General features: G+C 42.4%; 5 protein-coding genes and 2 long non-coding RNA genes across 7 annotated transcripts in view; 1 reads left to right on the forward strand and 6 right to left on the reverse strand.

Moving 5' to 3' along the window:
• Positions 1–4,435: 4,435 nt before the first annotated feature.
• Positions 4,436–8,286, reverse strand: hsd11b1la (hydroxysteroid (11-beta) dehydrogenase 1-like a). Its single transcript, XM_012821612.3, has 6 exons — positions 7,987–8,286; positions 6,918–7,048; positions 6,282–6,485; positions 5,944–6,037; positions 5,470–5,635; positions 4,436–5,242 (listed from the first exon to the last, which is right to left on the reverse strand). The coding sequence occupies exons 1-6, from the start codon at positions 8,072–8,074 to the stop codon at positions 5,059–5,061; spliced, it is 867 nt and encodes a 288-aa protein (XP_012677066.1). The 5' UTR covers positions 8,075–8,286; the 3' UTR covers positions 4,436–5,058.
• Positions 8,287–18,302: 10,016 nt separating this feature from the next.
• LOC122133202 lies at positions 18,303–19,199 on the reverse strand. Its single transcript, XR_006152612.1, has 2 exons — positions 19,095–19,199; positions 18,303–18,982 (listed from the first exon to the last, which is right to left on the reverse strand). It is a non-coding gene; the product is annotated as an uncharacterized LOC122133202 (long non-coding RNA).
• A 17,810-nt stretch (positions 19,200–37,009) lies between these two features.
• LOC116222038 lies at positions 37,010–37,751 on the reverse strand. Its single transcript, XR_004164414.2, has 3 exons — positions 37,600–37,751; positions 37,438–37,469; positions 37,010–37,314 (listed from the first exon to the last, which is right to left on the reverse strand). It is a non-coding gene; the product is annotated as an uncharacterized LOC116222038 (long non-coding RNA).
• A 61-nt stretch (positions 37,752–37,812) lies between these two features.
• On the forward strand, positions 37,813–40,777 carry micos13 (mitochondrial contact site and cristae organizing system subunit 13). Its single transcript, XM_012821863.3, has 4 exons — positions 37,813–37,974; positions 38,589–38,745; positions 39,975–40,026; positions 40,122–40,777. The coding sequence occupies exons 1-4, from the start codon at positions 37,946–37,948 to the stop codon at positions 40,217–40,219; spliced, it is 336 nt and encodes a 111-aa protein (XP_012677317.1). The 5' UTR covers positions 37,813–37,945; the 3' UTR covers positions 40,220–40,777.
• Positions 40,778–46,122: 5,345 nt separating this feature from the next.
• LOC105895045 (granzyme G) lies at positions 46,123–47,762 on the reverse strand. The gene is made up of 5 exons (XM_012821611.3): positions 47,648–47,762; positions 47,409–47,559; positions 47,160–47,301; positions 46,592–46,858; positions 46,123–46,432 (listed from the first exon to the last, which is right to left on the reverse strand). Exons 1-5 carry the CDS (start codon positions 47,703–47,705, stop codon positions 46,289–46,291), a joined length of 762 nt encoding a protein of 253 aa, XP_012677065.1. The 5' UTR covers positions 47,706–47,762; the 3' UTR covers positions 46,123–46,288.
• A 170-nt stretch (positions 47,763–47,932) lies between these two features.
• LOC105895041 (duodenase-1-like) lies at positions 47,933–57,492 on the reverse strand. Its single transcript, XM_031574434.2, has 5 exons — positions 57,212–57,492; positions 49,581–49,737; positions 49,338–49,470; positions 48,940–49,185; positions 47,933–48,783 (listed from the first exon to the last, which is right to left on the reverse strand). The coding sequence occupies exons 1-5, from the start codon at positions 57,267–57,269 to the stop codon at positions 48,622–48,624; spliced, it is 756 nt and encodes a 251-aa protein (XP_031430294.1). The 5' UTR covers positions 57,270–57,492; the 3' UTR covers positions 47,933–48,621.
• A 5,189-nt stretch (positions 57,493–62,681) lies between these two features.
• The window catches only part of fgf22 (fibroblast growth factor 22), a 25,907-nt gene continuing 17,098 nt past the window's right edge, over positions 62,682–71,490 (reverse strand). Inside the window, exons 2-3 of the mRNA XM_012821605.3 lie at positions 66,479–66,582; positions 62,682–64,980 (exon numbers count right to left, since the gene is read on the reverse strand). Coding sequence (XP_012677059.3) covers positions 64,786–64,980; positions 66,479–66,582 — 299 coding nt within the window. The 3' untranslated portion in view covers positions 62,682–64,785. The remainder of the gene's footprint in view (positions 64,981–66,478; positions 66,583–71,490) is intronic.

Below are 71,490 nucleotides of genomic sequence, written 5' to 3' on the forward strand. Positions count from 1 at the left end.
GAGTACACCAACATAATTGTACATGGGACTTCATTAGGTTCCAGCAGATCAGGACCTGATGAAGAAACATTGCACAAACTTACTAAAGGAATGCATTATGTGCAAAAGTGAAAAAAGACAGGTACATTTGACATCCAATTAATGGGATGAAATTATGCAAGGCTGTGCTTTGCATTCATTTCAGGGCTCAGATGAACTCTTGTGTGTTGGAGCAAATACAGTGTCAAGCATGTAATGGGATTCCGACTAATTTCAGGCTCTTCTTAAAATAATGGCCACTAAGCGAAGGCTTGTGTGCTCACCCCTCCCCCCCCCACACACACACGCACGCACTCACAAACACACACACAGTCTCACACACACACACACACTGTCCGGAAGTCCCTTTCCCAGAGGCAATAGGAAAGTACTAGAACTGCACAACAACAGCACCCTAGGGGCATAGAGTGAACTCTCTCTTTCTCTCTCTCCTTCCTCTCGGCATCCGCCTATGTTTTTGGGCACAGGGAGGCTCGCCTAATTAGACTGGGGGACTGAAAGGGGAAGGGGGGAGGTGGAAGCGCGGGGGTAGAGTTGGGTGTGCGTGGGGGCGGAAGGGGGGAGGGCAATGTTTCGGGGAAAAAAGGGGGACAGGGGTTGGCCTGCTTCACAGAACCTCTGGCCTCTCCCTTCTTTCGGAGAGCGATGTAAACAATAACAGTGGCAGGGCTGAAAGGACACAGGTGTCAACCATTGTGCGGGCATGAATAGGGGTGTGGAGGGGGAAGCAGGGTGGCCAGGGGGCCCACGCGGATCACTGGCCCTCAGAAGCTCCGGCATGTCTCATCTCTTTGCTCATTACCACAACTTATATTTGTTTTTGCCAGGGCTGCATCATTTATTTTGTTAAAAGGATTGTGTGATAACTGTGTCCAGGCTAATGATTGGAAACAAGTTCATCTGAAAGCGATGCAGAGAAAAAAACAATTGATTGTGATACTTCCTGTGGACAGTGGCTATGTTGATTACTTTCCTAGTGGATAGAATGACTAAAGGAATGTGTTAAGAATCTAGTATAGATTCCGTGAGAAATTGGATTTAAAAAGGCTTTTGTATTTGTTTTGAAATAAACTGTTCACATGTCCTGTCTCCATGCTCTAATTATAATTTTTTTAAAGATAGAATTATTTTCCCTTTTTGTAAACGAGGATGAAAGTAGAACCCTGTCCAACTTTATTTTTTATGCTTGTTTGCTTTCAAACATTTCAACATGTATATATCAAAGTGTTTGCTCACTCATTATATCATACTTTTAGCCAAGAATCTAAGCTCTGTCTTGGTCTCACCTGACTACATTGAAATTGGTCAGCTGTACTCTGACATCACTCCTTGTGTGGATTTTAAAATGGCTACCGGTTTCCTTCTCCATGCATCAGGTTCCAGTATTCATTTTTACCGAATGTTCTGATATTGATGGTTTTGTCCAGTTCTGGTGGCCTCTTCGTGGATACTGCTGTGTCTCACTTTCGCTCTCACTCTTTAGTTGTGTCATGGTGCAAAAACCGGACAGTATCTGCATGGTGTGAAGTAGTTCCCACAGCTCGTACAAAAGTAAAAAAGACACCCATTACAAAAACTTACATAAGAACATCAGTGAGACTTTATTGTTGGCAAGTACCCACAACATAAGTCAAATTTGTCACCTCTCTTCACATATGGTACACCCCCATACTCAACTATGTGTGTCTTTGAGCAACCCAGAAAAAAAATAAAAAACACAAGGGCACAACTGGTGCATCTGGGAAACAGCTCGGATGGACAAAGTGTGTGGGGTTGAGCGTGATCTTGTCCCAGCGAATGGTTCGAGTGCTGCAGGGTGTGCCTCTACCCTCCCGGGCTCCACGCTCCACTCTCTGCTGAAGCTAGCTGAGGGTGAGGGGATTTATTACCCAGCATTAGAAGCACTAATCTTTTGCAGGTGTTACTGGCTGACATCCCAGGCAGACCCTGCTGCCTTCCCCGGGAGGCCCCGCCATGTGTGTGTGTGTGTGGCGTATGTGTACAAGGGAGAGGGAAAGAGAAGAGAAAAGAGGGATAGAGAGAGAAAGGAAGATGGAGAAAGAAAGAGAAAAAATGGAGACAGGAGAAGAGACAGATGGAGAAGAGAGGGAAACAGAGAAAAAGACTGGAAAAGATAGACTGCAAAAGGGAAAGGAAGAGAGAGGAGGAAAAACGCAAAGAGAGATGGAAAAGAGAAAGAGAGAGAGAGAGAGAGAGAAAATTGTGTATGAATGCTTTTCACTTCCTCCCAGGACTGCAGTACAGATGTGGCCACACAATTCAACAACAGATTTGAACAGTTTTAAATTTTTATTAAATTAAACCTTTTCAGGGAATTCAGTTGAGAGCCAACATGCAATTGTTACTTCTCCAGAAATGCTAGTCCATGCTCAATGTCTAGGGTAACTGCATGGTGTCTACAGCTTTGTGTTATTCTTGATTTCAGATCATCTGTGGATGGTACACATACAGCTGCTGTTAAATACATGTTTGTTCAAGAGAAATATTTCAATATTTGGTTTAGGAAGTAGAAAGCCCATATGCCAATATGACCCGTCTACATGTATAATTAATATATGTTAAACGGACACTAAAATAAATGCTAATTTGCACATCTGTATGGGAGTTCAAGACCTGTGTGCCATTAATCTAAGGAACAATTTATGAAGAGCCATTCTGAAGTAGAGGGCTTTTCAAGGTGACCAGAAACTACGGAAACACTGCCATCTTGAGGATACATAGAGTCATTACATACAGGTCCAATGAGATGCAGGGAGAGAATTAGCCAGCTTTATTGATATGAACATGAACAACCAGTTAGCCTCAGCAGTAATGAGCATTAAGTTACATTGCATTCAATTCAAGTTAGGTAACTGAGCCTGAATATAAACTGTTAAACAAACATTTAGAAATCATTTGGAATATTCGTAGACACTTATGGGTCGAACTAATGTGTGTGGCAGGACGGATTAAATGCCGGAACTGAAAATCCATATTTCTGTCAAATACAACTCAATGGAGGTCCACATGTTCTTGGGATTCTATTTGACCCAGCCTGGCCTTATCTACCCAAGTGATACCATTTCAGTCTCTTCCATCAAATATGTACAACATGCTTCCATGAGCTCCTTTTTTAGGCTTCCCACCCTCCCTAATCAGTGTATCCACAGCAGTGTTCAGTCTCCATACTTCGGCATTAGTCTTGCTTTCCTTTGCTGGAATTCAGTGTAAACCAGAAGATCCATCTTCTCCTTTATTTGTCAGTAGGAGTGCAATACCAGAGCCAAGGCATAGTCCATGTCATGAAGCTCTTTCCGGAGTGAAGAATGAATATCGCCTTTCTTACTAGCTGTAGCTGATTTCATTATCCAGTCGATTATGACAGGACATAAGCAGGGACACACAGACAGCGTCCCACACACTGTCTCACACTGGTCTTAACAGCGAATGTATCCAAAAGATGTTCTGCATAGATATCTCTGCAGGTCATCTCAAGATAGATGGCTTTCATGAGGGGTATGAATTCTTTCTGAATACCATAATGGCTGCATAGCTTCCAAAATGCCCCCTCTTGCCCTTGCTATCAAAAGCCTGCTTCTAATCAATCAAGTTAATGTGTAGCAGATATTCTACCGTAACAATTGTTCCACAATAACACGCCACTCATCTGCATCTACAGACGATAGAACAAAGGTTGTGTTCTTATGAATACAATGCTGAGCAAAGTACAAGGAGGACTTTTATAACCTTCAGTAACCCTGACTGTTGTCACAGTCTCTATTCTTTTAAGTGGAATATCCATGTGCTCTTTGGCATGGAGCCTGAATTAACTTGTCCGAATGCATCTCTTTGTGGAGTCTGTTGAATGGATGTAACTGTCAAATGGGAGGAATCCATGTTTCCTCAATTCTTTATGCTTCATATAACCCCAGTGGCCTGAACTCAAGAGGTTATATTATGTTTCATGAACAGCTATTCAAACTCAGCCGTGCTACTACTGATTATGCTGTGTGCCATGCAGGCAAGAGACAACAGATTTCTTTTACTGCCTAGCAATACAATGCAATATCTGAGACAACTGACATGCACACGTGCTGAGAGTAAAAAGTCAAAACTGTGGCGATGTTAGAATGTCACCCACTCAGTGCTGAATCCACTGCTGCAAAGATTTATATATATCTATATCAAAGATATATATCCTAAATTTCCCTTGGGATAAATAAAGTATCCATTTATCTATCTCATCTATCTTATACAACAAACCTTTATCAACCTTTGCCTCATATTAAAAACCATTTCCACAATCTGCACATGAAAGAAAGAAATATCCAAATCCCCGCAGGCCATAACGACAGAGTAACCCTTCTCAAGCAGACATTTACTGGAGTAACAACACAAGTGAAAACAAAACAGTCATTTTTGCAGTCATAAAAGGGATCAGTGCAAGCCCCAGAGAGGAAATGCTATGCGATTACGTAAGGGGGCAAACCAGTTCAGCTACCCTTGGTTAACATGAATGTTTTACAGGTTGCACATTCACTGCACGGCAGAACGGCATCTCACTTTCTCACTGGGAGTAAGATCATTCACAATAACAGTATAAAGCACCCTAGACAAAATATAGGCTTATACACACCTATGCAGAGGCAATGTGTAGAACATAAAAAACACATTATTTAAAAATGTACCAGCAGTGTTAATGTGACAGCAAAAGTAAGCAATAAAGAACGTTATTCAAGCACCACTTATAATGTTTCAAAAGAAAAAGGGATCTATTTGGAATGTAGTAACATCATGATGAAAGGCCTTTGATAGTACTATAGCAACCCCTACCCTCAAAAAGAGAACTGCACTGTTCATGGTTATTAAGCTCAGACACGGAGGAGGGATTGAAATACAGAGCTGAAATATAATATTTATGGGGGGAAAAAATTGTTCTAAAGAAGAATTCTACAAAAACCTAAAAGCGAGATTTAATTTCCTGGTGTCCCCATAGGGCTCTAGATATCCTCTCCTTCTCTATGGTTCGTAATTGTAAAGCGCTTGGATCACCATGTTTCTATAGGACGGAAACCAGTCCTTGATGAGGCTCGTGTAGTAGGTGTACCAGGGGTAGAAGGCCTCTGGCTGCCGAGTGACTCCAGCCTTGATGATCTGCCAGGCTGCCTCGCTCGCCGGATATGCCGTCATGTTGGTATACCCCCTGTAAACAAACCAAAGGACTCAAATAGCAAAATACAGATCTGGCCTAAATCAGTCGGACCCATTAAGGCAACTTCAGGTTGTTATATTACCTCAGAAAATATTTGCCAACAAAAGAGTTGAAACTAACATATGTCAATTCTATGTGGGATAACATAATATATGTGTTGGAAGGTACCGTATTCTAATAATGACCTGAGCATGTTTGGTAACTTTGAAACAGCCAACCTGACTTTCTCCATTGCCGAATCAGTGTCAATCAACCCAAGAATGCAGATGCTGACTGTCACATTGCTCTTCTTCATTGCCAGTTCATGCTGCATTGTCCCAAAGAAGCCATTCAGGGCAAACTTGGTGGCAGTGTAGGGACCAACAAACGGTGTGCACATCTTTCCTGTAAAACAATCAATGTTGTAATGATGTAATCTCTGTTTGAGTGGTTTCTAAGGTCACTTCATTGTAATCAAACAATGCTATCTTTAATTAGAAATGATAGATGACTGCATATGTGTACCAGAGTAAATTTCAATCTAGGAGTAAGTCAAAAATCACCCAGATCCACCTCTATTTTTCCATGGTTAGCCAACAATAGCAATCAGGTGCTATGACAGACTTACTACAGACCTACTGACACATCTATTAACATCCAATTTCATACAATGTATTTTGACGACTGGTGCATCTTCAATGTGTTTGACTCACCAAGCAGAGACGACACTACTATTATCGAACCTTTGCTTTGCTCAAGAGTTGGAATGGCTTTCCATGCCATCTGCAGGTAGCTCAAGAAATTGACCTTTCAGAGAGAGACCACATTAGTATTTCAACATATTTCCTCATTCAAACATATCCATAATCAATTTCATAAGATGCTAATTGCCACTAAGAAAGACATTTGATTGAAGAAAGTTTAGCCATCTACTACTATTCATTTATACTGTGTATTAGCATCAAACCTTGTTACAACCAAAGCAGGCCTATTTACGTACACACATATGAAACACAAACAAACTAAACTGAGATAAAGTGAAATAATATACCTGCATTAGCCACCTAGTGTGCTCAGCATCTCCGTCCCACATGGCAAAGGGGCTGGGCCCAATGTGGTTGAGCACGAGGTAATCTAATCCTCCAAGATGCTCTTCAGCAAACTTCACAACCTTCTCTGGGTCAGACGCTACTGACATGTCAGCTGGAATGTACGCTGCTTTCTGAGCCCCCATAGCCATGCATTTTTGTACCACCTGATACAAGTGAGCACAAATAAATCAAAACAATGAATGAAACGTAAGGGGTACATTTGGACCATGGAGGTATAATATAGGTTTGGACTGATAACAGTACAGTGTTACACATTCACAATACTGTAATACAAATCATACTGCAAATAACAAATAATAATACATAAAATAAAGTCTATTTATTTGACAAGACTAGACTACACCACTTGTTTGTAATTGTAAATTGAACAATAGCAATAGCCTTTTGTTTCAAAAAGTGTGAGGATACTGATAATTAAATGTAGCCTGAATATGAAGAGGAAGAGGAACTTAAGAGGACTTAGCCAAGGTAAGTTTTATCACACACACACACACATATATATATATATATATATATATATATATATATGTTCAACAGATAGAGCAAAGAATTATCACAGCTGTGAGTCCACTGACCTGCTCCAGAACATTACTTCTCCTTGCAGTGATAACAATCTGTGCCCCAGCTTTGGCAAGGTGGTAGGCAATCTGCTCTCCGATGCCAGTGCTGGCCCCAGTCACCAGGACCCGAGCGCCCTTTAAAGACTCTAAAACAGGCCAGATAATTCGGTTCAGTGAAGTACATCCTCATGGCAGACAGCATTTACATGCACGTTCTACTTCAATCTTTATGCACACAGCTTTTTGTCTGTGACAATGATGGTGGTGGTGGCCAGGTATCACTACGACAATAAAAGTGGATCATCACACAGAACATGATTTTGAACTAAATGTTCATTAAGCGCAGTGCTTTGGTGTTAATGAATAGCCTATTGTGTGCACGGACCAGGGCCTTAACTGGGTCAAATTAATTTGACATGTCTTCCCTTGTGAGCATCAACTGAGAAGTCTTCCCATGTGATCATCAAGTGAACTGGTGTGTTACATTGGCCTCTGTAAAGAGTAGCTTTGTCATACTGATACCCACATACGTCTACATTCATTTTCTAATGGATGTCGAAAAAGCAGTACTAAAAACGAGATACATGTGGTGATTACATTTTGTTTTCCCCGCAAACATTTAGGGCTAAGGTTTAAGAGGATAAAAGCATCTGCAACATTACTAAATGTAAAGCTACTCCATTTCCTTCTCAAAAGAGTGCGGGAGAATAAGCAAGCTGGCATCATTGTAGGCAGTTTCTTTAACCAGGCAATCTGTCATGGTTCCTTTTTCATAATCATAACGCTTGAACAAGCCTCTCGCGTGTTGGTCAAATAATTAAGGCAAACCGTTCCACGCTCACTCACACACGACATGCATACAACAAAAAACGAAGGTCCTGGGAATTGTCTCCGCCCTGCATAGTTCGTAAAATCGCATGACACGAAACTCGATTAGTATGCAACAGCCAACAACTCTGGGTGACCGCGCGAGACGCACCAGGTCCCAATCATGGTTGCACCTGTCACCTTAACGGCTAAAGCTGGTTAGACAAGTTGTCTGAAGTTGATCATCATTGTGCGAAGGAAACTATTATATACTTACCAATATTGAAGGTTGGTTCACTCATGTGCAGTGCAAGTAGGGCTGCAGCTATACTACCCAATGCAAAAAGTTTAAAAAAAAGCCTCATTTTCGAGTTTGATTAATGCAGCCTTGAATTTGGAGGAAAAACTGGAAGCCAACTCTATCTTAACACAATATCCAACCGATATCTTTACGTTTGAAAAAGACGAGCAATAACCAGCTCTTACCCTTAACGTAGGCTAGACTGTTTTTAATTACGCAACTTTAGATCTGAAAGGGTTAACGTTCGTGAAGTGGGAATCTGGCAGGCATGCCCGAAGAATTGTGAACCTACTGTTGCAGATTAGTCTTATCATGCCATTTAACTTCAAGAAGGCGGAGTCTAGTCAGGGATAATTCTTTGAATTCTTAGAACGTCTGACTGATGGTATGTTACAAATAGCCTACTGTGTTGGATTTTTGCGTATGTGAGAAACATAACATCTTTTTACTTTTGAATGTAAAAAAATACAGACCAGTAACCTACTTCACAAACAGTAAAGACCAAATTCTGAAGAAACTGAAAATATGTTTACCCATGTAAACAAAGGCAAATGTCTCAGAGATAAACAAGAAACATAGAGTTAAAATAAATGTTGGGAAATTACATCATTCCTGTAAGTGTAAAAACATTTCTACATTTGACAACAAAATTACATACACCTAGCCAGTGCTTCATTTGTAAATAACGCCCCGAAACACCGGTCACCGGTCAGGGCAGAGAAAAAAAGTCACAGTGCTAGAAAGTTTGTGAACCCTCTAGAATTTTCTGTATATATGCAAACATTTGATCTAAAATGTGATCACGTCTTCAACTACGTCCTAAAACGTAATAAAGTGGACCCAGTTCAACAAAAAAACACACAAAAAATTATTCTTATATAATTGATTTATTGAGCAAAATTATCTAACATTAAAGGCTTTGTTGGAAAAACTACATATCTAGTCTACTCTAATTAAACAATGGAATTACAATGCACTTAAATAATTTAAGTTTGATGACATTAGGCCTACTACTAAATGTTACGTATATTCTACTAACTGTGATGACATTACTACAAAAGTAGCCTATATTCTACTACTTTGTAGATATAGTCAAATGTGTGAATAACTTTAAGTAAAGTGGCTTTACCTTACTGAGTTATTGTCACTTAAAGAAGTTAAGTTTGATGACATTACTACTAAATGTTATGTATATTCTACTAAGTGTGATGACATCACTACAGCCAAAATGGAAAATGAAACTCTTCGGTTGATCAACTCCGGATGAATCTAGTAAGTGCCGTTAATTGAGACGAGTCGATTAATTATTAATTAATAGATTAATACCTTATCGTCATAACGGGTTCTGAAGAAGTTAGAAACACGTTTCTGATTGATGTGAAATCACCTCATGTGAAATTAAGTTGTTGTTAAATAGCGTCACCACATTTCTATACCTTTATTATTATTACTTATTCACACAAAATAAACAGAATTACAGAGGTGGTAATGTGAAAAAGTCATTAAGTTCAGTAAAGCCACCTGCAACCACACATATAGAAAGGACTCCAATTATAGGCCATAGCCAAGGTTACTCTACAAATGTCTGCAACATTGTTTTGCTTAATCTCAGTGTCTGAGAACAATAAGAGAGAGATCACTTCTTTATCAGTAACCAAATGGGGCATAAACATAAAAGTATGTGGCAGCAATGTTATCAGACAAAACTGAGAGTTACACCATGGAGCGTTTGGTCATCTAACCATGTATGTATCGGTGGCTTAAGATCGGTGGCTTAAGACAGGGACAATGAAAAGAAAATTAAATGAGAATGCCTCTGACACAGACAAGGAGAAGGGTCACTCCCGCCGCAGAGCAGCATTTTTTTTCTCCCGCTGCGGAGACAGCAAGATGATAACTTTATTCTGTGTTGTGTGACGTTGGATAATGACAACTCATAATTATGAAAAGTTGACTACTAGGATGGCTATATTAATGCCAGTCGGCTAGCCTACGGTTGGTAGTGAATTACTGCGGTCGCGTGGTCGGTATGCGTTGTGTTTATTGGTGTTTAGTGATACATTGGCGTGTCTGAGTGTGTGATGGGAGTATGAGGCTGTGAGCGAACTATAGTTTGTAACATAACCAAGTCACGCATGGAGCAGGGTTCCAGATGCTTTGCCTAGCGCTTGTCATATCTATAACTAGCCTACCGATAAAAAAAGGAGAGCCCACCGGCGAAAATCACGTGCCGCTAACAATTGTCTGGCGCCAGGTCTGGGTAGGAGGCCTGTTGTTCCGGGGATATACTATTTAGTTAGATGGTCCTCAAGTTTTTTTTTATTGTCTGTGGTCCTTGGTCTGAAAAAGTTTGAGAAACACTGCTTTAGATCTTGTGCCTCTAGGACCTCACTCTCTTCTCCTCCTCCTCTCTCTAGCTCCTCCTCTTCGCCCTCTGCCTCTCGTATCAGAGGCACCTTGCCAGCCCTAACTGGCTTCACTTGACACTGGTGAGGTGAGTACGCACCGCACTTCATAACTGAGGTGCATCTGTCGCTACACGATGGTAGTCCTTTGGGGGATCGTAGTCCCTCACATTGCGCATGCTCAAACACAAACGGTTTACGGCATAACAGAGCATTCACACGCTTCCGTTGGAATGCGTTGATCCGTCAGGGTTGACGGATCTCCATTCACTTTGAATGGGGTGACGTCATCCTTTGCCGAACTGAATTATGGCTCCGTTGGGTTCCCGTGCGTTGCGTTTCATGCTTTGCTTGCAGCAAGAGTTGAAGAATGTTCAACTTTTCGTGAGGCAATGCATGCGTCAGCCAATCAAATTTCTCTTTCATGCATAACTGACAGCACAGGCGCTAGCCAATCAGATCCCGTGTATGCTCACGTGTAAAAAGCGGCAAGCTCAAAAAAAAAAGATGGCGACCAAACTCCGTAGATGGTCGTATTTGTACCTAAAAGTTGTTTGTTTGACTTTTTTTTGCTTCGATTTTTTTAAAGTTACCGAGAAATAGACACTGTACAATGTAAAAACCCCTTTATTGTAACTGAAAAATACGTCTGATAGGATTTGCGAGGTGTGTGAGCACCCTACCTAATGTTAGCATGCTACTGCTTACAAGGTAAGCAGCTTGCTAGTAGTGTGAGCTTTGAGTCTGGGTAGGGAGGAGGCAACGCTCGCCAATATTTAGAATTTGGAATTTGAAATGCTTGGTCTCAGCACTACATATTGGTCCTTTAAGGCCAGGTATACATTGCAAGCGCTAGCCAACTGACTGACAACGAGATTTTTTTTCTGATTTTCAGTTGACTGAATTGACTGATCAAAAGAGTGCTTTCTTTTTGCCCTCCGCAAATTGTTAAACAGGTAGCTTGCTACACAGCAACTTGAATAAATCAGGCTTACTGACTTGGTTACAGCAGATGTGAGAAATTATATCCATTAACTTTAATCATGGTGCAGCAAAACAATAATCTGCCTCATTCTGCACACTAATGCACTCAAATGCATCTTTTACTGTTTGACTTGCCTTTGTTATTTGTAACTGGCAACTTGTTCATGATATCGTTTGAAGCAGCCTGGGAGTTGCCCTCCATCCTATCAACTGCACCTATAGTCGCATTCTAAAACTCAAGCGCTGCAGTGACCAGTAGCCTACATGAGTGGGGAGTGCATAAATCATTGGAGGTTGCAAGTTATGTTGATGATGATGAATTTGAACACCTGGACCATCCTGAATGCAATTTCTCACCGCATTCCTTTGCGGCCAAAAAAAAAAAATCCTTTGTAGAAAATGTGCTGTTTCTCAGATTTCTTTAGAGACCAAATTTCTCCTATGGTGTTAAAGGAGAGATCTCAAGCGGGTCACAAATCATGCTCAGTTTAGACTCCATATGATCTCATCTGTTTTCCTCTCAAGACAACCTGGTTGGTCTGGGTAGGAGGCCTGTTGTTCCGGGGATATACTATTTAGTTAGATGGTCCTCAAGTTTTTTTTTATTGTCTGTGGTCCTTGGTCTGAAAAAGTTTGAGAAACACTGCTTTAGATCTTGTGCCTCTAGGACCTCACTCTCTTCTCCTCCTCCTCTCTCTAGCTCCTCCTCTTCGCCCTCTGCCTCTCGTATCAGAGGCACCTTGCCAGCCCTAACTGGCTTCACTTGACACTGGTGAGGTGAGTACGCACCGCACTTCATAACTGAGGTGCATCTGTCGCTACACGATGGTAGTCCTTTGGGGGATCGTAGTCCCTCACATTGCGCATGCTCAAACACAAACGGTTTACGGCATAACAGAGCATTCACACGCTTCCGTTGGAATGCGTTGATCCGTCAGGGTTGACGGATCTCCATTCACTTTGAATGGGGTGACGTCATCCTTTGCCGAACTGAATTATGGCTCCGTTGGGTTCCCGTGCGTTGCGTTTCATGCTTTGCTTGCAGCAAGAGTTGAAGAATGTTCAACTTTTCGTGAGGCAATGCATGCGTCAGCCAATCAAATTTCTCTTTCATGCATAACTGACAGCACAGGCGCTAGCCAATCAGATCCCGTGTATGCTCACGTGTAAAAAGCGGCAAGCTCAAAAAAAAAAGATGGCGACCAAACTCCGTAGATGGTCGTATTTGTACCTAAAAGTTGTTTGTTTGACTTTTTTTTGCTTCGATTTTTTTAAAGTTACCGAGAAATAGACACTGTACAATGTAAAAACCCCTTTATTGTAACTGAAAAATACGTCTGATAGGATTTGCGAGGTGTGTGAGCACCCTACCTAATGTTAGCATGCTACTGCTTACAAGGTAAGCAGCTTGCTAGTGGCGTGATTGGTTTGTTGACCTGTCAATCTCACTATAACGTCTCTGGTATCAACAGAACCCCATGCGCCAGACTCCTCCTCCGCCATCCGTTGGCGCAACGCATTCCAACGGAAGCGTGTGAATGCTCCGTAAGGCTCAACATCAACATCAACATATCTGGCTTGTCTTAACGCATAATGTTAGCCTGGATACCAGACCGAACTTAGCCCCGCCCAAAAATGTTTTGGTTGGGAAGTTCGGTCTGGCATTACTCCATTGAGGAGAAATTATCTGCGGACAGATATTGGCCGTACCAATCAAATTGTTAAGGCGGGCTTTATACGATGATGGACAGATGATCAACAGTAACGTAACCAACCACGTCACCAACACACGAGTTGAATTCGTTTTCAACAAACATGGCTGCCGCTGGAGAGCTGAAATGTATAGATTCGAGTCCATTTAGACATTGACAGTGCATTCATTTTGAAAGAGGAACAGAGAAACGCGATTAAAGCATTTGTCAATCGAAAAGATGTTTTTGCCTTCCTTCCTACGGGATCCGGTAAAAGTGTAATGTATCAGCTGCCCCTGGTCACATACTACGTTGTTCTGATTGGTTGTAGGTAACCAATTGAGCGAAGAGGCATTTTTTCTCCTGGTTCGGTTGAAACACGCCCCATAATCACAGCCCAATGGAGCGATATCAGACTCATATTCTGACTAGAATTATGAGTATGACATCGTCAGGCTAGCATAATGTAGGTTTATTTAACGTAATATTTAATAATGTTGTAAAAGGTTTAAACGTCAACATATGGGGCTTGTCTTAACGCATAATGTGGGTATATTTAATGTTATATTTAATTATGTTGTAAACGGCTAACAGCATAAGGCTCTACGTCAACATATGAAACGAAACTGGGGAGAGACTTTTTGATCCTCCACCTCATCTGTTTTGTCCACTGTGACATCTTCTTTGTTTTTAAATAAATGGTCATGTTTTCAAAAAACTGGCTTTCGTCGCTTTTCTCCATGATTGAAAACGGATCTGTCGTTGTGACGCATGCGCGCGGCTTCGCTGTCGACAGCAGTCGACAGTGTCGCAAAATGACGCATGCGCAATGTGAGGGACTACGATCCCCCAAAGGACTACCATCGTGTAGCGACAGCATCGTGCGGCAAAAAGGAAGAAAGTCAAAGTCAAAGTGTTTATTGTCGCATACACCAAATTGCTTCAGCGCAGCGAAATTCTTAAGACTTGGCCAGCAACATCTACGCAGAAGGCTATTACTCCGAAATAGATGTGAAATGATTTATACGTTCTCTGTTAAATAGAGCAATATGTTATATTATCGGGGCCTGGAAAGAAGTAACTCCAGCTCCAGTGTGTAGCCTACTTTCTGAGCAGTAGGCTTGTTTTCGGGATAACTGGCTTAGCTTTGGCTTACATACATAGCCAGCCATGCATCTAGCTAACTCTGACAGAGTATAAAAAAATAATGAGCTGCTTTATAATTTGCAAACAATAGAAACATTGCAAATGTATACATTAGCTGACCTATAGTGTAGGACTAATGTTGAGCTCATCTTTCGCTCGTTTGTGTAGGTTCAGTGTCCTCAACCTGTCAATCTGTGAGCTTTGAGTCTGGGTAGGGAGGAGGCAACGCTCGCCAATATTTAGAATTTGGAATTTGAAATGCTTGGTCTCAGCACTACATATTGGTCCTTTAAGGCCAGGTATACATTGCAAGCGCTAGCCAACTGACTGACAACGAGATTTTTTTTCTGATTTTCAGTTGACTGAATTGACTGATCAAAAGAGTGCTTTCTTTTTGCCCTCCGCAAATTGTTAAACAGGTAGCTTGCTACACAGCAACTTGAATAAATCAGGCTTACTGACTTGGTTACAGCAGATGTGAGAAATTATATCCATTAACTTTAATCATGGTGCAGCAAAACAATAATCTGCCTCATTCTGCACACTAATGCACTCAAATGCATCTTTTACTGTTTGACTTGCCTTTGTTATTTGTAACTGGCAACTTGTTCATGATATCGTTTGAAGCAGCCTGGGAGTTGCCCTCCATCCTATCAACTGCACCTATAGTCGCATTCTAAAACTCAAGCGCTGCAGTGACCAGTAGCCTACATGAGTGGGGAGTGCATAAATCATTGGAGGTTGCAAGTTATGTTGATGATGATGAATTTGAACACCTGGACCATCCTGAATGCAATTTCTCACCGCATTCCTTTGCGGCCAAAAAAAAAAAATCCTTTGTAGAAAATGTGCTGTTTCTCAGATTTCTTTAGAGACCAAATTTCTCCTATGGTGTTAAAGGAGAGATCTCAAGCGGGTCACAAATCATGCTCAGTTTAGACTCCATATGATCTCATCTGTTTTCCTCTCAAGACAACCTGGTTGTTTGCTAAGAAGACAAATTTTGCATTTGCATTGAACTAGCCTATGACAAGAAGACTGTTGTGTCAACAGACAGCAGTTATGTAAAGGGGTAGCTAGGAGATCTTTTTTGTCAATTATGGCAGATTTTTACAATGAAGTGCCTCATCTCATTCTTACCCAAACTGTTTCCGGCACTCTGCAGACCCACCCATGTTTGCGTTTAGCATTTTGCTCATGTTATGAAATTAGCTAAATTATTTAGCCAAGTTATTAAAATTAGCTATAGGTCATGCATGGTGTGCTTTGCGTGCTTCAAGCCCCGTTGCCTATCAACGAAATGATGGGCCCATGATGTTAAAATTGCCTGGTTTAACTTTTTTACTTACATCACTGAACGCAAAAAACACAATGAACACAAAAAACAGTGTGTGGTTCACATGCTCGGATGAGATGTGTTAACCATCATACACAACTACTGCCATTGGTACTCCTCATGCCTCAACCTAACCAACACATTTAAAACTTTTCCCCATGTCAGATACACCATACTTCTAGTTTGAGTTGTTCCACATACTTCCCATGTGATACAAACTACATGTGATGTTGGAAAAGGGGAGGGCCTCATAGACATTACTAACAGCTGTGATCAGATATTTACACAAGTTCACAAACATCTTGAAAATGGTTTTATGTATCATACATCTGTGGTTCAAATTGCATAGGTTATAGCCTCCTTGTACCTATCTGATCACACACACACACACACACACACACATTTGAATGGCTTTATTTTGATTAACAAGTAAAATTATATAATTATGACGTGAACCAAATATTGTCTTTAGCCATTATGCAAACCAACTGCTGCCAAATGCTGCCTCATGTGTCCCTGGCTACTAAATACCATAGATGCTACTCTACACGGAGGTATGTAGAGCCTTTGTTAAAGGTAGAGGTTTTAAAAAATTTGGAAGTGTATCACAAATCTATGTGCTTTTCATTTGGTGTTGGACATCCACCCCAACATGAATGCAAGCCTTTGAAAGTGTCACTGACTAGTATAGACATACATATTTTTTGCCTTCTCGGGGGCACAGACAGCATGCTTCAGTCGTTAATGTTTGATAAAACACATTTCAGATATGATCTTACTTCATCCTTGCATGAGCATATAAAATTAAATGAATTGATTCATGATGAATTCATCTACTCTTACCAGCAGGGGGCTCAATTTACAGGCCCTATGGCAATAGTGCCGCTGGACAGAAGTGCAGCCCTCAACTACTACATTACACAACAAAATCATCAGTTAGCAAACTGTATAGTTGTCCCAATTTGCTGTCTAACTGAAACCGTAGATACATGAATATTACTACTCACATATCATGAAGGTGAAGTGAAGTACATTGTTGTAACAGATTGGATTCACAATCATAAACCACTTGAGCATTGATGGCACATAGATCACAGTAATAGACACAGTACTGAAGCCTCTACAAAACATACAAAATAATAATGATTCTGCGAAAAGCATATTCACATTTAGAATTAGGGACCTTTATACAATTATATTCTTATTATATAGGTTGCTACAGTTAACTTCATTAATTGAAACATACACATTTGATCAAACATCAACCTCTCAACTCTTCAAAATAAATAATATAACAACTATAATTACATTAAATGAATCACATACTCACTTACCAACTATCTTGTCAGAAATAACCCATGGAATATATATTTCCCACAAACAGTCTCAATTGTGTAATCCATAGCTGTACGTATCCAACAACAAAATATCAATATTGATATCAAATTAAATGAATCAAAGTAAATGTAATCGAACCTCAGAGCTGGTTTCTGGTCTGAGGTCTGTGCTTTAGAGCTTGTGTTGGTTCTTGGCAGTGGAATTGGGCGTGTGAACAAAAGTGGAATCGTTACTTTACCTCCAGCTTTTACACCCACGTAATAACTTCATAATAATAATGACTCATTCCATCTCAATTCTTCATCTGAAGTATGTTAATAAGGACTCTTGATTATGGGAAGACAAACCAGTTGTATTCTCATCTCAGATCCATGCCCTTATTGCATTTGCAGGGCCAGCTGCAGGGTGCAATGGCTGAGGGGGCATTTGAGATTTGCAAGAGGTCAAAAGTAGCACTTTTTTAATTTATTTTAATTTTAAGAGATTCTACAAGAGTGAAAGCCATCATTTTATGAATAACAACCTACATCTGCCCTCTGCCAAATACAGTCATTTACAGACCTGGCCAAAATGGTTAAGGTATCATTTGAGCAACTGTGGAACAACCACAGTGTTACTTTTGCCCCTCCTCCTGAGAGATGTCATCATCAAACATGTATCTTGCGTATATGGAAATATGATGCATCATGAGTTCTTTTAAAGAGATAGCACAGTAAGTCTTTACATTTATAGGATGTTTTGATCACAGATTGTTTGATTTAAATGTGTTTATCAGTGTGTCATGCTGAGAGGTGGAGGAGGCGCTGCTAGCTGAGGCAATGGTGCTGATGATACTGCTGGCTCAACCAAGCAGTTTTAATGCAGGGATGCTGCTGCACCATCTAAGGAAGCACTATAAGCAGCATTTTGTTTTTTAAGGCATTCTCTAATGTCCATTATTAGAATAGCTAAATGATTAGGCATGTTTTTCAACTGGGTATCGGCACTGAACATGCACACAAGTTCCACGACACACCAAAACCACTCCCTGAATGGTTCGTTTGAATGTGACAGATTGGCCTATTCCCATGCACTGGCCGTACATTCGGTAGTACATTAGTCAAACTTGTGTTGACTCAGCACCACACTAGGATTCACCACAGCGGGGGAGGCAACCACTTTTTTTTGACACTCTCCACTGACAAACACTATGTTCCCTAATGCTACTGGAAATAAATCATATGGAAAATTCAGTAAATATACACATAAAATACATTCCGGACTGATAATATTAAAGCTATTGCTAATTCCGTAGCAATAGTGCACTAACTATTATTCCAGTTGCATAGCCGTAGTTTGGTGCCTTGTATAAAATATGGTTTTAACCTACAATAACAATACTGTAGTTAGACATCATTTGGAAACATTTTTTATTTGTTCTGACAATGGTGAGGACAATGTGGGTCGCAATCCCAGCTGCTGTTGTGGAGATGTCCTCTCTTGCATCTTTTCTTGCTGTTTCCGTCTTCTCCTCTGTTTTCCACCTTTGCTCTCTTCCTCATCTGACCCCATGGGCTGGACTCTCCTCCATGCCTGGCAAGATTCCACTGATGCTCCCAATGGCTCCACACCTAGGAGAAATGAGGACATTTATGAAGTACTTTTTTTTTTCTTTTTTAGTTACAGATAGTTATTGTTTTTATTAACTATTTTTTCTTAGCAGAAGTCACGAAATGGCAACAAAATCATTATAAAGAGGTATTTTGGAGGAATGTATTTTATCGTTTTGGCAAGTATAATAACTGTATAATGAGTGGAATAATGTATAGTAATCCTTGTGGTAATAAAATACTGCAACATGTTTCAATTCTCAATGAATAACTAAAGAAAAAGAAGTTTGCCTAGGATATTAGAGTGGAGTGGTGAGAAGTGTGACTTGAACCCTCTTACCATCAGTGGGATTTGAGCTTGGGGGGGAGGAGGAGCCAGACCTCCACCACTGGCCCTCATGGGAGGAGCAATAGGAACCAGAGGAGGAACCGCCCTCATTATGTCCACTTCCTCACTCTCACTGTGACTCTGACTCACAATCACTGGAAAATATCAACCACAAATGCACACAAATTATCATAAATCTCATTTATACCCAGTTGTTTTTGGGATCAGCTGTGATTGGTCTGGGATTGTGATTGTGGATAGACTTACCATTATGGCGAGGTTCTGGCAAGGTCCTAGTTGCACTGTGATAAAGTAAAAGTTGACAGAAAATGAAACATTGAAACAGTGATTTACAGCAGCTAATTAACACAGTTCGTCAGCATCCAAAGAGTGGGAATAGGTCTAACATCACAACAAATCAAATACAATAGCAACTCTTCGAGTATGAATGCCACAGAATTTACTTTTGAGGCCACAAAACTAACACTTTTGTCTCCGAAACAAAGACCACAATGTTACACAATGTTACATCAATTCTGATATGTGTATCTGAAAAGATCACTTTCCCTATGCTCATGCTAAGATTAGCCTACAAACTACTAATAACAAATAATAGTATGTCTCCTAATGTTCATTACCACTTCTTCACCAAAATCTTGAATGGAGCATGTGTCCTAATGTTAGCTCCCACTGGCAGCTCCTACCTGGGTGTAAGCCATCACCTCATCCTAGAAGCAGACCTGTTTACCAGTGGCGGCTGGTGAATTTTTTTTTTGGGGGGGGGGGGGGGCGCAGTTGGGCGGCGCGGTTAAAATAGCACTCCACAATAGGAAAAGAGTTTGAGTAGAATATAAAAAATAAAAAAAAAGCTTTATTTCAAGAACACACAGTGCTCAACACTATCCAATAACAACCATCAACAAACTGTAACTTTGGGCATGAGAGGTTCAGAGCAGAATGGTTTCAGAGGTTTACAGAATAAAACAGGTGCCCACACCCTCACATGAGAGGTTTAGAGCACAAGATATTCAGAAAGAGATATCACATTTTACATTGGGTGTTTGTAGGCCCCACTACTTGTAAAGACATTTAGCCCTCCTCTCTTTTGTCGTGGCTGATCATTCCATTTCTTTCCGTGATCAATATATTTCCTGAGACTGATTGTGAGAAAATCTGATAGTATTTATTGTAATCGTTAATGTCACAATAAGGAGACGTCCATGGTCAGCTCGATCTCAAAGCATACAACGTCTTGTCACTGTTTTTAAGCCTCCACTCTGTGGGGCGTTGACCTGTATCAATTCCCCTAATCATCTGTATTTGGACATGTATCTGCACCCCAGGGTGCCTATTTTCTGAGGCCACCTTTGACCTGACATCTGTCTATTTCGAGACCTAGACTTCTGTCTCCGTCTTCACCTGGTGCTTAGATATTTTGGGGCTGCTTTAGGCTCTAACCATGTCCTTATCTGGCGCAAATGTCCTTATCTATTCCTGTACTGTACCTTGCGCTGAGACCCAGGCCTTTCCATATTCACATCAGCATAAAAAATATCCCACATAATCCCCCCTATGTGTCTAAATGACACACAGTACATTTTATGCTATTATAGAAAGTACCCACTATCAATAACCTAATCAATACTTAAGAGCATATCTTACTGTCTATGCAATGTAAACCAATTGTTAACCTTATTTTAAACATAATTTGCATATGAGCCATTAGTGTACATATAATCATAATAATTTTTAAACTAAACATTCCCCTACACCACATTATTATTTCTTTAGATTGTTAAACATTCAACAAGTCAAACGACCATTGGGTCAGTCCCAAATGGCTAAGGCACACCTCATAGTATTATATTATAGAAGTTACAACATATGAAGGCATGTAAAAAGAAAAACATCAATTCGGTGTCCATTTATACGGACACCTTACTCAACATTCATACTGAGGTATATGGTCGTCTGTGTACCTCTTTCCACAGACCAAATTAAAATATAGCACCATTTCTTATGCATCCCTTCACATTTTCCTGAGACATCTTAAAATTAATAAATCAATCATCCCCAGGTAATATTACCCCGGGGAGGTCTTCATACATGTAACAATACCTATGCTAATAGTTCCCAAAACCCCCCTATGTATATAAGCATGCACAATTTCATTCTTCCTAGGACTGCTCCGAACGGGTCATCAATGTATGAGTAGTCCAGTGAATGTATTCAGTGTATGTTATCGTATGGTATGCATTGTCCGGTGTGGCAAGTCTTCAGCTCCTTTGAGCCTGCCCGAGTGAGTCAGAGGTTGCGTCCGTGGCAAGCCACGCGGTCGCCCTGCTGGCGAGGCAGGCTAGCACTTGACTCTGGCGTGTTATTTTATTTTTATCCAGGACTTATGTGGTCTGGTCACCCAGTTCCCACACGTCACCGTTGGAGTCAGGTTCGCCTCCTGACTCATCTTGTTCTTAATTGCTCATCACCTGTATCATTACCACGAGACAGTGTTAGACCACCCCTGCTTTCAGTCTTATCAACTACTACTGTCATTTGAGTGAATTTAGAAGCTATTGCTCGAACTGCAAGAGACTTGAAACAGGGAATAAGACAACATACAATTAAGCAGAACACTAATATTATGAGTGCAATGATGCCAAGCACAGAAGCAAACCATGCTCCCCAGGACCCAAAAATACTTTTAAACCAGTTGGATAATAGTGAACCAAACTCAGGAGGACCTGCATTCTCTTTCATCTCATGGCGTAATTTGAATAGTTTGTTCATTGCTATCGTGAAGTTTCCATCTGGCGCTGTGTTATTGGAATGAAGGTGCAACAGTAACTCCCTATTTTGGCGCAAACTCCTCCCTCCTTTGCTAACATCCAGTCGAGTACCATTCTATTCTGCATGGTCATTCTTGAAGTGGCATCTAACTGCTCTCCTAGTGCTTTTAATGCGTCTCTGACGTGTAATTGATGAACCTCTGCTGATTGTAGTATATATAATTTATCCATTCTACGTTTTTATTAAGCCCCACCCAGGGAAAGATAGACTCAAACCCTGCGGTCACCTCATCTCGAGCTTTGTATTGTTGGGGAATTCCCCTAGGTTGCCCTATGGTATCCAAATAACCCCCGTATGGCGAAAGGTTGATCCTCCTCCTCCGCGTCTCCAGCCTCACTATCGTACACCTCCCTTTTATTCCTGAGTTGAATTTTCGCAAACCCGTCTCTTTCTGGTCCTGAGTCGTCTATATTAATAACTTTTGCTGGCTGCATTATGGCTACTCTTGCACATTTCCCTGTCCAATCTGGGGTAAAGTGTTTCTTAACCCCCACTCTTTCCCACAAGCCCACCATAAGTCAGCCAGTGGAGCATCCTGCAACAGGATACGGGAACTTGTCTGCATACATATGGTTTCTTCTTTTGTCGATGATCTATCTTGCTTATACATTGCTTGGCCCATCACACACCTGAGGGGAACCATTCCTCTTAATTCCCATGCTTGTCTTGTAAAACACTGATGTGCCTGTAGTAGTGTTGAAAGGACCAGTAGTAACCATGGTCCAAGTTCTATTACAATTTCCTTTCAAACACTCCACATCTTTCTCCACCAAGCTGTTTATCTGTCCATGTCAAAACATTCATAATTAAAATGCTCTTCCACTGTGTAGTCCGTATTTCCTTAAGTTCAGTTTCGGCCAAGTATGTATCTGTAATTTACATGAATCCCGTAATGTATAGCGTATACCGTTTCTATATTAAAGGTCATATTTCTATGTGAATGACTTCCCATATACATCATGCATTCAAAAGGACTATATGGATAAATAGAGATGTGTCTTATAGTCCCAATCATGTTGAGGAGAGTCCTCCGACTCCAGGGTACCGGAATGACCACCTTTTCTTCCGATGCCATGGAACACACATAACAATTCTTTCCGGGTTTCAACAGTTTGTAGCGGTATATCTTGCCCACTTATACCAGAGGTTGTTACCTCTGGCTATGATTTTTTCGGCTTCATTACACCCTTCCATTTCTTTAAGGATTTCTCATACTCACGGATCCACCCCCCTCTGCTGCTCTCCGTTTTCTGGGAACTTTATCCTCATCCAGACTTTCTAGTTGGTCCTTCACCTTAGCCTGGACCTCAGTGGGGGCGGTGGCCTGGATCTCACCAGCACCATCATCCAGGACTTCCACAAGTGCGGGAATCGGGATTGTGTCTGGCCCAGTTAATTGGACCTCATTCCTGGGCACCATGATGGTGAACGGGACTCTGAAAGAAGGGTAAGGGGTCATACTGATACTTGACTGCTCGTTCCGGGTGCTCATGGAGGGCGCGGGGTCCAGGGGCCTGAGTAATTGCCATGGATGCTGGGGACCCGAAGCACCTTGTTGCTCGGTCTGGTCTTCCTGATGGGTGGCCTTTCCTCCCACAAGGTCGTCTTGCGTTGAGGGAATGACAGGCACACTATCATCAAACATATTAAGATCCCTATTATTGACCCTACCAGAAACCCGTTCCTCCACCATTTCATCCCGTAGTCCTTGTCCAGGAGAACTCGAACTCTCACTTTCTCCTGTTCCACTGGTTCGAAGCTGTCCTGTAGCAGTAGCCTCCCCTCTCTCGTCCTGCCCGGGCAGCACCTCCTGTATCTCCTTCGTGCTGCTCCTGTCCATTGCGCTGGACCACATCTGTTTGGCTCTCCTCCGGTGCTATAGCTCTGTAACAGAAGTTAAGATGGTGCCACACACTTGATCCTTGTACTCTTACCGCTGTTGGAGTAACCTGTGTCACCCGGTAAGGTCCCTCTCTCCTTGGCTGGAGACTTTTCGCTTGAACTTTTTTCACAAAGACCCAGTCTCCAGGTTTAACCGGTCCTCCTGTTCCGCCTGAGGGTTGTTCACTGGTTCTTGTCTTTTTGCCTGTGTTAAATGGTCTTATGGATTAGTGACAATTGTTGTACATAGCTTCTAATTTCTCTTTGAAGTTGTTCCAGGGACGGGCCCTTATCGTCTCCCCTGCTCCGGGGTGTTGGCATGACCCGTCCTGTGAGCATCTCATGTGGTGTGAGATGTGTGATTCTATTCTTTTGAGATCTCATATGCATCAGTGCTATGGGTAAGGCATCCAACCAGTTAAGGTTCGATGATGCACATATTTTTGCTATCTTAGCTTTCAAAATCCCATTTGCCCGCTCAACCATTCCCTGACTCTGAGGATGATATACACAACCTAACCTCCTTTTTATCCCCAAAGCCTGCATTATTTTATTCCATGTTTTTTCCACAAATGCCTTACCATTGTCACTTGACACCACTTCCGGGATTCCGAACCTGGGTAGAATTTCACGTGTAAAAAATTTAATTACAGTTTCTGAGTCCGGTCCTGGACTAGGGCATGCTTCCACCCATCTTGAGAATCTGTCCACCACCACCAATACATACCTGTGTTTTCTGATTGTTTTTCCCATGTCAATGTAATCCATAACCAGATGTTTAAATGGACCCTCTGGCATAGGAATATGCCCTAGAGGTCTTGTTGGTATACCCTGTTTTAATATTATAGGTATTACAGACATAGCATTGTGCTAATTTGTGATCTATAATTTCTTGTAAGTAGGGTGACCAAAATCCGTCACTCAAAATTTTGTTACGTACAACCCCCTTAGCGCTGTGATCAATATCATGATAATCAGGATTAATATGGTCAATAATTTGAGTGCGCCACAAATCCGGCCATCCTGGTATCTCCAAACCATAGTCATTGCACTTGTTGCCCCCTTGATCCATTTAGTCTGTTCCCAAGGACCAGCATCCTTCTGGCATTGAATAATGTCTGTAATAACCTATAGTTGGCTGTAAATGAACTACTGGACCCTGGACATCAGGCACCATGTTCACATGGCTTACCACAACATAAACGACAATGCCCCCCTTTGACACATAGACAACATAGAGGATCAATATGATGGTCATGACCTGGCATAAACATTAACTGACACCATTTGCATTCAGATTCACCAGTGCCAACATATGGGCATAGTGAGGGGCATGGTAAGGTGTTACCATCCCACGCCCCCTCCACTAGGACCACAGCATGTGTTGTTTCTGACTGAGGTGGGACTCCAAGTTCCCTAGCCTTTAATGCTGCTTCTTTTGCACTCTCGTCAGCCTTTTCATTACCCAGCGTGATGTAGTCACCACCCTTTTTGTGTGCTTTGCACTTACATATGGCCAACCGCTCAGGGCGCATCATGGCTGTTAAAAGCAATTGTATTTGTTCTTGATGTTGTATCGGAGATCCATCGGATTTCTTAAATCCTCTTTGCTTCCATTGCGCACCGTATACATGACACACATTATGGCTGTAAGCACTGTCCGTGTGCACGGTTGCTCTTTTCCCTGCAGCTAAACTACAAGCCTCAGTTAACGCTTGAGTTCAGCCAGCTGTGCTGAACACGGCTGCTTACAAGGAATACACATTACTGTAACATACTCCCCTGGCCTTACCATTTGCACCACGCTAAATCCAGCCTGTGTTTTATTATCATAATGATGACTTGACCCATCCACGAAATAAACTACCTCTGCGTCACACAATGGTTCCCCCTCCAAATCCGGTCTGAGTTTGGAGAAAATCACAGAGTCAGCCACACACCTATGCGGGCTTCCCTCGTAATCCAGAGGCACTCTGTCTGCTGGATTACCCACAGAGTCACAAGTTTTAACAGTTACATCTGGACAGAAAGTCAAATCATAATATTTCAACTGCCTCTGTGCAGTGAGACAAAACCTCCCCTGTTCTGTAAGCTGAGCAATAGCATGGCTCGTATAGATAGTTATTGGCCACCCATGGTTATTCCTGATGCTTTAACATATGCCATATATACTGATTCCAACCCCTGATAACAAGGTGGGTAACCCTGAGCTACAGAATCCAACCTAGAGCAGTAATACGCTATTGCTTGTTTGGACTTCCCCTGACATTGTGCCTGCATCAACACACCTGTCATGTAAGCATCACACCCTTCTTCTTTTTTCACTGCAACATACAGAGCAAACGATTTAGTATAATCTGGCAAAGCCAATGCGGGTGCCTGTTGCAGTTCACTTTTTACAAGATCAAAAGCCTCCTGTCCATCTACCGTCCATGTTACGTGGTTTCTCAAATTTCCTATTCCTGCTTTGCTTATCATAGCTCGTAGTGGAGCAATTTTCTGTTCATGACACTCTATCCAGTCACTGCTAAATCCTATGAGGCCTATGAACGCCATCATCTGTCGTACTGTAAGAGGCTTGGGAGCATCTGTCAATGCCTGAATTTGTTCAGGTGCTATTCGTCTTTTCCCATGTGAAATTAGTCTTCCCAGGTATGTCACCTGTGATTCTGCAAACTGTAACTTTTTCCGAGACACTTTATGACCTCCTTCTGCCAACGCTGTCAACACTTTAACCGTATCTTTCTCACAGGTGGAGACATCAGGTGAACAAAGAAGTACATCGTCCACATATAAAGTACAGTAGAATCCATTTTTAAATGTTTTAAATCATGTCTAAGCACTTGATTAAACACATGTGGACTATGCTTAAAACCCTGTGGCATTCTAGTGTATCTGTACACCTGACCCATATACTGAAACGCAAACAGCTTCCTGCTCTGCTCTGCCAACGGTATTGAAAAGAACGCTTGGCCGTTGCGTCAATTACGCTAAATGTATTAGCTTCTGCGGGTATGTTTGTCAATAAGTATGTGGGTTAGTACATCTGCAGGCCAATCTTCCACTATTGCATTTACACGACGGTAAATCCTGCACCATTCTCCATCTCACCTTATCTGCCTTGAGTACTGGATAAATGGGCGTGTTGCATTCAGCAAACGGCACTTTCTCCAATACACCAGCCTGCAAGAGTCCCTCTATTGTGCCACGTATTCCTTCTGCTGCAGCTGGAGAGATAGGGTACTGCGCCTGAAATGGTAACTGAACTCCGGGTTAAGTTGAAATTCCATGGGGGTTACAGATGTCACTAATCCTATATCGAAATCCCCCTTAGCCCAGACTTTATCTGGAACCTGTTTTAATATGTCATTTTTGTGTATATCTGTGCCTTCCTGTAATATCATCATTTTTCCATTTCTTAATTTTTATTACAGATTTGTCCTGAGGATCACTGCTTGGTTTTCATGTTCCGTTAATGGCTTATGTAAATTAACATGCCAACATCGATAACCTGCTCCTTCGAACTGACCATATAAACAGAATTTGATTTCCATAAGGGCAGGCTACTGTGTATTCTTTTTCATCACTCATCTCCACTACCTGTGGCTCCCCTTCTAGCATTGCTACGTGTCTAATTTGCATTAGTGTATCATCTTCTGACACTCCTACTCCCTCCGTGCCTGACACATCAAGGGGCACCCATACACTAGTTCTGGCTCTTTTCATCATTTTATTTATATCTCTTGCTCTATATCCTAAGCCTACCCTAAGTGTAACATGCGGTGTATTATTAGGCACATTAAAGACTGTCGCATGCAATTTGTTGTCTAACGTTACCTGAACTGCTACTCCTTCAGCTCCTACGATCACCCACTGGGTTCCCATTTTGACCTGCTCTCTGTCCTGCATCGCCTTCCTCCATGCCGTGTCTTGCTCCTCACATTCGCCTGTGCATGAAATCTCACACACAATTACTGCACAATGTGACGGACAACGAGGTTTTCTTAATGTAGAGTGTCTGTCATGTATCAAAGTTCCCCATTTATCGAAAATTTCGTTTTCCCACCCTGTTTCCAGCAGTCTTATCCAATGAATATGTTTAGTTTGTGGAGTGGAAAACGATCGGAGGGTCATGGAAAGTTGTGACATCTGGTTAGTTAATGAGAGTCCATCTGGGGTACATTTAATTTGGACTCCTAAACGGCAAAGTACATCACGTCCTAACAAATTAACAGGAGTTTTTTCTGAGATCAATATTGGCATTTTTACTGTTTTACCATTTACTTCAATTGTTATTGGAGCTGAGAAGGGAATTATTTGTACTTGCCCTGAAAATCCAATTGTCTTAGCCACCCTTCCTGAGCTAGACAGGGGAATGTGTCGAGCTTCATCAGTAGATACACACGTGTAAGTAGCTCCTGTGTCTATCATTACTCTTACTGATTTACCCTCAATTAAAACCTGAAGTACAGGTTCTTTGTCAGCTCTCTCTGATAAAACTGTTAACTGACCCTTCCCCATAGAATCCTCTAGGCGTCCTCAGTATGGCATGCCTCCGTAGGGAGACATGGAGCCCATGGGTGCATTCATCGGTGTCTGAAAATTACTCCTTTCTGCCACATTTTGCCTCTGCGCACATGTTCTTGAGATATGTCCTGGTTGTTGACAAATCCAACAGACAGGGGTTTCTTGGCCTTGCCATCCCCCCTGGCCCCCTCTTCCCCTCCCCCTTCCTCTGAAATTCCCGTGGGTCTGACCCCAGGGCTGCCGAAGCAGCTGTGCCCTGTTTGGTTGCCCATACATGGGGTTTGGGTGGCCAAAGTCATTTTGGGGAGAGGGAGGGCTCTGTGTCATCACTGGGGCCTGGACGCTTGGTTTCTTCCCATTTTTTATAGACTCAAGTTGCGTTTGGATGAGCTTGCGTTGCCTCTCCGTATCCTGCTTCTCCAGACATTCCTCTGTTGTCCTGTGTTTATTGACAAAGTGGGTTACCGCATCCCTAAATTCATTTTTTGGCATAGATCCAACTCGGTGATCATTTTCAAGTTCTTTTTTTGCCGAAAAAGGGAGAGCGCCAATGATTGCCTTTCTCATCATGTTACGGACCATGGGATGCTGGTCAGGATCTAATTCCATCTTCATTCTCCAGTCTGCCTCCACTCGTTCCACAAACACTGCAGGGTTGTCGTCTGCCTTTAGTTTATTTACGTCCACACTTGACAGGGCGAATGTGCTGGGGTACGCTTCTCTTAGCGCTTGCCAAATTCGTGCTCTGTAGTTATTGAAAGGCGTTGCATCCACCATTGTATCCCCTATGAGTGCTCCCAAGTTCACTCTGTTGAAAACAGATAAGGTAGTCTCTTTTGTGAGGATATGGCTCAACAATGATTTAATGTCGCCAATTGCGAGGCTCTTTCCTTCCATCTCACTTTCCAGACGAGTTATGAAGTTTGGAGCACTTTCTTGCAAAAATGGGTAGTCTAGATCAGCCCAGCCACAACTGAATGTCCCCAAAGTTGATAGTGTGTGCTGACCTTTCTTTCCTTCCTTTAGAACTCTTTTTTTCTTTTTTTCTAAGCACTGCTATAAAGCATTGTTATGCTATTCCTAATTCTTCCCCCTCTTCTGAGTCACTGCCTTCTCTGTCCTTATTCCATTCTTCAATTTTTCTAACTGTGCTCCCAGCACTTTCCCTAATGGACTTCGTGCTGTCTTTTTCACTGTTAATAGGAGCACTTGTGTTTACAAATCTGGCTGTGGACGTTTGTCCTCTTCCTCATTATCAGAGTCACTCAGAAGTCCTATTTCCAGATCCCCATCTATACTTATCCCTTTATTTTAAGTCAAACTGTTTTCTTGTCTTGCCTTCCACCACGTGTCCCCTTTTCTGGACTGTTTCTGACACTCAGACATCTCCACACCTCATGCTGCATTCTCCTCAAACTTCTTAATTGCCTTCATTATCTCAAACATCTTATGTCCTATTCCTACTTGTCCTGGCTTTTTGGTTAGTGAAGCCTGCTCTCTTATTTCTGGCATTAGATGATTATTTAATTCACTTTTCTTTCTTTAAAAAATCAATTAAAAGTCTTTTCTTAATTTCAATTAAAATAGAAGTCTCTTCTTTCAAAAATGTCCTTTATCAAGTGATCCATTCCTTCCTCTAAACAATCCTGTTTTATTGTTTGTGTTACAAAGTCATTCAAGTGATAAATTCTTTCATCTATCTCATCCCAATTTACAGGATATTTACGATCACTCCACTTTTTACTAATTTTTTCAATAATACTCGCCTCTGATGAGTACAATTTACTTATCTCCTCCAACGGTGTAATTTGTTCTGTGTCTACCAAAGCCATTTTTTAAGTCCAATTTCTTACCACAACACTATGTATTTAAACAAAAATGATTCCTTTCCTTTTTCTTAATACAGGCGTGTGCGCAAAAATATACTGACGTACTATGAGTAAGAATAGCCCTTACTATTCTCTTTCCCTGTCTGCCTGTCCTGGAAGCGGGCGCGCGTGCTGTCAGGATGATTGATTTGAGCCCCTCCTTTACCACTTCTTCAGAGACGCTGGGCTATGCTTTACCCCCCTCTCTCTCAATCTCTGCTCTGTATCTCTGTCTGAGCAGTTCTGAGACCACACAACTTATTTTACCTAGTTAAACTACTTATAAGAACTTGCAATGTATGACGTTTTCTCATACAACTCTAACAACAACTAATAATCCGATCTCCTGATCCACTCCTATATCATACGTATTTGTCACAATCTGTTCCTGTGCTTCCTTTGCTAGTCACGAAATTACCTTTAAAGGGATATCCAATGACAGTTTTTCGTATACCTTATAGATAATTCAAACCTGAAAAACCATATGTCGTGTTTGTATGTTTGTTGCATGAGTAGGAGATGTATCATTCATTTGTTTATCATTCACTCCAGACCAGAAGCACACGACTATAGATTCCACATGAACCTCTCATTGATCACTGCACTTATTAGGAGTTTTACTTTATGTCCAGCAGTGTCCTTTAAAAACTCATCTCACCATTCAATCTCTCTTCCTCACGCAACTTTGTGTGTTTTTCTATTTAAAGTAAATGTTGAATGTATTTACCTTCTTTTCAATTTAAGTGTTTTTACAGATCACAAATCTCACTACTTTACAGAGCTGATATTTCCTGGGAAACAAAACTCGTTTTGCATATCTCACATCAACCAATCATTCAACTTCACTTTTCTCCATACAATTACTGATTACCAATATCAGTACTTACTGACATACCAAACATTTATCACAACTCAACAAGTTGTTTTTCCAAATCTTCCAATTGACAAGGAAGACCTTTTTCTTTACACACAATTTTCTACTCACCATTTACCACTTTCTTTAGTAAATTACCACGGCAATCCCTGATTGCCTAAATAATCTTATCAGATTATTTTCACATGTAACACATGCAATTCACATGATGTGTCCAATAAGTTAGGCCTAACTTTTTCTGGACACACGGAAAAACTCCTGGTTTTCCTGTTACTTAAGGCCCTGCCTTTTTCCACGGCAACACCTGGTTACCTTTTTCTTAGGCGTTGCTCGAGCACCTTTAAGAATTTAATCCATTATTTTCTCATGCAATTCACATGCTATTCTTGTGCAACATAAAACGAACATTTTTCCTAATTACTTCCAGATTTTACACACTTAGTCTCAATATAGGGTTTTTGTCTGAAGAATTTTGTCCAGGCTAGGGTTTTCCAATTGACTCAATTTCCCCCGTCTGGTTAACAAGAATAATTTTTGCTTACCGTTATTTTTAATTTTAGGTGCCTTGGGTCAAGTGGTTCCCCCTTCGGATCTTTTTCTGATCAGTCCCATCTGGGGTGCCAAATATGTCGTGGCTGATCATTCCATTTCTTTCCGTGATCAATATATTTCCTGAGACTGATTGTGAGAAAATCTGATAGTATTTATTGTAATCGTTAATGTCACAATAAGGAGACGTCCATGGTCAGCTCGATCTCAAAGCATACAACGTCTTGTCACTGTTTTTAAGCCTCCACTCTGTGGGGCGTTGACCTGTATCAATTCCCCTAATCATCTGTATTTGGACATGTATCTGCACCCCAGGGTGCCTATTTTCTGAGGCCACCTTTGACCTGACATCTGTCTATTTCGAGACCTAGACTTCTGTCTCCGTCTTCACCTGGTGCTTAGATATTTTGGGGCTGCTTTAGGCTCTAACCATGTCCTTATCTGGCGCAAATGTCCTTATCTATTCCTGTACTGTACCTTGCGCTGAGACCCAGGCCTTTCCATATTCACATCAGCATAAAAAATATCCCACACTTTCAAGTTGGCAAATCTCACTAACTTTTCCCTCACAACAGCCAGCATACAGTCATGAAGTTCATTCTGGACTGTTTTGGATGTTCCCTTAAACAGTCGCGCTCTCGAGATGCTCTTTCAGTGCACTGTCAAGTGAGGCACCGACGTCCACCAAGCCACGGAATATCCCTGGGTTATCCGAGTTCTCGCTCTCATCATGACCACGCAGGGCCAACTCAAATGCACCACAGAACTTTACACAGTCTATTATTCTTGAGAGAATGTGTCTGTTTTTCCTTACTTCTTCATTGTGTTTTCGAATGCCAATTCGGTACCCTTAGGGTGCGTCCACACTAGCCCGGGTAAATGTAGAAACGCATAAATATGTCTGCGTTTGCATTTACCGTCCACACTAATACGGCGTATTCGGAGACTGAAAACGGAGCTTTTCGAATACGCTCCCCTGGCCGGAGACATCTGAAAACGCTGCGTTCCAGTAGTAGTGGGGACGGGGTCCACGGAGCTTTTCAGATACGATGACGTTCGGTTGCCATGACACTGGGGGTAGCTTTGCGCTCCAGAGGCTATAACTTTAAAATAAACATGGGAGGTCAAATGAATATGCTGCTCTGTCTCTACAATTTACTTAGTATAGTTAGTGAATGTTGTAATGGATCCCCGTATATGTAGTGGCAATGAAACGTTTACTGCTGGTGAAATTACCCTTTTTATTTTCTTCCTTTTCTAACAGTATATTCAATAAACGGGTAAAACACCACTGTAAGAGCTAGTCTCATACGGGTCCATTAAACTATACAATTACTCAATCGTATGCATATGCATCCGTCTTTAACGAGACCCGTAGCGTACAGACAAGTTCACACTCACACAGTGGCATAAACAATTTTGCGATACCTTTATCCTTATCAAAAAAAGTCCTATGTATCTATAAGAAAGAAGGTGGCATAAAGCTTCTATAAATTCCTTAAATAATGAATGATAATTTAGGCACATATCAAATTAGGCACAAACTAACCTAAATAATAATCCTTCTTTGGGGTTATTTACAATGTAGTAGAGTTAAGGGAAACGCGAACTTCGGAAGCCAGGTCAAGAGGCCGCGAAAGAACAGAGATAGGTCACGTATGTAAGACGAACTCAGAGTTGACAATAAAATAAGTAAATGATAACCAGTTTCTTTATTTGACAACACTTTTGTACAGAATCAGTCATAATTCTTTCAGGAAATGAACTTGGTGTGGTTGATGCACACGAAACATATAAGCAAGAAAAATAAAAGATAAATGTTTTACAAAATAGAATAATATTGCCCGTGGAGTGGAGAGTTTCAGGTTGTCGAGAGGGAGCCTTTACAGATTGAGTGCAATCTTACGCCCTCATATTGAAGGCCAGACAACTGGAATGAGAGAGCCAGTGGAGGTGTTGAAAAACGTACGTTGTACTACCTCAGCAACGAAGGCAGGCTGTGCAAAACCGCGAACTCATTTGGCTTGGCCCGTGAAACGGTCTCAAAAACGGTCAGGTAGGTATTTACAGCTAACACCAATCACCTGGGTTCTGAGTAGGCTACATCACCCTGCCACTCACTGAGCCTGCAGTAGCAGCACTTACCAGTCATTTACAAAACTATGGTATACATCAGTGCATAAGAGCTGTCGATGGCACACACAAATACTAATACTAGCTAGCAAGAACAAATACTGACTATAACTATAAATACAGCTTCATTGATGTAGAAATGGCCCGGTAGTGTCCACGATGCTGGCGAGGATTAACAAGCACCTGAAAGATGGCACGATTCCTCCTTTTCCCAAGGTAGTAGTGGACAGTCCACAATTGAAGCACACGATTTCTGCATTCATCACGTTGTCATTGGTGGCTGTAGAACGCATTTTCTCTGTGTCCTCGTAGCTCCGGAGTTTTATTTTAAATGCAGCAAAAGACAGTCTCATCACTCTGAGTAACGTGAATGGTAAATGGCTTAAAACAGTCGGGCAGTCCTTTCAAAATCATTTGTCACAAGTAGCCGAGACCAACGGCTGCTGCTTGATCTGCCCAGTTTCTGTTGCTCCTGCTAGCCATCCTTTCCTATGCTAGCTCACGCACAAGTGGACCTTACTTTTTATATTGCCTATCTCTGGGTATATCAAACATTTCGGCCAACTCTGGGCCCATGACTTGTTGTCAGATTTTAATTGCACGGAGACTCGTGCATACAGTTACTGGTATAACCTACACAATGAAAAAAGTAAACCTGGAGGTATAAACTGCTCGAAGACACAGTTTTGGGAACTTCATCCATAACAGAAACTAAAGAGAATGTATTAATGCGCACACGTTTATATCTGGATGGGTCACATGTCCATATTGACCCGTATCATTGGCTGTCACTTGCCCAACATCCACAATGCTGTACATCCACATTCCCATGTTATACAATTGAGGGCATACCCATTCCATGTATGTTAACACTAAGCACAATGTAGAGTGAAGCACTTGGTAGTATAGCTCAAGTTGTATGTAGGTGACTGCCATGCTCATGTAATGCTCCTACACGTGTTCAGTAAATAGTCCTGAAGACTAGAGCAGCAAGTGGTGTAACCATGACAACGATTGTCATGTACCCGTGTTAGTGTGGACGGCAAACATTTGGAAAACGATATGAAAACGCTAGTGTGGACGGAGATCGTTTTCATTGCGAATACGCGTTTTTGTATTTACCCGGGCTAGTGTGGACGCACCCTAAGTCGAGCTGCTCTGCTATACTCAGTCTTCCATTCGTGCTTCTTACATTTATCGTTGGAGTGCTTTAGATCCCTCATCCCCGTTGCAGTCCAGATTGTTTCAGTCCCAGGACTTTAGAACAACAGTCAGGGGGAACAAAAAAAACGCATCACTCACTGAACAACCAGCTAACCAGCTCCGGTTAGCATACAGGCTTGAGGAGAAGCTACGGGTGTACGTCCTCCTGCGGTGGATGCTCTGCTGCTGCATTTTTAAATCACGGAGTTGGTACATTCCCTTTCCGGTTAATGTCGTTTGTAAATTTGTTTCGCCACTTGGAAATTTGTATCGGGACTTGTAAAAGTGTTTCGCGTAATGTTAATTTGTTTTCTGAAATGTTAATTTGTTTCGGGACTTGTAAATGTGTTGTGGTAATGTCATTTTGTTTTATGACATGTAAAAATGTTTTCCAAAATATAAATTTGTCTCAAGCTTTGTAAAAGTGTTTCAGATTTTGTAATGTTGGTTTGCACCTCTCGGCCACCGTAGAAGTGGCCTTTTTGCCTCGGATTCACGTCTTTCGTAGCACTCTGCAAGTAGTCCGGTAATTTATCAACCTCAGTGTATTCCGTTGCTTAGCGACGTCAGCTGATCTGATCTTGAGTTTCAGCTGACAGTTGAGCAGCTGTGTTCTAAAGAATGTTCAACGTCTTTGAAGTTCAACGTCTTTGGCAAACTATTTCTCTGCTTTTTAACACCACGAATGGTAACAAATAAATTGTAATTAAAATAATATTATAAAAAGACACACTGTGTTAAGTTATTTTTTCGTTTTGGCAAGTAGCCATGTAGTAAGCGGGATAATGTATAGAACGCCGGTCGTTATCGGGAAAATAAGCCCCTTCAGGGCGAAGCAAAACCCCTCCGCTTCGCGTCGGGGTGCTGTTCGCCCTGTCGGGGCTTATTTTCCCGATAATGACCGGCGTTCTATACATTATCCCTTACATAACGAATGGCAATATATTATATTTGGTCACATTTAAGTGGTTGTTGACAGGGGCTTACGGTCTCCCACACACATTTAACGCATTAACACAGTACATTTCTTATTTTAATTCTTTGGTATATAATGTTTTTTTTTTTTTTCATCTCAAAATTTTAGGAGGGGCGGCGCCCTTGCGCCCTGTATTGACGCACCGCCACTGCTGTTTACTACTCAGTGCTAAAGTGGATCAACTCACGAGACAGGTATGGGAAACGGCGGATGCCTCCAGAGGGGGAAGGATCTGTCCCCAATCACCAATACTGCATTGACGCCATATGGGTCATCCACACACTGCTGTGAGACCTGCAGACAACAGACATATAATACCTGGTTGTTTAATAGCTTCTCAGCTATCTCAACAACAACAACAAATATAGCACATGAGTAAGTCTACATATTCTATTTGTTGTTCTTGTGACAGGCATGAATTGATGTATCATTCATGAAAAACATACCGTGAGATCTTGTCCATATTCTGGAAGAGGGAAGCTGGCATCACACCTCCTGAGGGGGAAGGATCTGTCCCCAATCACCACTACTGCATTGACGCCATATGGGTCATCAGCACACTGCTGTGAGACCTGCAGACAACAGACATATAATGCATGTGGGTTTAATAGCATCTTAAAGCAGCAATAAGTCGTTTTTAGCTTGTAACTCCCCCTAGCGGCGAAACCTGTTGAAATTTGCTTTCCTCGTTTATGACAAACTAGCGAGTCAACAACTTTGCTAACACAGTCAAGAAAAGATGGCTAGCTCTGAATCGAACTGAATCCAAATGTGTCTTTCAGCTCTCGCCAATGAGTAAAAGCTGTTCCGATAGTGACTGTCCTTACCCGATCCTAGTCGCGCATGCTCAGACACAAAGGACCGGGCGGCTCCAGAAATCATACATACCGCAGTATTTACCCTACAGACCCCCGATGGCAATGGCGGAGAGGCCATTCTCCATATTAAAAGTAATTTAATTTAATTTGTATTTCAAGCTGTTATTTTAAGGTAAAAAAGTTACATATTGTTACTTTAAGAGACACTTGCAGTGCGGGACTGTGCTGGGCTACACAATGCAGTTTACAGTTACATGATTTTATGTTTCAATAGAGAATTAATTTGATTGCTGTCTTCACACTTTCTAAGACAGGGTTTCAGGCATTTTTGTGAGCACAGAAAACATTATCGGTTCCATCCTCTAATGATATCATGCGACTCAAATAGAGAAGCAACATGCAAACAGCACAGGACTCAATTAAGGATAAGATTCACTTAATATTGGTGCGCTGAAAATTATAGGCCTCATGGTATTGTTTGTAACTGCAATGCAACAAGGAAATTATGAAATATACTTAAAATATAACTAAAAATAGAATATGTAATCTAAAAATGAATGAAAGCGAGAAAGACAGATTTGCGTCAAATGCTAGGCTAAGTGTGGTTAGCAAGTTTATTGAATGGTCCTCCTATCATCAGTAGTATTTGGGCTTAGGAGGGCAGCAGCTAGACCACCAGCACTGGCCCTCATGGAAGGTCCAATAGTGGGGCTGGAGAGCTGAGGAACTGCCATCGAGACATCCACGTCCTTTCTGTGAATCTGACTGTCATCCACGTCCTTTCTGTGAATCTGACTCTCATCCACAGTCCCTGGGGCAGTAGAGAGCACAAAAGTAGATTATTTAGTAATGTATTTAGATTAATAACTTATTTAGATTCAGTTTCTGGATTAGCTGTGATGGTTCTGTGGTTCTGTCTGCGAGTTACACTTACCATGGGGAAGTTCTGGCAAGGCCCTGGTGTCTCTGTGATATGGTAAAAGTGGACAGGAAATCAAACATCCAGTTAGCATGAAAGGCAGTGATTTACAGCAGCTAATTATATTAATAATTCACACCGTTTGTCAGAACCAGAGGGTATGAACAGGCCTCTTACCTCTCAACAAATGAAGTAGAATATCTACGCTACAAAGGTGGATGTCACAGAATTAAGGCCAAAGAATAAACCCTTTATGGCTCTGGCTGCCTTACAAATAAGTTGTCTCTTTGGAGTTGGTGCAGGTCAAGTATTTCTTTACTTTCTTAGGACGTATGACGAATCTGCTGCAATCGTTGTTCAGATTGTTGTCAAACATCACCCTTACTTCACTGGCTCTGCTCCTGTGCACTCATGTCCTTGTCAGTGAATGGGGGCTGGCTGAGACTGGTCCAGTGATTCCGTAGCAGTTTTTGCTGTGTTTATCAGAATCTGTAACTCTAGCTTAGTTTAACTTTGCTGTATAATGGCGGCCAAGATTTTGCCTTTTGTCAAGTAAGTGTACTAGATATGTCTTTTTTGTGAAGGCAACGTTAACTTTAGCTAGCTAACATTAGTTAGCAAGCTGTCAAGGTGTTCGTAGCTAACCTATATATAGCTAAAAAGATAAATAGCTAACGTTATGTTTTATATGACATAAAGCTGTATTAACGAGAATATGTATCTAAGTACATTCAGTGCATTAATTCCTGCTTTGAAGGCAAGTACATCGTTCGAGGGAAAATACAACTCACATGTTGTACGTGGGAACAGTTAGCTAGTATTTAGCTAGGCTATTGGCCTAGATCATAGAGAAAGCTTATGATCTTAGCCACCTAGCATAGGATAAGATTGCAGCTGGGCTTTGTTTTCGGCTCAATACAAGAATAATGCCTAAAATAGGCAAGTACAGCCAGATAATTGTTCTTCAAGGAAGATGGCAGGTTCATTAAGGTCTGGTTGAAATGTCATAGTTCAGTTATCACAACAGTTGTATAATGTTGCGCAGTCTTCTACTAAGAATGTACGGGAGTTCTATGCACTGTCATCTCAAAAGTGACATTCATTTATGGTGTGGTCGGCCACAGTGTTGCTGTGCGTAAAATAACCATACTATGTATATTTCTCAGGCTTGCTACGAAGTTGACCATTGCAGGAGGAGCGATCTATGTTGCTTACGACTCTGGCCTGCTGGGCGGCAGTGAGGAGGGTTCAGTGGTGCTTGGGAAAGCTAAAGCTGCCATCCCTCCCGCAGTGGACGAATGGATGAAGTACTTTGGACTGGAGGTAAAAAAAAAAAAAGGCATACTGGATATTTTAGTGGGTATAGGGGGGGAAAAAAGTGTTTGCACTGTTCATACGAAGAGTGAATTCTTTTAGGTATTTCAGTCCATTGATTTTTGGTTATGTCTGTTCCCAAATCCCCTGGAAAGAGCCTTCCATATAAAATATAGCTGTATAAAGCCTTGATATTATTCCCTTAACCTCAGGTCTGGTTACTATGATTGAATCCAGAGATGTTTTTTTTTATCTGATTTGTAAATACGGGAAAAAACGTGATGTGCTGGTAGAGCAAACTCATACTTTGAGCCACCAATCAAGTGTGTTATCGAAGCGATAGGCTGGGAACAGGTGATTGGCTGCAACTGGGCCAGAAATAGACATGGAGACTAAACCCATAGTCTTTCCTAAATTACATTTTTAAGGAATGTAATATATTTGAAAATTCGGTAGAGCCATCCCGCCATCCATGCATCTTAGGCCTTGGCAAAAAAAAAAAAAGTTTCCGGATCTTAGGAGTTTTACTGCAACAAATAAAGGATGAAATAAGATTGTCAAGCTTTTTGCTTTTGTGTGTGGAATGGAATGCACTGAAATAAATGTACACATTTTGGAAGGATGTTCATTTTGATTGTATTGATTCGCCTGGCTAGTGATAAGGGCATAGTTGATCAGCGGGTAAGGTCCTGTTTTGTGCCTTCCAGAAGTGGAGTAAAATTGACCTTTAACAGTTGAGAGTGAGTCTTAATAATAGGCACACCTAAGATAACTAAACTTATTATTTGTGAATTTAAATGGCAGGGAATGAGAAGAGATTTGACTGACGGCTGTAGTAATGGATAACAGGTCACTTTTGCCAAGGTTGAGTTTACAGCCCGAGAATCTAGAGTTCTTCAAGAGTATTCAGAATATGAGACTGATGAGAGAAGGAGAAGGACATGGAATAGGATTTTGTGTTCCTGGTTTGCTCTAAAGACCCCCTTAATATCTACATATTGCTGCACTGGGCTGCTAGGGGCTCCGTTACCAATATAGAGAGCAATGGAGATAGAGGGCCCCCCTGTCTAGTTCCACAGTGAGGAGGACAATATGGTGAATATGTGTCATTAGTTGTAATTGATGCTGAAGGAGAGGTATACAACAATCTGAGCCACGAAATAAAACTAAAGACGGATGTGATGATTTCCATGCTTTTTCTACCAGACTAACCAGACTCATTTCTCCCTGGTTTACAGTTGCCTACCCCACCTAAAATAGAACTCTCTCCACTTGAAGCCTGGAACTCTGGTAAGTGTTTCTCACACTTGATAATTTTTTTCGTTTATGTGCCATTCCATGAGCTGTGTGCATTTGACAACTCTCTACTTCTTCCCTCTCTGTAGGAGTGCAGAAGTCTATTCATGGGCTGTCTGTCGCCCCAACCAGAGTGGGCGAATACACCGGCCAAGGCTTACAGTACCTAAAAAACCTCACCAAGTGAAGACTCTCACCAACACTCAGTTATCCAATCAGGTTGCTGTTGCACACGAGCTTTACATTGAGTTACATGACAAAAGCTTCAAATTGAGTTATATGACACAATCTTCAAATTGAGTTAGATGACTGCTTATAAAGCGCCCCCCCCTTTCACTCAAGATGGGGTGCAAGTGGCTTATTTATAATTGAATTCATTGGATACTTCTGTACTGGGATTACATAAATGCAAACTTCTCTACAATACATTTATAGTATTTTTGTTCACAATCTGCCTTGGGGAAGACTGAAAAAAGACAAAAATCTTAAAGAGCACTAAGTTTATGAAGCTGTTGTTTATTTAAATCCATGTGTTTGTCGTGTGTACTGTCTTCACAGTTTTATTTATCAGGGAATGTTCAGTGGTGCAGTATATGTTGCTGTATTCTCACTCGGACTTGGTTATAACTCCCAACCAAAACACACCTTTTTTTACAGCAACAAATCAATTCTATTTTGTAAATAACCAGTTAGCTATTTACCAGTTAGTTATTTTCATGATTAATAAACTTTATCATGTCAGATATCTAACATGGGTTTTTATTTAATCACTGAAAAACAATCTCAGCCATAGAAATGTCTGGAAGAAAAAAGAAAATGGAGAGAGATCCTCGTCAGTCAGTAGCTGCTGGAATAGATGCTAGTGAAATAGCGGTGCTACCATTTGACTTCACTGCTGTTAAACTAGTTTGTTTTGTTATTTGATCATGTTTGGTTAAAATCAATTAAATTCATCCTTTTAACCAGCTTTAGATGAAATGGTACAGTTGAGGTACTTTCTTAAAGGCTCTTGGAAAGGCCATTTAGTAATCTTTCTAGCAGCTCTACAAGTACAGCTTCCTTACAGGTTCTACAGGTACAGCCTTCAAGTTCCAAAGTTCATTACATTTTTTGCTGATAGCATACTATTTCCTTTTTTTTAATATATAAAAAAGAAACTCCTGAAGGTCCCCCTTCCTGACTAAAAGCTATAACACATCTTTGAATGGACAGGACAACCATTCTCCATCAGGACAGTTTTTCAAATCTGGAACAACAGAAACAAGTAATCAAGATACTTGTCCAGCAATATTAGTGAACGGTATCATCATACTGTTTGTTCAGATTTGCAACACTAGAGGGTGATATAGGACCATGGGTCAAGTGTGCAAAGCATAGAGGAAGCAGTATCTAAATGCTGGTGGGATAGTGTTCGATGTCTGTTAGAGCAACGGGCAAATATACATCATCCACATTTACACATTGTGTGGTCACCTGCAAGTCTAGTACATTAAAGCCAATGTGTGTAAATAGTGGCAGTATCGTAACTAGCATCAACCACAAAACAGTATGTCACTGTTTGGATAGATGCCACTTGACCTTTGTTCAGTGGCCAGACATGCTTATAATACCCATACCCTGGATTGCTGTCCCGTCACTCCATTCATTAGACTGCCCCTCAAAGCTCTTGCCTCTCTCACTCTTAGGCGGGGTGTAGATGTGAGTTGAATTCTATTTAGCTTATTGGCATCATTAGTATCAAAATGACTACTGACTTGGGTGTGACGTGATTGGCATACGCTAAAGCCGTCCTTGTGGTCTCATTGTTGGGTCAATGCGGAATGTGACTCAGGTCTCTCCATTGTGAGACTCAAAAGGGCGTAGGAGTGTGAAAATATGTGTGATAGGAAATGTGTTTGTTACACTTAAAGTTGGAGTGTGTCTCATTCTAGAATTACTGAATGACTGATAGTCAGTGTCAGACCGTGTCTTTGTTGAATGAGTGTGTTTGATGAAGCAAAAGTTTCATATTTACACTAGTAAAATAATCAATTTCAAAAGAATCGTGTTCCAAACAGTGTTTTTAGAAATGATAGTGTGTGCGCTGTCCTGGCTCTAAATGGGAAGCAAACCTGGCTCGGACCAAGCTGTAAACAATTCCAGCCAATCAACACATCAAAAAATATAATATTTAGTGAGATACTTGGCATATTTAATAATAAGTATAATCAACCCTATATACAGGTGCATCTCAATAAATTAGAATATCATCAAAAGGTTGATTTATTTCAGTAATTCGATTCAAAAAGTGAAACTCATATATTATATAGATTCATTACACACAGACTGATATATTTCAAGTGTTCATTTCTTGTAATTTTGATGATTATAACTGACAGCTAATGAAAACCCCAAATTCAGTATCTCAGAAAATTAGAATATTGTGAAAAAGTTCAATATTGAAGACTCATGGTGTCTCACTCTAATCAGCTAATTAACTCAAAACACCTTCAAAGGTGTACTGAGCCTTTAAATGGTCTCTCAGTCTGGTTCAGTAGGCTACACAATCATGGGGAAGATTGCTGACTTGACAGTTGTCCAGAAGACGATCATTGACACCATGCACAAGGAGGGTAAGACACAAAAGGTCATTGCTAAAGAAGTTGGCTGTTCACAGAGTGCTGTATCCAAGCAGAACGTTTGGAAAGTTGAATGGAAGGAAAAAATGTGGTAGAAAAAGGTGCACAAGCAACAGGGATAACTGCAGCCTTGAGAGGATTGTGAAACGAAGCCCATTCAATAATTTGGGGGAGAGTCACAAGGAGTGGACTGCAGCTGGAGTCAGTGCTTCAAGAGCCACCACGCACAGACGTGTCCAGGACATGGGCTTCAACTGTCGCATTCCTTGTGTCAAGCCATTCTTGAACCAGAGACAACATCAGAGGCATTTTACCTGGGATAAGGACAAAAAGGACTGGACTGTTTCTCAGTCGTCCAAAGTTTTCTTCTCAGATGAAAGTACATTTTGCATTTCCTTTGAAAATCAAGGTCCCAGAGTCTGGAGGAAGAGAGGAGAGGCACAGAATCCAAGTTGCTTGAGGTCCAATGTAAAGTTTCCACAGTCAGTGATGGTTTGGGGTGCCATGTCATCTGCTGGTGTTGGTCAACTGTGTTTTCTCAGGTCCAAGGTCAGCGCAGCCGTCTACCAGGACGTTTTAGAGCACATCATGCTTCCCTCTGCTGACCAGCTTTATGGAGATGCGGATTTCATTTACCACCAGGACTTGGCACCTGCACACACTGCCAAAGGTACCAGTACCTGGTTTAAGGACCATGGTATCCCTGTGCTTGATTGGCCAGAAAACTCGCCTGACCTAAAACCCATACAGAATCTATGGGGTATTGTGAAGAGGAAGATGCGAGACACCAGACCCAACAACGCAGAAGAGCTGAAGGCCGCTATCAGAGCAACCTGGGCTTCCATAACACCTCAGCAGTGCCACAGACTGATCGCCTCCATGCCACGCCGCATTGCTGCAGTAATTCATGCAAAAGGAGCCCAGACCAAGTATTGAGTGCTGTACACGTTCATACTTTTCAGTAGTCCAACATTTCTGCGTTAAAAATCCTTTTTTTTATTGGTCTTAAGTAATATTCTAATTTTCTGAGATACTGAATTTTGACTTTTCTTTAGCTGTCAGTTAGAACCATCCAAATTAAAAGAAATAAACAGTTGAAATATATCAGTCTGTGTGCAATGAATCTATATAATATTAGAGTTTCACTTTTTGAATCGAATTACTGAAATAAATCAACTTTTTGATGATATTCTAATTTATTGAGATGCACCTGTATATATATTTATAAACTGCTATCAGAAACTTCAGGAGCACAGAAGGTAGGGGTGTAATTTAAATGGCTGTTGAGCTCAGAATATCAACAGTCTTTCGCCAGAATCGTGGACCTCTACCTTTAGGAATGGATTTCTGGATATTTCCTGATCTAGAACTCTGAGATCTAAGTGTACACATTAGGAACATTAGGGTCGTTACAGTCTCCCGTGAGGTTGAATGAAACAATCAACACATGAACAAATCAACAGACATACAATTATACAAGTATAATACGAGTAGACCTCCCTTGCCCCACTTTAGTAACTTTCACAAGTTAAAGTATACGCACTGACCCTGATTAATTACCATGGAGACATACTCCAGATTAAATATAAAGATGCTCAGACCAGGCACAGCCTGAAGAACGTCTGTGGTTTTCTTGCTGTCATGAGTGAAACCCCAACCAGCAACAAAGCACTTTCTCTATTCCTGGGATATTTCACCAATTTACCTCATTTCACTTGTTTGGATATCTTCACATAGAAGGAAGAGTTACAGAAACATGTTAATATTTCAATATCGGCTTTAGCCTTGAAGAGCTAAAACTTTCTATACTTTCAGTGCCAACCTTTCACATAAGAAATGTTGATGATAAAAACGGTCTTTAATACCATTATGTCATTTCCAGTCAGGGAAGTTTTGAATAATTCAAGCTTGATCTTGCCTTTCACTTTGCCTCTTTTAACCATCTCCCTTAATGCGGTGTGTGGCCAAGAACAACAGTCCTCTCATCACTATGAGTAAAACACAGAAAAAAGGCATCATAAATCTGCAGCTGCATCTGAATATCGGGGGTTGTCATGCTTGAGGAGGCCTAAGCTTTTGTCACAGTGTGCAGCCGTGAGAACATAGTTGAGGCAATGAGAAATCCTCTCTTATGTGTGCTATTACTCTGCACCAATGCCAAGTATTCCACGGAGCCATTCCGTCTTCCGCTTCCTTCCCATGGCATGATTTTATATCCAGACGAGGCCGAAATGGTTGAACATAAGTAAACATGCATATGAATCCATAACTTACCATTGAAGTAAATCACCCATACCTGGTATATAAATAAATATATCTTATATATAAATATATTACTATTACTATACATTTTTACACTCAGAAGCTATGTGATGTGTGTGTGTGTCCTGCATGCAGAGCCCCTATAGCTCAACCGCTCATGGCCCAGCTCATCAACCAAGGTAAACAGAAACCACCAAGATTTCATGAGATCACGTTTGTGGTGACGGGTTGGGACCCTCTTCTCAGAAACGTGGCCGCCTCGTTTCTCAGTAGCTGCAGAGAGCTGGTGACATTAAGGCTGGGATTAGTAAAGGCTGACGAAGCACAAACCATACCGTGTCATACACTGGGCTGGGGGTTCTTAGGAAGGAAGACGGACAGACCACAGATTCAACAGACACTTTTCTCATGGGGTTGTGCTGCTTTATGACACTTTGAAAGTATGTAATGAAGTCTGATCCCTGGTCCTTTGTAGATCCAGAACTTACCTGTGCTTATGTCACCATTAATACACAGTTAGTCATGCATTGTTAATGAGAGCTGGAAGGACCTGAGGGACACCTTAGGAAACCATGAAGCCTACCACATTATGCAGCTGTCTGTGAGAACGTCAGTGTGAATGTTAAAGGTGCAGAGATGTGCACACACACACACACACACACACACACACACACACACACATACACACACACACACACACACACACACACACGTCATCTGTCATGGAGCGTGGTGTGGTGAGACTCATCTGACCCAGTTCACAGGAGCTCTCAGGTTGTGGCTGCTCACCACTTGATTATTGGTGACAAATAATCAGAAATGTGACAGAACTCAGAACCCATCAACCCAACAAGTCAAAGACACAATTTCACTGTCTTCAACAATGCTCATCCTTCACCTTAAAATGCTTAAAATTCTGCTTGAAATAATGAAGTGATGCAAAGAGCAATGAGAGAGTAACCCCAAATCCAGTCATCTCTGATGCTAATGCTACAGTGCTATGTCTGTATGTGGAGCCACCACAGCACTGTATTTAGCTAAAACATTTGAAGTCTGTGCTGTTCCTCTCCTGTTATTTAAAGGTGCTATATACCGCCTCTGGCTATTCAAGGTCGATAAAGATTCTTAAATTGTCATATTCAGCTCACTGATTAGTGTGAGCAATCACAGTCTTTTTATTGGCAATGATAAGGACATGAAACAGCAAAAAAAAGGTGCAGCATTTCCAGAGCAATGTGGAAAGTTTATTTATTATTCATCAATAAAAGAAAGCAAATGTTCATGACACCAATGACATTATTGACATACATATCTGATTACATTACATTTATAGGCTCAGCTATGCAACAACTATGCATTTCCTCTAAGGAAGGGCCTTACATTTTGCTTTTAATCCACGGTAGGAATTTTGAGATTTGAGTGTAGACAGCAGGGATGATCTGTTTATACCGTTCGTTCAGGTTGAATGAGACAATACCCAAAGCCATGCCATTGCACACCAAAGGACCTCCAGAGTCTCCCTGGAAGAAGCAAAATGTAAACTAATATTAAGTGAGATACATGCCTCCTCTGATATGAGTATAGCCAACGCTATAAACTGCTATCTGAAATTGAGATGAAAAAAGATGTATAAATGCTACAGAAATAGCAAAATAATAGTCAGTTTGGTATATACACACCTTGCTCGGACCATTCCGGTTGAAACCTTTGGCGCACATAACACTTTCAGGAAGTTCTGTCTTGATGCCGTTCTGATTCCACGCTGTCTGGCAGTCTTGGAGACCGACGACTTGAACGTGAGCCACTTGGAGCTGATTTGATACTTCATTCTTGCTACCTGTTTTACCCCAACCAGCGACCAAGCACTTTGTGGAATTTTTCATCTTCATCTTGTTAGATGAGGGGATTTGCACCGTTTTCACACCTTTGCCAATTTTCCCAGACAGCTAGAAATTTAAACAAGGGCTTCAACAGGGTGTGTGTAATCATTGTATTGCAGTTCAAAACAAATGACGAATTGCAAAGATGAGGCAGAACACAGTGAAAACAGAATATCACTTTGGCCCAAGAATTGATTGAGGAGAGAGAAGAGGGAGAGGAGAGAGAGGAGAGGATGAGGAGAGGGAGGAGAAGGAGGAGAGGGAGGAGACAGGAGGGGGCGGAGAGAGAACATAGTGAAAACAGAACATCAATTTGGCCCAATAATTGATTGTAATAGAGTCAAAAAGAGAAAGTACCGGTCCATACCTTCAACAGCATGATATCGTTTCCAGTTTCGAATCCTTTGTATAATTCAGGGATAAGTTTGTCTTGGTTTTTGATGTAGAAACGCTTATTTTTCGCTGTTTTATGTAAGTTGTGCGCCCCAAGAACAACACTCATTTTGCCTCTGAGAAAGAATCACAGACGGAATACCCACACTGTCATTATTCATTTAAAGACAAGAAAGAAAAAAATAATGTCATTCCTTGTGGATCATTCTGTGAAATGAAGTACCTTGCATTGCAATGAGCTGCTGTCAGTACAAAGTTGGGCTTAATGACAAAGCCTCCACAGACATGCTTTCCATTGATCTGTACTGATGCCATGTACTGCATGGCTTTATCTGCTGCAGTGCTGCCATTGATGATCCCCTCGGCACGACAGGCTTTAAACATGAAGGAAACATGTGCATCTAGTCTAAATCACTAAAGGGCAAATAACCAGACTGATTATAATCATATTATTTGACTTACTATGCTGCTTCAGGAGAATCACCAGTAGGACCAGCAGGGGAGAGGACAGAGTGTGCATGTCTCCGCTTGAGGTGTCAAGGTTTGCAGTGCAGGATGCCTGAGACTATCTGGTTTTATTAAGCTGAGAGGAGGTTGTGGTTTTCTGTTTTCAGACTGCACACTGCGATGATTCGTTGCTTAAAGTGCAGATAATAAGTTCAGAGATGTGACACTAGTTCTGGAGGACAGGTACAGGACAAAGTTGGAGACGGTCCAAAGTGAATAGTCATTGCAAACCACACATGGTATATTTAAATATATAGTTTTATTGCAGGCACCTATATAATAATACAGTTGCTTGTGAATACTTTTACATTTACAGGTGTTAAAGATTTACATTACATATCAAAATCCACTGAGACAATAAAACGTGTTATATGTCTTTTAATTGAATTTCTAATAATTATTTTAGTAACAGTTTATAACAGTTTGAATTAGTAAGGTTGAGTCATTTTGGTGACTTTTTTGTGACAATTTCCGAGTGCAATGTGGCTCCGACCACAGTCATCTGACATAAACAGTTTCTCGTAAAGACCCCTGTAGCTACAGACCCCTGCATCAAGGCTGTCATCCCCCAAAGCAATGAAGTCACCCACAGGAAACCATGCTGAGCTATGATGTACTAACCACATGTTTCCATGGTGTACCTTTGAACGTTTGCAATTTTGCAGCGTCACCACTTATTTAAAAATCCACGTTGAAGAATTTCACAAGAAACATGTTGGTAACAGTAATTGAGTTACGTGGTTGATGACATTATATCAGTAAAGCTATCAATAATGCCACTGTGGTCTGTTTGCTGGCTGTACCAGGCCAAGTTTAGAACACCTTGAGAAAATAGTAATTTTTTATAGAATCATATAAAGAAATGAAAGAATGTATCAAATAATCATGGAAAGAGGTCATCTTTTAATTTTAACATTTATCTTATTTTTTCAGTACTTGACACTCTTTAAAACACTCTTTATCCAGGGCAGATATCCTGATATTCTGGTGTAGACGTTTGGCTTTGTTGGCTTGTCACAGTTGTTTCTCTCTGTAAATGACACTACCCCCACTGCTTTGTTCTTGCAAACCAGAGGGCCTCCAGAGTCACCCTGCAGAGACACAGACATCAAAAAGGTTACAACAGCTGGCTGAGAAAACGAAACTGGCAAAGGAAGTCAGTTTGGTTCTGACATTTGTATTGATGTATGCATTTGTCCACCGTCATCTGTAGGTGCATGGATGAATTGCACAGTGTCAAATCTTACCTGGCAAAAGCCTGCTTTGCCACTTGCACACAGCATTTTTTTAGAGATGTTTTTCCAGAGTTTCTGACACTGTTCTCTTTTCATGATGACCACGTCTGCCTCGAGAAGGACTTTGCTTGCATTCCCGTTGGTTTTAGTTCTCCCCCATCCGGCCACACTACAAGCCGATGCAGCCTTAATGTCTGCATCTTTCTTAGGAAGAGATATCCATTTTACAGAGCTGGACTTTTTTGCTGCTTTTGTCAGCTGTGTAAAATAAGAAAAAACTGTAACTGGCAATGGTTTAAGCAGGTAGTGATGAAACAACACAGTGTGTATTTAAATGCATCAAATTCATTTGTGAAATTTTCTTTAAATTAGTGTAGATAGTTGAAAAATGCTCCAGCATTTTTCTCCACCTGCAAAAGTGCGATGTCATTCTTAAGTGATTCGTATCCGGGGTTGATGTGGTAGTATTTCACCGGGATCCTTATGCCACTGTTCTGTTTTATAATATCATGCTCCCCTACCACAACGGTCAAATTCTTCCCCCTGCCACAGAGAAAGAGTAGGAAAACACGCTTTTTGAACTTGATGGATTTTCACGATTTGAATCTGACATGTGTGGCATAACTCAGCAGAACCAGAATCTGAAAACTTACCAAGTGATGCAATGGGCTGCAGTCATGACAAACGACTCAGACACCAGGAAGCCCCCACAGATGTGCTGCTTCTCCTCCTGCACAGACACCATGTAGGATCTAGAGTGGGGCTTGGCTACTGTGCCATTCACGATACCCACGTACCCACCCAGGGCGCCTGGCAAACACAGTGATTGTGGATATCACCAATTTTTGTAACCAGTCATGTGGCTATTAAATAACTTCATAAAGTTTTATAAAGTTATTGAGGTTCATACAAGTATAATCAGTTGTCTTCATTACAATTGAATTACAGCATTAGTCTCATTATTAATGAGCCACACCCTGTACATAATAAAGATATACTTTATATTATGAACATTATACAAATTTTCATGAATTAGAACATCAATATTTACCACAGAATCTTGCATGACAAAACAATTGTTCTTTATTTTCGTTGACAAAATTAAATGAAATCAGTAAAAGTGCAGTATGCAGTAAATTGTAAGGTGTCATTTAGGATGTTGGATATATGATTAGGAACTTACTTGAGAAGACCTGCATTGACAGGAAAGGCACCAGCCAGAGCAGAATTGCAGAACCCATAATGTCCACAAGCCCAAGTGACAGACACCTCACTCTGCTGCAGGGGATAAGTCAGCTCCGTGTAGCTAGACCACATTTCACAAGAAAAAACAATGAAGTTGTCTCACTTTTATTGGCTCTTAGCTCTACAGCATGCACATGCAGATCTTCCATTGTCCTTCATATCTCCTCCCCCATCTTACTTACACACACTCCCAAATACACACTCCAAATACACATAGACACGCACAGGCGCACGCACGCACGCACGCACGCACACACACACACACACACACTTTGTGGGGATGACTTTTATAATCCAAAAGATGAATGAAAGAATGAACTATCTCACTTATTATTTGTTTTAATACCAAAGATAAGACACACATGACATGTGTCACGTCTTTGTAACCACATGGGGAGAAACACATCAGCACAGCCACAGGTTCAACTGTAGCCAACTTTCAGTTTCAGTCTTTGATTACTTGTCAGTGTCTGGCTTATTGTAACGATTATGGTTAGGCATATGTCATGGTGTGTTGCTGTGTTTCTGTGATGTGGGCATAGGCATGAGCTTCAACCATGAGGGGCTTCTCCACTGTCTCAGAAACCGCCTCCTTAAGGCTTGTGGTGAGCAGTCAGTACAATGGCTTTAGTTGGCTGTCAAACATCAACTGAACTGAGCTGGGGATGACGAGTTCTTCTCAGTTTTTCTCTAGTTGTGCAAAGAGGTTCAGCTACACATTTGAAATTTAAAGTGCTTTACAAACGAGCAGGTAAAAGAAAGATGCATTGGGCTCATCTCTGACAGCACAAACTGAGATGCTTTCCTGCCATCATGCCATTGCACCAAATAACCCCCTTGTTTATTTATGTCGACTGGTGTCAGAGGGATCCATTAGGAGGTGTCCATGACCCTTTCACTGTTAAGGCAAGGCAAGTGTATTTACATAGCACAGATACACACATTCAACATTTAAAGTGCTTTACAAACGAGCAGGCAAAGGAAACAGGCATTGGGCTCATCTCTGGCGGCTGCCGTCACCGGCCGGGTCCAGCCCTGATTTGGCCCAGTTCTGAGTCTGGTCCTGAGTCAGCTGCTCTCAGGGACGCTGTGGGCCCCTGAGCTGCCCACTGTGGTCCCCCCTGGGGCCCGACCCACTGTGTGTCTCGCTCAGGCCTCGGGGACGAGATGATCTCCAAAGGCCCGCACAACCCCCCCACCCCATCCATATTGTCCACACTGTCATTATTTCTTTTAAAAAAGAAAGAAAGAAAGAATGTCATTCCTTGTGGATCATTCTGTGAAATGAGGTACCTTGCGTTGCAATGAGCTGCTGTCAGTACGAAGTTGGGCTTGTGTTTGTTGTGTTTTCAGACCACACACTGCGATGATTCGTCGCTTAAAATGCAGATGATAAGTTCAGAGATGTGACACTAGTTCTGGAGGACAGGTACAGAGCAAAGTTGGAGACGGTCCAAAGTGAATAGTCATTGCAAACCACACATTGAATATTTAAACATATAGTTTTATTGTAGGCAACTATATAATAATACTGTTGCTTGTGAATCTGTTTTACATTTACAGATTTTAAAGATTTACATTACAATTAAAAATCCACTGAGACAATAAAAGGTGTGATACATCTTTTAATTTAATTTCTAATAATTATTTCGGTTACAGTTTATAACAGTTTGAATTAGTAAGGTTGAGTCATTTTGGTGACTTTTTTATGACAATTTCCGAGTGCAATGTGGCTCCGACCACAGTCTTCTGACATAAACAGTTTCTCGTAAAGACCCCTGAAGCTACAGACCCCTGCATCGATGCTGTCGTCCCCCTAAGCAATGAGGTCACCCACAGAAAAGTATTCTGAGCTCTGATGTACTAGCCACATGTTTCCATGTTGAACCTTTGAATGTTTGCAATTTTGCAGCATCACCACTTATTGAAAGATGCACGTTGAAGAATTTCACAAGAAACATGTTGCTAACATTAATTCAGTTAAGTGGTTGATGACATTATATCAGTAAAGCTATCAATAATGGCACTGTGGTCTGTTGCTTGCTCTACCAGGTTTAGACCTTCAGGCCAAGTTATGTAAAACACCTTGAGAAAAAAGTAATTATTTATAGAAGCATATAAAGAAATATAAAAATGCAATCAAATAATCATGGAAAGATAAGTCATCTTGTATTTTAACATTTATCTAATTTCTTCAGTACTTGACACTCTTTAATACACTCTTTATCCAGGGCAAGTATCCTGATATTTTTGTGTAGACGTTTGGCTTTCTTGGCTTGTCACAGTTTGTTTTCTCATTAAATGACACTACCCCCACAGCTATGTTATTGCAAACCACAGGGCCGCCATAATCACCCTGCAACAGACATCAAAAAGGTTACAACCAGTGGCGGTTCTACACGGAGGCCTGGGGTGGCCCGTGCCCCCGTAGACATGTCCCTGGCCACCCCTGTGGCCACCCCGTGCTGACCAAATACAAAAAATATGAATTTATTATGATTTTACACCCGAGCGCCAAAAGCAGAACTAATGCCACGCAACGTTCTACACGGGTTAATTTAAAGCGGTGCACCCAAACACTGTAGTCTGCCAGGTGTGGTGCTCGTCGGTGAATGAGAGCTCAGCAACTACAATTCATGGATACCATGTGACGTGTGTCTAAGCGCCGCCATATTTGTGTCCAACACGGACACAGTAGTCTAGCTGTGCGTCGGTCACAACCCACAGAAAGTTCAAATGCCCGGGATATGTTGTGCTGTTGGATGCAACAAATGTCTCCAAAGAAACCCAGATATACAATTTCGTTCTATTCCAAAAGATTTAGGGAATGACTTACCTGTTAAGTGAAATGCAGCACATTGATACAATCGTGAATAATTACTGTGTCTTATTAAAGCTAAACTCTCCTGAGCAAGCTAGAGTGCTAATAGCTAGCGAGCTCTTTAGCGGCTAAAGAGCTCGCTAGCTATTACAGCACTAATGGGTGAACGACACCAAGATATGGCATCTGTTAAAGCCTTTAGTAAGGGCTGAAGTTTAGCCCTTACTAAAGGCTTTAACTACAACTCGTTAGCCCATATTGGCACTCTTAACCACGACTAAGATAACACGGTTGATAATCGCTTTTTGAATTACTTACATGACCTGTGATCACATACATATTTTTTGTCTCCAGATGCCATATCTTGGTGTCGTTCACCCATATTGATAGTCATTTGAAATCTCCGGTGTATGGGTATGTATTATGTTCAAGATAAATGTAAATGTCGGGAAAAGAAAGTTGGGGCAGACTTTAAGGGACAAAATAAAGTTAATAAATATGGATCGCAGCCAATAATCAATGCCTTTTCCAAATATCGCTGTCCTTCTGTCTCATTTAGATGTGCTATCAGCTACAGCTCGCTAGCTTGCTCAGGAGAGTTAAGGACACAGTCATAATTCACGATTGTATCAACGCCAAAAACAAATCCTAAAGGAGACATCACATAAAAAAGCACATGCTTAGATTTCAGTTGAATAGCAGTGGCGATTTTAGCCCGAAATTTCAGGTGGGCCAATTTTGCATGACGATATGTTAATTTAAAAAGTCTAAATTTGAAGAAACTATAAACAGAAAACAATACTATTATAATATTATTATATTATTACTATATATTATTATATATGACTACCTAGCTACTATTGGTTACAAAAATCTTATAATTTGTATGTGCCCCTCTGGTTAAACACTGGCCCCTCCTTGGCCCCCCTAGTAAAATTTGTCTAGAACCGCCACTGGTTACAACAGCTGGCAGACAAAACAAAACTGGCTGTGTCAAACATCAACTGAACTGAGCTGGAATGGGTTTCCCACAGCGTGGTTGAACAGCTACTGTTGTTAAATGATAAAGAGACCATCCTTATAAAGACTTTCTCTCTTAGTTGCCATAGTTGTTGGTCAACAATGCTTTTGGTGGAACGCATCTTTGAGAATCAAATTCCCTCACTTTCATCAAAGTGATGCGAGCTTTGAACCAGGAGATGGCGCTCTTGCCCATATTTACTGGGGATTATAAATTCGTCTCAGTTCTTCTCTAGTTGTGCAAAGAGGTCCAGCTTTGGTGTGCCACTGAAAATGAGATGCTTTCCTGCCATCATGTCATTGCACAAAATAACCCCCTTTTTTATTTATGTCGACTGGTGTCAGAGGGATCCATTAGGAGGTGTCCATGACCCTTTCACTGTTAAGGCAAGGCAAGTTTATTACATAGCACAGATCCTAAATATTCGAAATGTAAAGTGCTTTACAAACGAGCAGGTAAAAGAAAGAGGCATTGGGCTCATCTCTGGCGGCTGCCGTCACCGGCCGGGTCCAGCCCTGATTTGGCCCAGTTCTGAGTCTGGTCCTGAGTCAGCTGCTCTCAGGGACGCTGTGGGCCCCTGAGCTGCTCACTGTGGTCCCCCCTGGGGGCCCGACCCACTGTGTGTCTCGCTCAGGCCTCGGGGACGAGATGATCTCCAAAGGCCCGCACAACCCCCCCACCCCATCCATATTGTCCACACTGTCATTATTTCTTTTAAAAAGAAAGAAAGAAAGAATGTCATTCCTTGTGGATCATTCTGTGAAATGAGGTACCTTGCGTTGCAATGAGCTGCTGTCAGTACGAAGTTGGGCTTGTGTTTGTTGTGTTTTCAGACCACACACTGCGATGATTCGTCGCTTAAAATGCAGATAATAAGTTCAGAGATGTGACACTAGTTCTGGAGGACAGGTACAGAGCAAAGTTGGAGACGGTCCAAAGTGAATAGTCATTGCAAACCACACATTGAATATTTAAACATATAGTTTTATTGTAGGCACCTATGTAATAATACTGTTGCTTGTGAATAGTTTTACATTTACAGATTTTAAAGATTTACAATACAATTCAAAATCCACTGAGACAATAAAAGGTGTGATACGTCTTTTAATTGGATTTCTAATCATTATTTCAGTTACAGTTTATAGCAGTTTGAATTAGTAAGGTTGACTCATTTTGGTGACTTTTTTGTGACAATCTCCGAGTGCAATGTGGCTCCGACCACAGTCTTCTGACATGAACAGTTTCTCGTAAAGACCCCTGAAGCTACAGACCCCTGCATCGATGCTGTCGTCCCCCAAGCAATGAAGTCACCCACAGGAAAGCATTCTGAGCTCTGATGTACTAGCCACATGTTTCCATGGTGTACCTTTGAACGTTTGCAATTTTGCAGCATCACCACTTATTGAAAGATGCACGTTGAAGAATTTCGGAAGAAACATGTTGCTAACATTAATTCAGTTAAGTGGTTGAAGACATTGTATCAGTAAAGTTATCAATAATGGCACTGTGGTCTGTTGCTTGCTCTACCAGGTTTAGACCTTCAGGCCAAGTTATATAAAACACCTTGAGAAAAAAGTAATTATTTATAGAAAAATATAAAGAAATATAAAAATGCATTCAAATAATCATGGAAAGATAAGTCATCTTGTATTTTAACATTTATCTCATTTCTTCAGTACTTGACACTCTCTAAAGTACTATTTATCCAGGGCAAGTATCCTGATATTTTTGTGTAGACGTTTGGCTTTCTTGGCTTGTTACAGTTTGTTTTCTCATTAAATGACACTACCCCCACAGCTATGTTATTGGAAACCAGAGGGCCTCCAGAATCACCCTGCAACAGACATCAAAAAGGTTACAACAGCTGGCGGACAAAACAAAACTGGCAGAGTAAATCAATTTGGTTCAGAAAGTTTTTTGGATGCCATTTGAATTTATGATCAATGCATTTATCCACTGTCATCTGTAGGTGTATGGATGAATTACAAAGCGTCAAATCTTACCTGGCAAAAGCCTGCTTTGCCACTTGCACACAGCATTTTTTTAGAGATTTCAGAGGGCCTCCAGAGTTTCTGACACTTTTCTCTTTTCATGATGACCACGTCTGCCTCGAGAAGAAGATTGCTTGGATTCCCATTGGTTTTCGTTGCCCCCCATCCGGCCACACTACAAACCGATTTAGCCATGATGTCTCCATCTTTCTCAGGAAGAGATATCCATTCTACAAACTTGGACTTTTTTGCTGGTTTTGTCAGCTGTGTAAAATTAAAAAAAAAACGGTGACTGGCAATGGTTTAAGCAGTTAGTGATGAAACAACATAGTGTGTATTTAAATACATCAAATTCATTTGTGAAGTTTTTTATAAATGAGTGTAGAGTTGCAAAATGCTCCAGCATTTCTGTCCACCTGCAGAAGTGCGATGTCATTGTGAAGAGTTCTAAAGTCGTATTCTTTGGGGACATGGGAATGTTTCACCGGGATCCTTGTGCCACTGTTTTGTTTTTCAATATCATGCACTCCTACCACAACTGTCAAATCCTTCCCCCTGCCACAGAGAAAGATTGGGAAAACACGCTTTTTTAACTTGATGGATTTTCACCATTTGAATCTGACATGTGTGGCATAACTCAGCAGAACCAGAACCAGAATCTGAAAACTTACCAAGTGATGCAATGGGCTGCAGTCATGACAAATGACTCAGACACCAGGAAGCCCCCACAGATGTGCTGCTCGTCTCTCTGCACAGAGACCATGTAGAGTCTGGAGTGGGGCTTGGCTACTCTGCCATTCACGATACCCACATACCCACCCTGGGCGCCTGGCAAACACAGCGATTGTGGATATCACCAATATGTGTAAGAAATGGTGTGGCTATTAAATAACAAGACAAGTATAATCAGTTGTCTTCATTACAATTGAATTACAGCATTAGTCTCATTATTTAATAGCCACACCCTGTACATAAAAAAGTAGACATTATATTATGAGTATTATAATAAAATATATATCTAATGAGTTTATACAAGTTTATCATTAATTCAAAGATTAATATTTACCATAGAATCTAGAATGACAAAAAAAAAATCAATATTTTCTTTGACAAAATTAAATGAAATCAGTAATAGTGCAGTACGCAGTTAATGCAGTAAATTGTAAGGTGTCATTCAGGATGTCGGATATATGATTAGGAACTTACTTGAGAAGACCAGCATTGACAGGAAAGGCACCAGCCAGAGCAGAATTGCAGCACCCATAATGTCCACAAGCCCAAGTGACAGACACCTCACTGTGCTACAGGGGATAAGTCAGCTCCGTGTAGCTAGACCACATTTCACAAGAAAAAACAATGAAGTTGTCTCACTTTTATTGGCTCTTAGCTCTACAGAATGCACGTGCAGATCTTCCATTCCCCTTCATATCTCCTCCCCCCTCTTACTTACACACACTCACAGACAAACACACACTCCTAAAGACACATACACATCCACATACACACGCACACGCACACGCACACGCACACGCACGCACACGCACACGCACACGCACACATACACACATACACACATACACACATACACACACACATACACATACACATACACATACACATACACATACACACACACACTCACACACACTTTGTGGGATGACTTTTATACTCCCAAAGATGAATGAAAGAATGAAATATCTCACTTATTATTTTTTTTAATACCAAAGATATGACACACATGACATCTGTCACGTCTTTGTAACCACAGGCTCAACTGTAGCAAACTTTCAGTTTCAGTCTTTGATTACTTGTCAGTGTCTGGCTTATTGTAACAAATATGGTTAGGCATATGTCATGGCGTTATGTTATGTGTTTCTGTGATGTGGGAATAGGCATGAGCCTCAACCATGAGGGGCTTCTCCACACTCTCAGAAACCGCCTCCTTAAGGCTTGTGGTGAGCAGTCAGTACAATGGCTGTAGTTGGCTGTCAAACATCAACTGAACTGAGCTGGAATGGGTTTCCCACAGCGTGGTTGAACAGCTACTGTTGTTAAATGATAGAGAGACCATCCTTATAAAGACTTTCTCTCTTAGTTGCCATAGTTGTTGGTCAACAATGCTTTTGGTGGAACGCATCTCTGAGCATCAAATCCCCTCACTTTCATCAAAGTGATGCAAGCTTTGGACCAGGAGATGGCGCTCTTGCCCATATTTACTGGGGATTATAAGTTCTTCTCAGTTCTTCTCTAGTTGTGCAAAGAGGTTCAAAGTGAGATGCTTTCCTGCCATCATGCCATTGCACCAAATAACCCCCTTGTTTATTTATGTCGACTGGTGTCAGAGGGATCCATTAGGAGGTGTCCATGACCCTTTCACTGTTAAGGCAAGGCAAGTTTATTTACATAGCACAGATCCTACACTTTACAAATGTAAAGTTGTTTACAAACGAGCAGGTAAAGGTTCTTCAGTTCTGAGTCTGGTCCTGAGTCAGCTGTTCTCAGGGACGAGTGGGCCCCTGAGCTGCTCACTGTGGTCCCCCCTGGGGGCCCGACCCACTGTGTCTCGCTCAGGCCTCGGGGACGAGATGATCTCCAAAGGCCTGCACAAACCCCCCCCCCACACACACACACACACACACACACACACAGGTCATTGCATGTTCCATTTGCACTCGGCAAAACAGCTCTCCTCTCCCACACACTATTTAATCATAGGCCTCCACATGGGCCTTGGGCCAGGGTCCTCTGCCCTGATGGCGGGCCTGCTGGGGGGGGGGCCCTGAATCCCATTCTCCCCCCTCTCCGGCTGCTCCGGGCCTGCCCGATGAAAAGCCTTCTAATGCCATAATGGGCCAGCTTAGTGATGAGGAGAGGCTGTGTGTGTCATATCAGCTGAGCTCTACTTCGGACAGATGCTTCAATGGGAAGCCCAGGCCCAGTGGAAAACCAAACAGCCCCTCTGCTACACATCCGCTACAGTCCAGAGCAAGACACTGCCTCCATGTTGAGTCTCAAAGGTGAGTGGAGGCCTGTGCTCTTCTCCATTAGACATCTTTATTATTATTATATGAGGTTTAATAAGAGGTGAGCCACAGTATGAGATGATACGGAGAAAGAAGGCAGAGGGGTATGGAGATGCCCCCTATGTGGTGTAATAGGGCAACATGGATCACTGTCTGTCTAGACTTGGGAGGATGTTTGCGGGAAGAGAGGCGCATGCCCCGTCATCCTGTCATTAGTCTCCGTTCCACTCAGGGTGAGGAGAGGCTGCACATAGGCTGTTTTATTTCAGACGGCTCATATTTATATCACCGCTGGAAACGTCTGCCAGGGAACGAGGTCTCTGACCAGCATGTCCCCCCCTCTCCAGCCAAGAGCGTCAGGGTTTTTTCCCATTTCTTCCTTTTTTCTTTTTTTTTTTACATATTTTCAGGACGATGCTGACAATCCTTGACAGACGAAACAGACACCCCCACAGTTTTATATGTCCGATACAGCCCGTGGAAGAGGTCCAAAATAAATTTTTCTCACCGCTGCTACTCAAGCTTATTTTTGAAACTCCTGAGAGGGAAAAGGAGGCCTGTGATGAAAACCTAAATTTAAACACCGAAAAGGTGGAAAAACTGGAGTGCCGAGGAGGGTTGAACGCCCGGCTGTAGTGGGGCCGGGGAACGCAGGCGCGATCTGGGTTAGCATTAGCAATGCGAAAATACCAGAGTGCAGATGGGTGACAAGAGACAGAGAACGCTTAGCCCTTCTCGCATGGAGAGTTTTTACTCACACATACGCACTCAAATGCATACACACACACACTCTCTCTCACACACACACGCACATAAAAACAACACACTCACAGATAGACACACACACACACACAGTGAAGGTCCTAGGGTAGAGTGGAACGGTTTGGCTCGGCCTGTGCTTTGCATGAACCCATCCTGACTTATGTCTTTTCCAGTCACCAAAAGCCAAAGACAACCTCATGATGTTGACTGGGCCCAGGTCCAAACTACAGCCTGCTTCAGTTGGCCCAACTCTCTGGCAGAGAGTGGCAGCCACCCCACTGCTCTACCACCCCATCAAACCCCCCCCCCCCCCTCCACCCCCACCCCCACCCCTCATGGCCCGACGCCCCTGCCCCCTGCCCCCTGCCCCCAGCCCATCTTACAGTGTTTGACTCGCCCGCAGGCATTCTGGGAATGCCGAGGGAGGCCGGTGTTGGACGCGTCCCGGCGGAGCGGCGCATACCTCGGGCCGCGGCACGGACAGGCGGCGGTGGCGGTGGCGGGGCGTGTGCCACTCAGGAGTCCCTGTCTCATGTCCGTCCAGTGGCTTCAGACGGGAGACTATAATCCAACCTGTGATGAGAGGGGCCACTCTGATAGATCTGCTCCCTACTGCCAACTCACCACAGAGAGATAGAGGGAGGGGGAGAGAGAGAGAGAGAGATGGGGGGAGAGAGGGAGGGAGAGAGAGAGACGGGGGGAGAGAGAGGGAGGGAGAGAGAGGGAGGGAGAGATGTGGAGAGAGAGAAAGAGAAAGAGAGAAAATGAGATACAAGCAGAGATAGAGAGAGCGAGAAAGGGTTAGATAGAAGACAGAGAGAGATAGAGAGACAGAGAAAGAGAGAGAGAAAGAAACAGAAAGCAAGATGAACAGATACAGGGCAAGACGAGATGGAGAGAAGAGAAAGAGAGAGTGAGAGAATTTGCCCAACTGGAACAGGGGCTTTTCTGAAAGTTATGGAACTTATTTTAACTGCCATCATTTTGAGTTCTATGAGGCGGAAAATATTTCATAGATAGGTTCCAAGAGCTAGCATGCAATGTGTATTCCTCATACTGGGAAATTTCCAAATGAATACTTGCTGGTTAGCTACATATCTGAGGACTTCTTAATTATTAACATATTTGTACTAAACTGAAAACAACTGAGGAAACCAGTTGCTTTTCCGAATATGAGGGGAGAATGCTTCGGATGAAACGCTTGCTTCGGGAGACAAACATGAAAAACATTAACAGTCACCCCCCTGGCATTATGTTCTAAGAAATCATCTCCACATATTAACGTCCTTTGAATAAGCTTCCCAGTTTATTTATGAAAGAGAGAAATAACTTGGTGACACACACGTGCACACACACACACACACACACACACACACACACACACACACACACACACACACACACACACACAGACATACATATAGGCACGCACACAGTTTGCCCCTTGGCCTATTCACCATAACAACTCGGGCTGTTTTTGTAACAAAACAAGAATAATCCCAAATTCAGAGTCGTGAATGCCCCTGAACAAATGGCAGACAAATGAGAGGGATTAGAAGGCCAGTGAAAGACTGAAGTGTTCTGCTATTGATCTGCGGTGGTCCCGCACTCTTTCAAGGCCACTCCGTCTGAGGAGCCTGCTGAGCGGGAGCACACTGGACCCCCTCAAAGCGCTGCGCTGCTCTCCGCTCCACTCCGCAGGGAGATGCCCAGAACCACCACAATTAGTCTCAGAGGCCACCATCATTTATTAAGGTCTGTGGAATCACATGCACTCTCTCTCTCTCTCTCTCTCTCTCTCTCTCTCTCTCTCTCTGTCTTTTTCTCTCTCTTTCTCTCTCTCTCTCTCTCTCTCTCTTTCTCTCTCCCTCCTTCTCTCTCTCTGTCTTAATATCTAGGCCCCCCCCCTCCTCTCACTCTCTCTCTCTTTCTTGCACACCACTGTCAAGTTGAATATGATGAGCATTTATTTATTTGGCCCATAAGCTTTTTCCTGAAGTTCATTTGCATCCTGTTGCAGTGGGCGAACAACTTCCACCCCTACTGTAGACACAGTGCAGTGCATTCCTGCGACATGTGCGGTGTATAGAGCCTGCACCTCAAAAAGCTGATAAGCCTCATCTTGATGGTAATGTACTATTTGAAGTTGCATGTTACTGTATACTGGTGCTGCTTGAATGCCCTTGTGCCCCTTGTGTTTCGGAGTAGTATGCTAATCTCTTGTCTTGCTAATTATTTTGAAGACAGAAGATTAACATCTGTCCCTCGTCAGATCCGAGTAGTTTCCAAGATTGGAATTTTAAGCTTTTTGGCGGTAACACGACCACAACTGTGACCACAGCCATCTGCTTATGTGATTGTTAAGTTAAAGGGGAGCAGTTTGCCAAACCGCACAGTGAGTGTCATTAAAAACCAAAGCACTTTGGTATCTCTTTAGCCATTGCGTTCAGGGCACGTCGACTTCAAAATGTACGTTGTCCTTTACCTCCTGACAGCCCGACTCTTTAAGAGGAAGCACCTGCATGCAACATTAGTGTGACACCGGAGCGAAGAGGCTGAAGATGTCCCTGCAAAAAGTATCCAGGCCCAGTGTTTCGTGGCTCTTTGAAGCGCTCCCCACCTTGATTTTCCATAACGTTTTGGGGTTTGCTTGTGATCAAAGGCCACTCCTTTGATCTCGTGGGCCCAGCACTGCCAAGGGATCACTCTTGTCTCGCTGGCGAGCGCTCTGACAGGACAGTAGAGAAACAATGATAATTACAGGCTCCTGTTCGGTTTCGTCGCTTGTCGAACAGCGGGTTGGCATAAACAGACAGCCTCACCTTAAAGCCAAGAGAGGGGAAAAAAAGAGCATGGAATTTCTGGACTGTTATGGGGGGGGGGGGGAGAGAGAGAGAGAGAGGGAAATTCAGAGTTGTTGATGATAAGGCACATCACACAAAGGAACCGGCAGAAAATAGATTTATTTGGGGGCTTCACATTTTTGGAAGTTGGCATGCCTTTGGTGGCCATCGCCATGCTGAATTTCACATGCTGTTAAGATTATTCATATACATTCAGTAATTCAGCATTTCAGTTTTGGCTAGGTCATGCTTTTTTGTCATAGTAGATTATAGTAGATCATATGGTTGATGAAATAATATACTGTTTATTTTCATCTTTTCATCAAATTTGCATCTTGATTTCATCTGACATCTTTGTGTGGGGTAATCCCATCTACAGGTAGGCCTACTACAAGTCCATCAAACAGCAGGATGTCCCTGGACCTCCGTATGTTTCCGATCAGAACAGAACACCTGCCATCTGTGTTCCTCTAACACGTGCGAGAGTTGGAGGCCACGTGCCTCTACGGTCATCCACTATGTGTGAGGGAATCAGGCATGTTGTGTGTGGAACGTCTATTCAATAGCAGATAGAACTTGATGTGTAGTGAATAATGATTTTCACAAGTGTTTCTTTTTCTTTTAAAGAGAACCATCACCACCACCACCACCATCATCATCACCATCATCATCATCATTAACACAGATTATGACAGAGCTTTCATTCGATGATGTCACAGTTCTTGTGTATGTTTGATCATTTTACTTGTTTATTGGTTTTCAGTTTCACCTGGCTGAACAAGACACACAATTGCTCCTCTGCAGTAAAGAAATATGCTCATTACACAGTTTCCATGATCAAGTCTTTGATTTCAGAAATTGTAGTAGGCAAGCAAAACATGATGTTCAACCAAGACACTGGGCTAAACTGACATGAACTTCGGCAAAACACGACGGGGGAGAATAAATGGAACCTCACTTTCAACACAGACTTTAAATATATTAAATATTCTATTTGCAACAGGTTGGTGGAGAAATGTTAGTGAGGTGTAAGGGTGTAAGAAGAACAGTCAATATAATGAAACAGTATGAAAGGGGTACAATTCATTGTCTTTTGCGTTTCAGATACCAAACAAGGTCCCGTGAGATACAGAGGGGTTTCAGTGTAGAACCATTTTAAGGGGGGATGGTTGCCAGACATCCATGGAGCTTCTGTCTGTGTTGAGTGCCCACCAGGACTGAAGCCCAGAAGAGTGAACTGACACGAACATGTCCAGACTGGTCCTGAGCCCATCTTGTTTTTACTGTGTGTTTGTTCACCTTGTGGAGGGGCAGACACTTGGACCAACGGTAAACACAACTTATCTCTGCTCTCTGAAAGGCGTAAAAAAAAGGGGGATCTCATTCCAAACATTAAACGAGAGAGGAACTCCCAAAAGCAGTTATCAGATCGAAGAGGACTCTCATCGCATGACTCTGCACTTAACAGGGATTTCTCTGTTTGACACACACACACACACGCACGCAGACACAAACACACACACACACACACACACCAGTGCACTGTTTCTGTCAGAGTGTCTCTGTAGTGAAGCAAATGATACAGTATGCATTGTATGTATGTCCATCCACTGTCTCCCATCTTGAGAGTGTGAGCTCATTGTCCACAAATGCAGTTGAAGTCACCCTCTCAAATCCGATGGTCAGACACTTCAGAGAATCTTACTTGAACATCCAGTCATATGGTTCCAGCACTCACATTTGGGATCATGTTGGATTAATACAGACTTTCTGGTCTGAAGAGTATTGGGGAGGAACATCATGGCATTTACAAGTTAATAGTATTTTACACATGTTGTCCAGCAGCCTTACTTTAAGACATTGGGCACGCAGTAGGGCAGAGGGAGAATAACTTAAAGGTAACTCCACGGTGACCACAATAAGCATAATATGGTAAAAAAAAAAATAATAATCAAACAAACACAAAGCTCCAACAAATGTACATATAAGGGAGAGGGGTTACAATAGTAACGTCTTAGTAACGCCATAGCAACGTCATAATAACATAACAAATATATAATAATGAGAGTATCGACAGCAACGATGATGACACCACTAATATGCGAGGGTCAGGGGATCCACTTTTTCAGGCGGTTGGGGAGGTGGGGGGCAGTTACGTGGGCATCATGGGTAGGAAGTGGGTGGAGGGGTGCCGCCTGCGGGCTTTGTGTCCCCGGCGAGGCTTCCCGCGGCCGTTGAGCGACACGAACATCTGCCGGCCGCCGTGCCGCCAGCGCAGAGAGGCGTACGTGTTGTAGCCGTTCTCCTCGATCCGCTCCTTAAACTTGCAGCTGGGGTTGTACCGCGTCTGAAAGAAAAGAAAGAAAGAAAGAAAGAAACAGAGAATGAAAGAAAGAAAGAAAGACACAGAGGGCAGACGGGGGCAGTCAGTGCATGGCCCTTTGGGACAATCTGACCTGCCTAAACGAGACAGGTCAAAGGTCAAAGATGGGCTCAGAGATACGAGTGCTCCGGATGTGACCCCCAGCATGGGATCCCATTCCAAGTGTGTTCACATGGAGCAATGACATGCACTCCCATAAAAGGCCCTGATGACCTCCCTGATAGCACTCTGACACTGGGCCGCATCTGGGCCGCATCTGGGCCAGATCTGGGCCACAACCGGACCAGAGACAGCCACCATCTGTACTTCTGCTGTGTTATCCGTTTCAGTTACTGCTTTTCCATACAGTCACCGTTACCATGGTTCAGTCAGGTAAATATAGAAGTTGTTTAATGTTTGTACTTGAAGACTGCAAAGCTGCCTAACAAGCCCTTCAAGCCGCTTTTTTCCATGGGTGGTTCACTCTTCTTATCAGGGAAAACGGATGAATTGAACAGAGATGAAGTAGCTACAATGTGCAGTATTTTATCTTCCACCACAGGTGACTATCAGTGAGCCATCACACAACACTCCTTAAGATAAGATCAGCTTATGGGGGCTCCTCCGATGCATTCTCATTAAGGTGTGATTCATAAGGGGATGCTAAGAGCCCGTCTTATCTGTTCTCTGGTATGGAAAACGATGCTGTCCTGTCACCTATCTTATCACAGTGCAGTAAACACACTGCCAATATGAGATTACGCAAAGCTGCTAAATGTCTACAGTGATGCTCGTACGGTTGAGTGGCTACTGCTGATAGGTGGCACGCAAAACTGTTACAAGTGCTTAAGTGTTGATGGACCCATTTCATATTGTGAGCTTTACTACTACTATAAAGAAGCAGTAAGAAGTCTTAAACTTGTGAGCTAACTACATAAAATACATTCAAAAACAACAGTTGGCACTAATAAAAGCTTGCTAGCATGCAACTAAACACTAGTGCCTTTTGGTGCTACAGATGGCAATGTCATGCTGCAAAAGGTTTTAACACATTTTAGTGGGAACTGAATTTTTAGGGTAGTGGGAACAGCAGGTGCCCTTCACATAACCATATACCATTATTTTACCATCCTCCATTTAGCAGACAATACCAAAACTAGCTGCCCTTAGAGCATACACCAAAGGTAGCACATTATTGCATAGTGTTGCTTCCAGTGATATTCATGACAAGTGGGATGCTTTGCTTCACGCTCCCTGTGACTGTGACAACCCCAGGTGGCATCTGACTTGGGAACAGATCCAATCCCGGTCTAGCACAGGTGCGGTTGATACACCTCAAGTCACAAGCAGATCTGTTCCAGAATAAAATGCTGCCCGGGACAACAGTTAAAGAACAGATGCAGACAGGGGACTGATTCTGCATCTAGGACGACATTTAAAATATATGTATATTTCTTATTATAATGTCTCAAAATGTACCTACCGATCCAAAGAGGGTGCCTTTTTTGGACATGGCTAAGTACAGCCCGGTGCTGACAGATTTGATGGCGACAACTCCCACACTGACAGATCGGATTTCCATCAGGCCTGGAAAAAAAAGAGGGAACAGAAATCTCTGTTAGAGTGGTGGACGAGCTGGAGTTTCCCCATCAGAAGCTGCTCTATCATTACCGATTAGGAAACCAGGCATCCGTACACCCTGGGAATGTAATGTTTTTTCCTCCCCAAGACAAGAAAAAGAGGGTACGCACGGCACGACAGTGTTTAGCAATTCCCCGAGGTAACATACATGATGAAGAAGGAATCCCAGAAACAAACAACTGGGGTCATGGCAAAGGACTGTCTGTTCTCTAAAAGTCAAGAGTAAATCATCGTCCAGTCAATGTAACGGGAGGATGGTTTTATGATGTTAAAACCCCAAGACCCAACACTTCAACTGTGAATCCTGTAGACACCATATCATTGTCTCTCTCTCATGTTAGTTGCCCCATGTTGCCCCATGCTTTGTGATGCAAATGCCCCTCGGTGCTGCCCTTGTGTTTTTTTGTTGGAGTGCATCCGTCCATGCACCACACCAGCGCTGCCATCGAGAAAGGAAAATGCATTATGCAAAAATGGAGAGCCCGCAGAAAGTTCCAGTCTGCAGAGCAGAAGCCTGGCTACCAGAGTGGAATCATTCCACACCTGACAGTCTGCCCAGATGAACCTCCATCTTGTTTGCTGTCAGAGATAAAGCAGGTTGATAGCCACCACAGTGCACTTATGCTCAGCTCAGCCCCTTGGCGGGCGGCGCAGAGGAATAAGGGTGTCCTGTGGGCAGTGATTGGGGGACAAACTCTCTTTGGTCTGGTTTTGATCTGGCTTTAGTCTACACACGCGGGGAACCAGACATATTGTCAAGATGACAGACAAAACTGTTTTTCAAGATGACCTTGTGTCCTCCACTCTTAAGGGTTTGAATAGGGAGGTAATTGCTAGATGTGAAGCCCTCTTAGATAACTTGTGTTTGACTTTATTTTCAGATTCTCGCCTTCAAAGACAGCCTGATGTGAGGCACTATCTGATCTCAAGGCATGTCCCTCCATACACCAACAGAAGTCACCTTTAAAGCAAGAAAATGTGGAACAGTTCTCTCTCTCTCTTTTTGTCTCGCATACACTCTCTCTCCCTCAATTGGTCTCTGTTTTTCTCCTCTCCCTCTCTCTCTCTCTCTCCCCCCCTCTGTCTCTCTCCCTTTCTCTCTGTGTCTCTCCCCCTCTCTCTCTCCCTCTCTCTCTCTTCCTCTCTCTTTCCCTCTCTCTCTCTCTCTTCCTCTCTCTCTCCCTCTCTCTCTCTCTCTCCCTCTCTCTCTCTCCCCCTCTCTCTTCCTCTCTCTCTCTCTCTTCCTCTCTCTCTCTCTCCCTCTCTCTCTCTTCCTCTCTCTCTCTCCCAGGTACCCTTCTAAATAACCAGAAACTGGGAGCAGCGCTAACAAATGGGCTATTGCCTTTGGACAGGGACTGTGGATACACTAACACATGGAGGTGCTGAATGAGATGTTGACCCAGCGCCAGCAGGGAAATGAACCAGAAGCCACAAACACAAGACCCAGCTAGCCTCGGGCCCGTAGCCCAACCCCGCCGGCCGACCCCCACGGCGTGGCCCCAGAGGGCCCGAGCCGGTGGCGGTTGAGTTTCCACTCTCGAGCCGGGTCTCCGGATAGCCTCGTTCGGAGATGAAAAATAAACGCTCTCACCAGGGGCTGAGCAGGTGCAAGCCTCACTGCATGACCAGCTCAGCTATGTTTACTTGAGACCAGACTGTTTTAAAAAAGACCTGAGGAAAATCTAAAAACAACATTTGCTTGGCACAGTGGCACACAGTTCATAAATACGTAAAAGTAATGCCAGTGAATGGCAAGGCCACTGGAAGCTTGAGAAAACACGATCACCTTTACTCAGTGTTGGGAGATCCAAATCAATTCAATTCAGTTTTATTTATATAGCGCCAATACGATTGTCTCAAGGCACTTGATCCACAAGATCCACAAGTGGCTACATTTCCAGTCAATACAACAGATTATATTTCAAAAGAAACGGCAGCTCGTTAGTAGGGTGTGGTTGGTGCTTGTAACACAGAGATGTGGGCACCACAGAGTGATCTGGCTAATCTGTAGACTGCCCTCATCACAAGCTAATGCCATCCACAGACCCGCAGTGTGCAGCTGCCTCTTTCACTCTCCAGGCACACAACACAGAAGCAAACGGTCTTTTCCCCCCATGCTTGTCAGGTGAGGTCATCCTTTTTAGAGACAGAGAGAGAGAGAGAGAGAGAGAGAGGAAGAAAGAGAAAAGAGACAGAAGGTAAATAAACACCGTGCTCCCTGCGCCTCTTTCTTCTCTGACACGCACGGCCCGAGTGAATGGAGACCCCCTCGATCAAACAGCAGCAGCAGCAGCTGCACGGGCACAAAGCTCAGGTACGCTACAGCTGCAGCCACAGCCACAGTTACAGCTACACCCATGTCCCTGCACCTCGTCACTTTGAAGGCAAACACACTGTTTACCCATGGTGTTTACAAACACTACAGGGGGAGGGGGGGGGGGTCATGGTGGGAGCGTGCAAGCGGCTCGTAGGCAATTAGGCCGAGTCCTGCTCCTGATTGAGGCTCACGCGGCGTTTACGGGGAGCCGTGCCATCAAATGAAAACTGCTGGTGCCTGAAAGTGCCACTGGTGCCTCTGCTAACGATCGCCGGCAGCACCGGGGCGAGGGGAAATACAGAGCAGCCATGTGTGACGGTACATGTGTGACTGTACATGTCATTCTCAGACTGGGCTAAAGCCAGCAGCAAAAGTAGGTGGCTCTGTTTTGAAAAATCAAGCTGGCTGGCATCTGTGAAAAAAAACACACAGAAGTTAAAGAATTCTCCCTGCAATCTTTGATGCAAACGATGGCCGTTATTATGCATTAGTCATCAGAGTGAGCTCAGCTGCCCAGTGTCAAGTGGCTAAAAAGGGGACCCTTTTAGGGTCCTGCACAGCCAAGTGACGATGAAAGCATTCAGTGATGCACTAGAGAAAGGCCTCTTGAAAAGAGGTGAGAAGAAAAAAAACTCCTAGGGTATCACTTTGGTTTGCTGAAAACTGAGCATGTTGTAGGGTATATGCCCAATTCTTCTGTGTAACATAAAACAGCCACTACAATGGACTAATGGGTTCGACTCCTTTTAATGAAACATCTATACATGACAACATGGCATCCCAGAGAGGAAAAAAGATCTAAGGGGATGGATGAGGTGGGGATTTGGCCTTGTTTGGAGGAATGGCTCAGACCTGTGACGCTTGAGGAAACCCCAACAAAAGCGGGTTAGGCCCATATTAATCTTAGTCCCCCTTTGAAAGTTCTCTCCATTGTGTTGAAAGCTCACGGATGACTGTGGTATTCAAGGTATTAAGTATAACTATCTGACCTTACATGCTAAAATCCTCAGGTCACAACACTTGACGGCTCCTGGTAGCTCGGTCTGGACTTCACACGTGCATAGCCTGGATGTTTGCACTTGCAAAGTGATACAGGGCAAACGGCATGCCTGTCCTGAATAATTATTTTGCAATAAATAAAATAATTAAGTGCATTGGAATATGTATTTTAATATCGCTCATCTGTAATATGCTTTTAGTTTGTCCTGTGGCGAACTGTAAAATGAAACTAATGAAATAGCAACTGAGGTGAAATTTCATAGGTTAATGATACAATAATTCAAAGGCTTTTTATTTCCTTTCAGGTTTGAGACAGATGCTGAACAGGGTGAGTTTTCCTCTCCTTCACCCCGGGCAAAATCTTTTAACCTTTGACATGTTTTGGCCAAAGCTGTCAATAAGCCCGCGCTGCTATTACAAGCAAATCCTGTTCTATAGGAGCTTAGTCAAGTGTGGACTAACCATTTTTCCATCTTCTATGGGATTTTTTTTCTTCTTTTTTTTGAAAAAGCATCGAACAAGCCCTTTGCATCGTCTTAATACTCTTTCTCTTTTTCTTTCTTCTCCCCTTTTTGGAAGTGAGCCCATCGTCTGATCATTCAGCCTTTTCTGACCTTGGAAAAAAAAAGCCAAAAGGAAGGTAGGAGAAAGGAGAACTCTCATGGGGTTCTCTTTGTCAAAATTATGGTTAAAGGAGGAGGGGAAGAAAGAGAGAGAGAGAGAGAGAGAGAGAGAGAGAGAGAGTGTAGGCTGCTAGGTGCTAGTAGTAAGGGGAGGGGAGGGGAGAGGAAGAAGGTGGGGGTCATGGGGTGGGGTTGTGTTGCCTTCAAACCGCCCCTCTGTTCCCAATAAGTCTTTGTTCCACACACACACACACACACACACACACACACACACACACACACACACACACACACACCTGAGAGGTGGATGGAGACAAGGTCTTCTTAATGACTAGGCTTTTTGTTGCCCACCCCCAGCCCCCCAGTACAACCCCACAACCCCAACCTCCCACCCCCCTCCACCCCCAGCCCCCCCAGTACAACCCCACAACCCCAACTTCCCACCCCCCTCCACCTCCAAAAAAAAAAATGTCCCTCCCACCACAATTAAAAGAAGGGGAAAGGGGAGAGCAGAGTGAAAGAGCGAAGCAAAGATTTCTCCAGCTCTTTCCCCCCAGTCTCTTTCTCATTCTCTTTCTCATTCTCTCTCTCTCTCTCTCGCTCTCGCTCTTTAATTTCTTGGGTTGCCCCCTCCACTAGCCCTCCACGGCTCGCTGCTCCGCCGAGAGAGAGCCTGGGAATCCGAGGGGTTCCTGCGGGGCGGCTGCTCTTGATTGACATACCTTTTCAATTATTTCACAGTTTGCTTTGCTTTTAAATGGAGAGGGCCCTGTTGTTTTTTTTTTCTCCCTTCTTTCCCTCCTTTTCAAAACACAACCTTTTCATGTTGGTTCGTCGCTGCTGGGCCTAATGGCTGTGACCAGCACCTTTGATCTGGTCTGACCTCCACGAAGCACTCTAGAGTAGAGCATA

This window comes from Clupea harengus, chromosome 10, assembly GCF_900700415.2.
Source record: "Clupea harengus chromosome 10, Ch_v2.0.2, whole genome shotgun sequence".
Classification (NCBI taxonomy): Eukaryota; Metazoa; Chordata; class Actinopteri; order Clupeiformes; family Clupeidae; genus Clupea; species Clupea harengus.

Coding starts and splice junctions, on each gene's coding strand:
- LOC105895045 (XM_012821611.3), bottom strand. CDS start 47,705: ATGCACACTCTGTCCTCTCCCCTGCTGGTCCTACTGGTGATTCTCCTG. Junction 47,302..47,408: donor GCAGCTCATTGCAATGCAAG/GTACTTCATTTC, acceptor ATTCTTTCTCAG/AGGCAAAATGAGTGTTGTTC. Junction 46,859..47,159: donor ACGATATCATGCTGTTGAAG/GTATGGACCGGT, acceptor TTAAATTTCTAG/CTGTCTGGGAAAATTGGCAA.
- hsd11b1la (XM_012821612.3), bottom strand. CDS start 8,074: ATGAGGCTTTTTTTTAAACTTTTTGCATTGGGTAGTATAGCTGCAGCC. Junction 7,049..7,986: donor TGAACCAACCTTCAATATTG/GTAAGTATATAA, acceptor GGCCTGTTTTAG/AGTCTTTAAAGGGCGCTCGG. Junction 6,486..6,917: donor GAAGTAATGTTCTGGAGCAG/GTCAGTGGACTC, acceptor CACTTGTATCAG/GTGGTACAAAAATGCATGGC.
- micos13 (XM_012821863.3), top strand. CDS start 37,946: ATGGCGGCCAAGATTTTGCCTTTTGTCAA. Junction 37,975..38,588: donor AAGATTTTGCCTTTTGTCAA/GTAAGTGTACTA, acceptor TATATTTCTCAG/GCTTGCTACGAAGTTGACCA. Junction 38,746..39,974: donor TGAAGTACTTTGGACTGGAG/GTAAAAAAAAAA, acceptor CCTGGTTTACAG/TTGCCTACCCCACCTAAAAT.
- LOC105895041 (XM_031574434.2), bottom strand. CDS start 57,269: ATGGGTGCTGCAATTCTGCTCTGGCTGGTGCCTTTCCTGTCAATGCTG. Junction 49,738..57,211: donor GTCAATGCTGGTCTTCTCAA/GTAAGTTCCTAA, acceptor TGTGTTTGCCAG/GCGCCCTGGGTGGGTACGTG. Junction 49,471..49,580: donor GCAGCCCATTGCATCACTTG/GTAAGTTTTCAG, acceptor TCTCTGTGGCAG/GGGGAAGAATTTGACCGTTG.